The sequence below is a fragment of the Scaptodrosophila lebanonensis genome, unplaced genomic scaffold (genome assembly GCF_003285725.1).
Source record: "Scaptodrosophila lebanonensis strain 11010-0011.00,11010-0021.00 unplaced genomic scaffold, SlebRS2 tig00000053-arrow-pilon, whole genome shotgun sequence".
Taxonomy (NCBI): domain Eukaryota; kingdom Metazoa; phylum Arthropoda; class Insecta; order Diptera; family Drosophilidae; genus Scaptodrosophila; species Scaptodrosophila lebanonensis.
The window spans coordinates 7597388-7669476 of NW_022060548.1; the positions used below are offsets into that span (position 1 = coordinate 7597388).

Below are 72089 nucleotides of genomic sequence, written 5' to 3' on the forward strand. Positions count from 1 at the left end.
TTCCTGCATGCGAGGTTCAAGAGCATGTCACTCACACGGATGGTGACAGAAGCATCGACGACGATGACAGTGAGCACAGTTCTGACGACAGCAGCTCCAACGCATATGAGAGTGCAGTCGAAAAAGAAGACTCTGACGAGGATACTGTGAAGATTGGGCCAGGCCGGCCTAAAATTGTTCGAAATGGTAAACCTGGTCGTCCAAGAAAGCAATACAATGTGCTTGGAGCATTGGTTGCTAGTGACGTAATGGTTCCGACATCCTATGATCAGGCCGTTGGTAGCACACATGCAGTATTCTGGCAAGAGGCGATGCAAAAGGAATATCAGGCACTACAATCAAACGAAACCTGGCAGATGGCTGATTTACCAAAAGATCAGCGAGCAGTTGGTTGCAAGTGGGTATACAGCCTGAAACGTGACTCTGATGGAAAAGTCGAACGTTTCAAGGCACGACTCGTTGCTAAAGGGTGCTCCCAGAAGTATGGCGTGAACTATGTAGAGACGTTCTCACCCGTTTGCAGATTGGAAACCGTGCGGTTTATTTTGGCGTTAGCAGCGGAATTGAAGCTGTACCTTCACCAGATAGATGTGTGTACCGCCTATTTGAATAGCGACCTGCATGAAACTGTTTATATGAAGCAGCCACAGGGATACACAGATCCCAATAATCCAAGTAAGGCTTTATTGCTTAAAAAGGCAATATATGGATTGAAGCAGTCGGGGCGCGAGTGGAACTCCAAGCTCGATTGTGTACTACAAGGCATAGATTTTGTAGCATGTGAAAATGAACCGTGTCTTTACAAAAGGAACGGAAGAGGTGACTTATCATTAATCCTTGTTTATGTTGATGATATAATTATAGCATGCCGATCAAAAGAGGACTTGGCCAACATCAAGTCAGCCATTACAACATCGTTTGAATGTGTTGACAAGGGAGAGCTGCATTTGTTCCTTGGCATGGAAGTGCAGCGCGACGGTGAGCTTGGCGAAATTTCGCTAAGCAATTCGCAATACATCAAAGACATATTGCGTGAACATGGATGCGAGACCTGTAGACCTACAGCGACCCCACTGGATGCTGGTTTCCAAGTGATATGTACCAGCGAGCATTGTCAAAAGGTTGACATTGCATCCTACCAGTCTTCAATTGGCGAGTTAATGTGGCTGGCGCTTACAACAAGGCCAGACATATTGCATTCCGTTGCCAAGTTAGCTCAACGGAATCAAGATCCGCATGCAGAGCACCTAGTGGGTGTAAAACATGTGCTTCGATACCTGGCGTCAACTGTGGACCTGAAGTTGCACTACAAAGAGTGTGGACAACCCCTTACCGGCTATGTGGATGCAGACTGGGGTGGCGACCGCATCGATCGCAAGTCGTATACTGGCTATGTATACTACTTGGCTGGAGGACCCATATCCTGGCGATCTGAAAAGCAACGCAGCGTGGCACTTAGCAGCACGGAGGCGGAGTATATGGCTCTTTCAACTGCGTGTAAGGAGGCCATATACCTACGGCGTCTTATAGTGGAGATTGGCTGCGGTGACTCGAGTACTCCAACTATTCTTCATGGCGATAATTTAAGTGCTCAACAATTAGCTAAGAATCCTGTACACCATGAAAGAACAAAGCATATTGATATTAGATATCATTTTGCAAGACAGGTTGTAAACGAAGAACAAATTGTTTTACAGTATACATCAACCAATGAAATGATAGCTGATATTTTAACGAAAAATCTCCCTAAAGCGAAGCATGTTCATTTTACAAAGCTGTTAAATTTGATTTGAAAATTTTTGTAAAACATGTTTGCATTGAGGAAGGGTGTTGAAAATCAATACAAACATAAGTACCAATGCACGCATGTTAATATAAGCAGATAATAATCTTATGTTATCTACAAGTTATCTGTCACTGTTGCATACGAATGTAAGCATAAAGAATATGTATAGCAAAAGTGTCAGTCTCCAATAAAACTCTAAAGCGAACAGACGCACGGCGGTCCGCGACTATTGTCTTTTACTTTACTCCTACTGAGCCCTTCCCTTTTCAGCGAATATATAATCTATTCAATACTAATTCAAGTGAAAAATTTGAATAAACGTTGGTTAAAAAGACTCCAGTTTGAAGGAAATAATAAATATTTCTATAAATACTCGTAAAAAAGCTACCAGTCTAGATCATCTACGCCAAAGAGTATAGATAAGAAGAAATATGCCAATTTGAAAAATATCTAAATAATAACCTTTTTCAAATCCAATGCCAATAGCAAGTGAAAGATTATATAATTTAGCAATATATAATGGCTAAACCGATCTGATGTCAGTAACATCAAGTTGTTATAGAAGCTTCATTTCTCTAGAAGGAGTATTTCCGTAAATATTGAAGTCTACATTTTAAATCGAAGCAATTCCGTCTTCCGGTTACATTTCAAAGAAAAACTCAACCTATCCTTTTTGCTCCTTTTTCTCCAATATTTCAGAGCACACACACACACACAGCCAGGGACATCAAATCTATGAAAATGCAAAACTGCGCGTAAGAAAAGCGTCGTCTGGATTTTGTAGCGGAAAGTGCGCGTTGAATGCAAGAAAATAAATTACCGAAATGCGACAGAGCCACAAAAAGGCAGCAGACCGCAAAGCGATGCGCTTCATTAAAATCGGATTAAATCGGATGTCGGATGTCGTCCAGCCTCGGAGTGGACAATGACCAGCCAGGCTGTTTCTCACGCTGACCCAAAGGACAACACTCTGCGAGGATATGCAAAAACGCAGATAAAGCTGAGATGAAATGCGTATAAAATCGACCCAAAAGCAACCCCAAAAACGCATTTATTTTCAGGTAAGACGCAGCGGAACCCCTTTCGGGCGCACAGTCTAAAATGTGTAAAATTTCAAGAAAATCATGCAGAAAATTTACGCAAAAGGAAATTAATTTCGGAGGGTAGGCGCCGGACAATGTCCAAGCCATTGGGGTGGTCGCTGCAACATATCCTTCGTCCTCGCTGCAGCCGAGAGGTTAATTTTCTTGTAGCGCTCGAGGTCAGTCGGACACTCGAAGTCGAGCGGCTAACTGGCTAGCTGGCTACCTGGCTGCCGCGCTGGCAGCATCTGTGCTGATCTCTCATTGTCCAGCCCGTGACCTTTGCCTCAACTGCCGCATCACGCAATTAGGCAAAAGTTTGCGAGGTCAAGAATGCGTACATTTGAATATTTTTGCATCCATTTCTGCATTTACCGCTGTCGCTCGAAAACAATCATTTTTGACGGGAATGCGAATATCTTGCCACCCAATTTGTGGACGACCTTTTTGAATATGTGCTAATGATTTGTGATTTGTGACATCCTGCTGAGTGTCTACTCTTAGCTCGACACTTTAATAAGTCCAACGACTGGGACTTAAATTGCTCGGACACTTGCCATGCAAATGTTTAATTCATGTTCGCCATATTGGAGCTGTCTTCTGTCGCGCCACTGACACTGACAGCCCTTCGGACGACGAGGGCCAGCCAGCAGACACATAAATAAAATTGGGCGTTTTAGTTACTCATACTAAGGGGAGGACTGGCATGTAATTACCACCACACACTAACACACACACACACACCAGCACACATACGAGTAAGCGAACAGACTGGCGACCTTTTGACATGCGCGCTTGAAATACATTTCGAGTGGAGGAGAAGCACAAACACATGTGCAGAGAAGTGCCCATAAAACCACACACACACCCACACACACACACACACCCACATTCTCATATACAGGTAGCATATAGAAACCAATATTGTGTATCATTTAAACACCCTAAAGAATTTTGTTAGCCAATAAAAGCCTAACCACTGATTTGATACGCTTTGCGAAACGAATATCGATTTTTTTCACATATTATTTAATATTAATTTTATTTCCTTTTATTATTCATTTATTTTCATTCATTTCGGTATTATTTACTATTATTATTTTGAAAATATCATTAAAAATGTTTGAAAATTTTATGAAACAAAAAATTATGTAATCAATTGAAAATAATATAACACTTTCTTTGCTCGCTTTAGTTACACAAATAAAATATTACAAACTTGTAAAATATATTTTCAAAATCTCATATCTTTAAACTATTTACTATATAATGGTGGGTCGATTCTAGAATATTATTAAACAATTTTAATAAAAATTAATGTAAGCATGAAATAATAGTAAAACTTCATAACACAATTATTCCCCTGTGCTCGACTTGAAACTAAGCTTAAAAAATGTAAGACATAAAAAATAAAAAAAAAACCAAAAAAAATTTAGCTGAATAAAAAACAATGTTTATATTAAACATTTAAAAAAATTTTAAAATTATATATCATCTTATATTTCTATACAATCTTTAAACTATTTACTATATAATAGTGCGTCGGTTCTAGAATAAAATTAAACAATTTTAATAAATTAATTTTAAAATTAATGTAAGCATTAAATAATTGAAATTGAAACTAAACTTAAAAATGTAAAACATAAAAAATAGTAAAAAAAAATAAATAAAAATTAGTTGAATAAAAAAGATTTTTTTGTTTAAACTTTAGATTCAGCATGATGTCCTTTAAAAGCAACCTTTAACAGCCAGTAAAGAGGCCGATTTAGCTTCGAATAGGCTATTGAGTGGTTTTAAATATAGTAGACATATGAAGATACACAATAAATAAAATATCTGGCAGGAACATCTAATAATTAAAAAATAAGCAATAAAAAAGCTGTAGATACTTCAAAAATTCTTTCCCAATACGTAAACCAACAATTCTTACTTGTCGAATTCAAACAATCAACTTATTTGACAATTTTCAGGGACAGCTGAATTATTACCTAAGAAAAGAAGTTCCAAAGCTATACTTTATTATGGCGCCTTTATATAGTTTAATCAAAGTAATGAACTTTTTGCCGATTGCAAAAATAAATAAATAAAATATATTATCGTTTAATTCATCAAATTTTTTAAATCTTACCCTATTTGCTTCACAAAAAAAATAAATAAAAAAAACAAGAATTTTTAACAATAAACACCTTGCCATCACACATATAATAATGTTTAATTCTCTTTATATATAGCTACCATTAGGAAGAAGCAACACAAAATCAAGTTAAAAACGTCTGTATGTCTCTGGTCGATTTATATTCTTTTTTTTTTTTTCTTCTCTTTCTCTAGTCGATTTATTAATTTAATTTTCTTTAGCGCCAATATAAGCTCAAAATTTGAGCTCTAATCCAATTTCTTAAAGTGCTTGCTGAGAAAATGTGTTGAAATTTGTTGGAAAATCGCACCCATGTTGCCTTTAAAACAAATCCATCATCGGAACGGAAGCCGCATCAAGCATATTGGGTTGACAAAGTTGTAAACTTCGCCAAACGTTTTTGGTTTTGTCTGCGAAATGTGACTGCTTCTGGGCTGGGTTGGGGGTGGGTGCGGGGGCAGGGGTTGGGTTGGGAATGGCAGCTCCATTTGCACAATGAATCATCAAGCTGGTAACAACAACAAACAAAGCGAACTTTTTTTCAAAAACTAAAAAAAAAAACACACTCAAAACAAAAGTAAAAAAGCGAGGGGGAGGCAGAGAAAGAGGAAAAGAGAGACAGGGAGACAGAGAGAAAGGAGGCCGACATGGGCGAGTGGCGCGTGCTCGTCAGTTTAACCAGCATGACATGGCCCGGTCCATTGCGGTCCTGGACTCTGGCATTTTAGCACTTATTCATAAAGTCCTTGCAGCAACAACAGCAACAAAGTGAGCAAAAGTTGGTCCAGAATGAGAAACAAGCAACAACAATGGCAATAATAACAACAACAGCAGCAGCAGCCCAGCACCAGCCAAGAAGAATTACTAAAAATTTATCAATGTAAAAAGTTTACGGAATGAGCTTCCAAATGGGCGCAACGGATACAGCAATGGTGGAGCAGAAGGGTGGAGGAGGGGAGGAGGGGAGGTGGCAGGAAACAAGCAACAATGTAAATTATATGCGCTGGAACAGCAGTCGGAACTATGAATATATGTACGTATATGTACAATACATATATACATACATACATACATATGTATCTCAGCATTATGTGCTAGCATGTGTGTGGTTCGAGTCCTTGGCGCAACCTATATATCTACATATCTGCGTATGTGTGTGCTTTAAAGTGCATAATGCATGCAATTGTGTTATATACATACTAATATATACATATATGTACTATACATAGTTATATATATGTGATGTGCATGTGTATATAGCGCACTAAATCATTGTGTATTCAACAGCATTTGTGGCACAGTGGCACAATTTCCACTATCGCCAGTGAGAAATCCCTAAACTATTGAATACTCTTCACACAAACGATTATCTTAAGCTTATTCAATATTCAGCAAGAGTTAAATCCAAAGAATTTACTGTTTAACCAGAAACTAAAGCTTAAATTTAAAAACAATTTCTAAAACTCAAGTTTAATATTTGATTTCAATATTTAATAATTTATTTTAATTTTAAATAATTAGCTCCGTTTAGTATTTAATATTTAACCTTGTAAAAGACAGCATTCTAAAAAATGAATTTTCTTAGGTAATTTTTAGCAATAATTATATAAGTAATTATTATTATATAAGTAGCTTAGCTTAAGGCCACGGAGCTTATAGCTTGTTTTTACTGTTCATATCGCATAGGAACATTTAAAAAATAAATAATTTTGTTACCAGCAACTTATTGTTAGCTCTAATATTTAAATGCATTTTTTAACAGTTGAGTTCAATATAAAATATTTAAAATAATCTTGAATATATCAATTAAGAATTGAAGTTTACTTTTAAAGTGCCAAAGAAGTTTAAAATTTCATATTTAATATTTCCTCTAATATTTAACTTTTTAATTTGATATTTACCATTTATATGTAACTCAATATTTTGTATACCCTATTTTAAGCTAAAGAAATTAACTGGTTACTTATATTTTAGAGTAGAAAAATGCATACTTTCAATATCTAACTTTTTAATTTGATATTTAACATTTAAGTCTAATATGTTAACACAATATTTTGTAAGCCCCATTTTAAGCTTAAGAAATTAAATGGTTACTTACATTTCAGAGTAGAATAATGCAAGCGCTATCTTTTTTATTCCAAGTATTAATATAGTAAGCTAATTATTTGTAAAATTTACTAAAATGTTTAGCATTCTATAACAGCAATAATAAAAAATATTATTATATTATTATCCAAGAAATATTATTGTTTCTCATAAATTAAAAACAAACTGTTTTACGTTCATTATCAAATGTATTTAGTTTCATTATAGATTTTTACCCCTTTAAGATATTTTCTAAATACTCTTCACAAACTTAATATAAATCGAGACATTTTTATAAGAAATTCTATCGGGAAGAGCCATATAGTACGAAATACAATTTCATCTTTTTTTAAAATTTGTTCATCGACTTCTAACAAATTTATTTTGTAGTTGTCATTAAATAACAAATTTTTTTATAGAATTTAAATGAAATACGCACTAAATGGAACACAGTGTAACAAGAGGCGCTTTAAATATATTTATTTTATTTATTTATTATAACAAGCAAGAAGAAATAAACATCAAATGATAAGAATTTTTAAAATATTCATATAAAATACGTAAAAAAAGAATACAATTTAACAAGTCAATCAAAATAAAAGTGCAGTCTAAGCAATTGATTTGTGTAAAACGTAGAAGACATCTTAAACCAATTAATAAGTAGTAAGAGATAAATAACAAGTAAGCTGGTGACGATATTTTTGAGGCGCCCACTGTCCACTGAAAACAGATATGGAGAGACTTTTAAAGGACGACGGGGCCGGTGGCCTGCAGCCACCTACTTTCAATGAACTGTCCAAAGCAGCAGCCCCCATTGAATGGCCATGCGGACCAGCAACAACAACAGGCACATAGAAGGCATAGCAGGCAAGGAACAAGGAAAAAGGAAAACGAACAACAACAGCAAAAAATGGCCAACAGCCAACACGATGCCAAAGTTGTGGGTTAGGAGCCAAAGCAGAAAGTCAGCCACTGCCGGAGAAGTGGCAGAGAGTGCAAAGAGGCGCTCAAATGGGGTTGTCACTATTTAACCCAAAAAGGTGGAGGTGCTGGCTCGATGTTAAGGCGTAGGGGAAGGGGGAGGGGAACGCGAACACACGAGTAACATACGACGCACTAACAAGAGGTGCCGAGAACCACGAGATTAGGTTCAAAGGCAGTGCTGGAGAGGCAGCAACTAAAAGGAAAAAAAAAGGCAGGATGTGGCGTTCATAACTCTTCTAATGGAAGGGTGGCCAACATTGTTGTTGTTGGAGCAGATGTGTCCGAGCATCCAATTGAATTACACTTTAATGGGTGCAAGAGAGACATCTAGCGGTGTTAATAAAAAACAAACAGCGCTTTTTTTTGGCCGCTGCGTGAGTTCTTTTTTCACATTTATGTTGCGCAAAAAAAAAAACGCAAAAGAAAACAACAAATTCCGATACAGTTAATGATAAGCATTGAAACTTGAGCGCCAGGTGCGAGTGCAATGGGGCTAGTGTGTGAGCGAGCACGCGTCTGTAGTAGGCGTTGCCCAAAGCAGATTTTGAGTGAGCGCATACTGAGCTGAGAGCAATGAGAGTGAGGCGCAATGAGTTGAGAGCGTACTGAAACTGAACGAAACATTTGAGTGCTTCACATTCTGTGTGTGTGTGTGTGGGTCTTATTGGAAACTGTTGCTCGATGCGAATTGGCAATCGTTATACAGATTTACCGTTAGCACGCGCTTGCTCACTCAATGGGCCCCCGCGTCCCCCCACTCCACAGTAGACCAACACACCACGCACCATAGACTTCACACTCCAACAACAAGAACAACAACATCAACTGCTCTCTGCACTCTCGTTCATCATCCAATTGTACGTTTGCACTGCATGCCCTCTCGGTCGCAGCTCGTTACGCCCCCCGCCGCCCACGTGATGGTCGACCAGTTACAGTTACAGTGCAAAGTGCTTTGCCACTATTTGGCCCTAGACTTGCAGCAACAACAACAACAACAGCAATCCAAGTCGACTCGGCTGGGACACTTTTCCAACTCTCTCTCTCTCTCTCTCTGTCTCACTATCTGCCTGTCTCACTGTCTCTCCCACTCTGTAGGTGTCTTTGCATTTTGCAAACTTTAATGAAAAATGAAGTGCAACAGAGTTTCTATGCTTTTTCCCTATTTTCTCTTCTTTATTTCTTTCTTGCGTGGCTGTAAATTGTTTGGGGATTTCAACGCTTCTCGCGTGTAAATCGCCGTAAAATGCTAATTTCCTAATGTATGTAAGCGAGTTACAAACAAACTGAAAAAAAAACATACACACTTATACGTATACGAATTACGCTGGCGTTTCTAATAGAAAGCTGTTAGCACCGCGAATGCAGCGAACAGTTCCTGCCCCTTTCCCTTTCCCTTCCACCTCATTATGGGATTTCTTATTGCCTGAAATTATGATTTCATGTTTTGGCACTTTTGAAGTGCAGCTCAGACATGTTCGTGCGTGTGTGTGCCTGCGTTATCCAATTAGCATGAAATATGACTTTAATTTTATTATGGCAGTCAATAGGCTTCAGAGCCAGCTGAATCCCCCATGCATGGCAGGGAGGGCACACATTACAAGGCCAGTTGTTGTAGACTTGTTACAGAATTGGTGAAAAAATGCAATTTTAGCTTTTAATTGGCAGCCAGGAATCAGCGTCCATTTAAAGTAATATTTATCCAATTGGATTTATAGCATATTTTTAGCTCATTAGTTTTTAAAGGTGTTTATAAGAAATATCATCAACTATAAACTTTTTAATACAGCAACACACTTATTTGTATTCGATGGACTCAGGCGGGAAATGCTTTTATTTGGTGCAAAAAGACAGTGTGTTTTCTCAACATTGTAGAAGGTTTTTTGTACAGTCCAATTTAACTTTTGTATGTATGAAAACCTAACATATTTTCTTTTTTAATGGACTGTAAAAAACTTTCTACGATTTGGAGAAAACACACTGTCTTTTTGCACCAAATAAAATAACCCCCCCTCTAGGTCTCCATTTAAAATATTTACTAAGCAAAATTGATTATACACAAATTTAGTGATTTTTCCTTTTTATCTTTTTGTTTTTAATTTGGAATAAATTATGCTTTTTATTAAATAAAGTATATCAGATTTAAAAGAAAAATTGGTAGAATTTTAAAACGTTTAGATTTTTTTTGAAAATCTCGTTATGATAAAAAATTCAAAGATTCAAAAGAAAGAATTGACAGAAAAAATGTTGGAAATTTATCCAATCCTGCATTTTCGAAAGATTTTATTATTATTTTTAGCGAAACATTTATCCATCTTTTAATATTGGTGATAAATGGTGAGTTATCTTCTTTAAATTGATTTTCATGTATTTATTTATTTATTATTATTTCCTAGTGCGACAAGAAGAATTTTATAAATTAATGCACTAGCTAAAAAAATAACAATTTTCTCCAGTATAATTGAATATATACAAGTAGAAAGCTGTTGTTCTACCTGTTCCAATCGTACAGACACAAAAAGAGAGATATGTTTATCTAATTATTTAGATATATTATTTGAAAATTAAATGAAAAAAAAAATGTATCACATTTTCTTGGGAATTGTACAATTTATTCTATATATTCTTGACTAGAATTTAAGATAAGGAAGTTGTGATCTGAGTTGGCTGGAAAGAAATAATATGGAGGACGTGAGAATGGGCTGTATACGAGTATAGGATTAGTTTTTTTTTTATTTTTATAAATTTTTCCATAATTTCATTTGCACTATCAACATATATTATTTATAAGAACTCGATTTACTTTGTTGCACTTAATGGCTCTGATTTCACTTTCTCCATACACGTTTATTATCTGCTGCTCAATCAAGTTTGTCATCGACTATTATATAGTGTCTATATAAATATTAAATCTATCGAAAATCCAAGCCCAATTCTCATGCACTTTGTTTTATTTATTAATGAACTAGAAAGACTAAACAAACTGCACAACTTTGTGGCAAATTCCATATAATTGGCAAAATTTAGAAACACAAACTGTTGTTGCCAACCGAAAATTGTTGCTTTTCGAGGCGGGGGCCAATGAAGTGCGTCAGAGATATGCGAATAGATAGCTCTGGGGTCCAATCTAAGTTCTTTCAGGGCCAGAGCTGCTTATGAAGCACAAAGCAGCCAATGGAATGCTGTTCCAACTACGATCAGCCATTACTGCTTAAAGATAAAGCATCACTTTAAGATTCTGTTGAAAGTCTAGACTTTCACAACCAACCAGAAAACTTTACGAAGCAGCGCCAAAAGCAAATAAAGGTGGAAAAGATCGAACAAATGAATTCGGGGTGGAGACTAAAGTTGGTGGCTCTTTTAAAGTCGTCGCACAAATTAAGTCTGAAGCGAATGGGCGGCGCGGGAGGCGCGGAGGCGCCGGCAAGCGGTAAAGTATCTAACAGATACGCCAGCAAACTAATAAGCACAGAGAAAAGCCAAACAGCAACGAGAGTTCATTTCTCGTTGGCCCAACTGGTGTGTATGAGTGTGTGTGAGTCGCACTCTGGCTGAGTAACTGAGCGCATTTCGCTCAACGGCGCCAAGAGAGCAGTAGCAGTAGCGGCAGAGATAGTGGTGGTGGTGGTGGTGCTTGTGTTAGTGGTGGTGGTGGTGGTGCCTGCTGCTACTGCCTTGCACTAATACCAGTGCCCGTAGAGCAAATCAGCCAAACACGTTGAAGGTCTTGCCCCGCCACATGTGTGTGAGGGTGCGAGCGAGCGCAACGACTTCCACTCAAAGCGCACTGCCATTGTGCCGCTGCGAGTGAGAGCGGTGCGGCAAGAGGGCGTCCGGAGCAGCCCGAGTGGTGGAATGAGAGAGATTTGTGTGATGTGTCGTTAGGTCGAAACGGTCGAGTCGGGTCGGGTCGTGTACCTTTTGCCACGAATGTTTTGCCAGTCAGGCTCTAAAAGGCCTTACGAGAACAGCTGAGATTTTGCTGCTCGCATGACGCGCATTTTTACAACTCGTGCTAGAGATATAAAAAAAATTTCAAAAATATTTTTCAAAGTGCGGCAAACGCGAGCGAAAATTTCTTTAAGTCGTTGACCAATACCAAAATTTAATATCACAATTTTATGCAGTTTCTCCGAAAGATTTTTAAAGATCACAAATAAAATAATTCTTAAACGGCAGAGCGCGCGAAAAAACCACAAAGTGTTTTTCGAAAAGAAAATTTAAGAAAATATACAACAAGCTGTGTAAAATGTGCAGAGCAAAAATAAAGAAATAATTTTGCCAACAAATACTGCACAATTGCAATAATTCCCAAACAGAGAATATTGTAACAAATAAAAATTCAAATCATTTTTATAAAGAGAGAGGAAATCAATTGTAATTAGTTTTGTGCGCTGCTGGCCCGCAAAGTGCGAACCGTTTGCGTAGACGGGCAACAATCAAAGTGTATTCCAGCAGTTATCCCACGTGTTCCGATCCAGCCGCCAAAATTATTACGCACAATTCGCTGAGCATGTACGGCGGCGGCGTCATGTGCGCCTCCCCGTCCACGGCTCCCGGCTTCTTCAATCCGCGGCCGCAGTCCGGCGCCGAGCTGTCGGCGTTCGATCTGGGGCTGCCGCGCTCCATGACGCTGGGCGTGCCGCCGCACAGTGCCTGGCACGATCCGAATCTCGGCGGCCATCTGCATGCGTCCGCGGGTCCGGGCTCGTTGGCGGGCACCACTGGCACCAGCAGCTTGGGGGCGAGCAGTGCCGGCGGCGGCGGCACCACACCCTCCAGCGTCGCCAGCCAACAGTCGGCGGGCATCAAACAGGATCTGTCCGGCCTCTCAGCGTCCACAGCGAATCTCAACCAAAGTGCTCATCACACCATCAAGGAGGATCTCTCTAGCCTGTCCAGTGCGAATGGCGGCACAGCCAGCAGCCATCATACGAGCGCCGGCCAGTCCGCTCACGGCCAGGATCTAGGGCCCATGATCAAGGGTTCGCAGTCCGCCAGCTGTTTGGGCAGCAGCGCAAACGCGGGCGGCGGCGGTGGTGGCAGCACCACCCCCAGCTCTCAGGCCAACAGCTCCCATTCGCAGAGCAGCAACAGCGGCTCCCAAATCGACTCCAAACAGAACATCGAGTGCGTCGTCTGTGGCGACAAAAGCTCCGGCAAGCATTACGGACAGTTCACATGCGAAGGTAAGTCTGCGATCAAGCCCTCCAACTATCCACCCATCAAGCCATCAAACCAGCCACCCATCAACCTATCGATATGTAATCTCACAATTGCCAGCTCTTGCCGGCGAAAAAATCATTTCAATTGGAGTTTTATTTCTTTCTTTCATCCTATGATGACCAAACAGAAATTGTTTTGTGGTGCCTTCCCTCCTCCTCTTCCTCCCTCTCCTCCTCCTCCTCCTCCTACTCTTCCACCAATTCTGTTCAAATAGCGGCAAATAGTTGGCGCAGTCCATGAAAAATAGTTGGCAAACATAAAAGCGTGCCTGCCAGCCGCTGATTTCTGACAGTTACTGTGAATTATGGCAGTTTGATGAGTTGGCAATATCCAGGCACCTACCAGCTACACAAGATACCAACATATAGTATCCATGTATACTCTTATTTATATTGGTATACTTGTATGCAAATTTTTGCAAAGGAAGAGTTCAAGTCAATGGTCAATTTCTATTTTGGCAAGCGAAGTCAGGCAGTGGCAGAGAAAACATTAAACAGGTCAAGCGTTGACCTAAAAGTTACATTTTTATTAAAATTATGACAACGAATTCAATATTACTATATATTCATCAGATAGTTGGGATTTAATAATGATTTTTATAATTTTTATGAGCTAATGATTTGAAACGGAAATGTTCTTATTTGAAAAATTCCAAATTTCTAAGGTTTCCCGGTCGAATTAAAAAAATAATTCTATAATTTCATTAATTAAATTACATTAAACGGGCTAAGAATGAGGTAAAAAAAATATTTCTCCAATAGCTTATACTCAATAAAAGCAAAAATAAAAAAATAATATAAAAATAAAAGCAAATGTATAAAATTCCAATAAATATGCCTCCAAATAACAATTATTTCTCATTTGAAAAAAATTCAGCACTCAAAAGCTAAAATAATAAATTATTGGGAATTTAGATTTTTTAAAATTCTTTTAACATTTTGAAACTAATTTTCGTATTTGAAAAATTCAGCCCCTATCTACGATTTTCCAATGGGGTTGCATTCAATTTTCAAACACATCCAGAGTTAGTTAGAAATTATATCTCTGATAGATAGTTACATTGAGAACATAGATAACATCCAGAGTTAGTTAGAAAAAATTTATTTCTGAAAGATAGTTGCATAGAGAATTCAAATTTATAATATTTCACTAAAATTTAAATACAAAATAGAAATAAGTCAAGTACTCGGAATACAAATTCTTTGGTTTCAGTTATTATTTTCTTGACTTTTTGAAAACTATTTTCTTATTCAACCACTAAGTCGATATTCAATCAGCCAAAAAAAAAAAAAAAATCAAAACAAAGAGCAACTCTAGAGATTATTTGATAATGTTAAAAAATTGAACTTTTGTATATCCATACAAATAATTCAACCATACTGAATGAACTGGAAAATATATAAAAACATAAATCTAAAAAAAAATCTAAAAAAAATATTCAAACAGCGAGCTAACTTGTTTCATGAAAGTTATTAGACAGTAACTTTATATAGCCTTAAAATAATTATAATGCTCGCTTTTATGGTTCTCGTTATTTTATTCCGTCTAAAACTAAGATATCACAAATCAATATCATAAATTCAAAACAATATTATTTAGAAAAGCGTTCTCAGCTTCTTCAATCCATCTTCAAGCAATTGTTCAACTCATTCAATTGGAATGTCCACCTCACTATGTATGTACTTATGTATGTAGCCCGATTCCGTCATCTCTGTCTAGAATTCTTTGCTAAAAATAGCAGTCTTCTCAGATACCTTAATCTGCTTACGCCGTTAGATCAAATAGTGTTCCGTTGGCTCTCCGACCACACTTGAACCCAACACTGATGCTACAACGGGTGCCAGACAAAGCCACCGGACCTACACAAGCACCAAGTTGCTCATTACGCTTCCCTTATCGCCAGATAAAAACCTATTATCTCCCGGCCCGGCAATTGTTGTGCAAACATGCAAATTGTGGGGCCGCTAAATGAAGTGCAGCCACAGCTTATTGTCTTTGTGGCGTTCACCAGACGGAGTCAGAGCTACAGCTAGAGCTGTCAGCTGGAGTGGAACTGTCATATACAGCGCTCTTGAAAAGTTCTAAATAGTAGCTAGAGCGGGGGAACTTGTTCTTGCGGAGTTTAAAAAAAAAAAAAAACTGGGTTAGTGGTTAAAAAAGGGGAAATTGGAGTAATTGAGAAACTCTGAGCTCTTCAAACTCTCATTGCAAGTGCTAGACTTTAGTTTGTGAGTACTGGTTTTTATCGAAAAGCAACGCTACAAGCATAATATCGATCTGCATTTGCACTTATCGATCAATTTGAGCAGGCGCCAAAAAAATCATTTTCTAGATATTTTTAATAAATTCCGATAGCACATTAACCGATAATAACAAGTGGTAGCTTATTTTTAGTAATGACTGAAAGAAAATACTGCAGGAAACACGCACACACATGTCTCAGAGCTTGTCTTATGTCACAAATGCGTTATTTTCTGCTGCCCCGCAATTTATTTTAAATACAGATATCGAACGATATTGAAACAATTTTTTTGTATAGAAAAAATTCTAAGTCAACTAGCTGTTGGCAATATTTATTGTTCAATTATATTTTGGTGTTCAAATATGAAAGAAGTTTTCGAAATTCAATTTCTCAAAGCAAATTATTTTGGTTTAGACTTTCAATTCGCTAAACGATTACTTAATAATTATGATCGATAATTTTCGACATGCAATAGGTTAAAAGCAAATTTATACTTATTCAAGCTATCGAGCAGTTGATCGATATAAATTTATAAGATGTTTAGGATGTATTTATATCTCCTCCAATTCTATCTAGCAACTGATTTATGAATTGCTAATTAAGTTCGATAAATTATCGATTTACATAATGTAATAAGCAATTAGCGTATACTTTTTGAAATGTTTAGGATGTGTTTTTTCCAAACATACATATGTATATCCCTTTCCAATTCTATCTAGTAACTGATTGATGAATTGCTAATTAAGTTCGATAAATTATCGATTTACATAATGTAATAGCCAATTAGCGCATACTTTTTGATATAAATGTATAAGATGTTTAGGATGAGTTTTTTCCAAACATATACATATCTCTTTCCAATTCCATCTAGTAACTGATTGATGAAATAAGTTCGATAAATTATCGATTTACATAATGTAATAAGCAATTAGCGCATACTTTTTGAAGGTAAGAAAATTCTTGAATAATTCTAAACTCAGATTTGTGTTAGCTCTGAAAAGTGTTTGTTGTGGCGTTCTGGGCTGCATTGTAGGCGCTGGCTATTATTATTAATCACCGAGCATTTTGTACGCATGCGCAACAATAACAACAACAATCCAAATAGTTCTGTGACCGCCTCGTTGCATTCTGAAGGTGTTTCCCCCTTTAAAGAGCGCACACATAAGAAATGTGGCGCACAAACAGACTCACACGCACACACACACACACACACACCCTCGTAGTATCTGTATCTGTGCGCTGATGATGTTGCCACGATAGCAATCTATTTTGTTCTATGCAATGCCAGTCAGGCAGTTAGACAGTCGGACGGCCACTCAGTGAGGCAGCCAGTCAGTCAGTCAGTCAGTCAGCTGAAGTAAATGCAGGCGGGCAGGCATAAAAAGTAATAATGAAAAGCATATGGAAAGAGCAGCGAACACTCTACTTCCACATATCATTGTGGGGCGCAAGAGCGGGCGATCTTTGTTTTATTTTTTTGCATTTTTCTAAGCATGAAACTATTTTTTGGACTGAAATCCATAATGTGCGCCGCATAGTCCTGCCGGGCAGAGCTTTGCCCGAGACTCTCCGACAGAACTCGTTTCGCTAGCTGTCTGTCTGTCTGCCTGTCTGTCCATTCGCTCACTTGTCCGCCTCTCCCCTCTCTGATCGCAAACTGTTCGCCAGCGAGCTGCGATCGTTCAGGGCGTCTTGTATGTGAAATTTATGCCAAGGCACCCCACTCGTAGGTCGTCGTCTCTTAGCTGCAAGATTAATTGTAGCTTATGCGTGTTGCCTGCCAGTCTCCCTGTCTGGCAGTCCATTGTTGTCCATTGCTGCGCCTCCTCGGCTTGTAGTAGCAACTTGTTTGATTCTGCACAGCTGTTCAGCGTTTTTTTTTCCTGCCGTTTGCTGTTTCTTCTCCTTCATTTTTTGGCCACTTGTAGGCGATAATGCGACTCGGAAGGCTTTCCCTGGCGAAATTAAGCGAAACAAAAAAAATATATATATATAGAAAATGGAATAATGGAAAAACCATGGCCAGGCAGCATCAACAACATCAGCATCTCACTCGGAGTCAGTCGAGTGTGTTGCATGCAGCTCCGACACTATGTAGGTACAAGCATTTCCACATCACTGCCACTTAACCTACCCAAATAGACTCAAAAGCGCCGTATAACCTTTTATAAAAGTCACGGTTCGGCCAGAAAAATGCGCGCTGATAAAAACAGCGTGATAATATCAATGATGAGTGCATGCCTCTAACGTGCAAGTCCTGCCCTCCCAGCTCTGTTCAAGAAGTCGACAAACGACAACAACAATAACAGCACACAAAATACAACAACATCATCAATAATAACAACACACCACTTCGCGCTTATTAATTTAGCTATTTGTCACGGCTATTAGCAGTCGAAAACTTCGGTTTCATATCTCTCTCTCGAATTGCAGCGCATCATTAATTAGAAAATTGCCAGACTCTGCGCCATTACAAAGGCTAGACAGCGTTAAACTATGGTCAGACAGGCAAATCGTTTGCACACAAATACAAATGTATTTCGAAACAAAAGCTGCCTTCTTTAAACGTCAAATAATTATGCGTCAGAAAAGCATAAAAATCATACAATCTGACAAATGAAAGCCTGTCTTAATTATTGCCATAAAACAGAGGTTCTTAGAGCACAACATCCACCTAGAAACATCAGATATTTATGCGTCAGAAAAAAATTGTAACCAAAAAAGCAACTTTTTAGTTGTTATTGAAAAATCATACGAACTGACAAATGAAAGCCTGTCTTAATTATTGCCATAAAGCAGACTCATAGCATAGAGGTTCTTAGAGCACAACTTCCACCTAGAAACATCAGATATTTATGCGTCAGAAAAAAATATTAACCACAAAAGGAACATTTTAGTTGTTATAGAAAATTTAATTCAAATGTTTATAGCTGTCTAAAATTATTCACAAAATATGCAAATGCCTATGAATTAAGTTTTTATTTGAAACTAATATATTAAAATATTTAAAATTATTTGAAAATACAAGTATAACAAAGTGAATTATTTAAAAAATATAAAATATATAGAAAATCTTTAGCAATAACTGAGCTAAACATTCAATATCGAACTTAAGCAAACAAATAACAAATTAAATTTTAATTTAGCAGCGAAATAAAGTGGAATTCAATTGAAAAAGTTAATAGATCGCCACTTATGTGGACTTCCTGACTGTTCTAGTACTTGAATTTAAAATATTTATATTCTAAAAATTACCGTATTAGGTTTATTTTTTTTTTATTTCTGCTAAGAGAAAATCTCAACAGCCATGTCAAGAGCTAATTAACATGATTTATCTGCACTCCACATGACAATGACAAATAAATTTTATGAAAAATTATTGCCCGGCTACTAAGTAAGAGGCAAGTAATTAATTAACTGACACATAAACATAAACTAAGGCAAACAACAACAAAATTGCAGGCGAGCGGCCCAAGTTGCATTAAAAATGCACCTCGTTTGATAAAAACATAAAAAATTATAAAAACTGCCAGCATGTCTAATTGTTAAGCGCGAGCGGAGCGCATTAACCGTCACAACTAATGCTCGGTGCGAGTGCATGTTTAAGCTCGTAAGTTGGTGTATCTGGAAGATACCAGATACATATTGTCAACTGGAGATTTGCAATTGTCTGTGGCACATACATACGTGGTACGTGGCATAAATAACATAAGCATTTTTGTTGCACGAGCCGGATAAGAAGCCATTCATTAACATTTCGCGAATGCATTTTATGGCAGCCCATTAAAAAGGAAGTTTGATGTAAACTCATTTAAATGGGTTCCCACGTTCGACAATTAAACACGGCCAAGCACAGGCTTTCAATTCATAATCCAAATGCTAAAGACACACACACACACACACACACACACACACTGAGTTTTCCATTCGAGTTCTCCATGTCGAAGATCCCCAAACCACCGAAAATGTTGTATGTCGATGCTTGCTGGTCATTCCCTTTCATTCGCATTTCGAGAAACTCTTTCTTGTTGAATTAAGAAATTTGCCCAACAACATGTGTGGCATTTTAATTAACTTCAATGAGATATAGGAGCAGAAATTAACTTTCAAGTTGACAATAAAGCAGGGGAAGCAAAAAAAAAGAGCACACTGAATAAAAATATATATTTACTTTGGCTTATTTAAGTCTGTAAGCTACGCTCAGATTGGCAAATTATTCGCACATAAGAATTCGCTACAAAAAACTTAACTCCCTGCTGCAACAAACTTATTTGCAATAATGTTTTTAAAGCCCATTTCTAAAATAATACAAATCTGTAAACAAATTACTTGTATGTGTCAGCAATAAGTCCATTTCTATTTACCAAAAAGTCAACTAAAGCTAAAGCTGTCCTTTTAAAAATTACTTGTATTTTATTCAGTATTAAATGTTTTCTTCATTTAGCGAAAAAATGCATTTGAATCAATTAGAAAGAAGACTTTATAACTTTATTAAAAGCTATTATATCCCGTGCTAACTATTTTCTTCTTTTACCTCAAAAATGCATACCCTTTTAAACATTTTCGTTTGCCCATTTGAACTAATGGCATTTAATTAATTATGCATTTTTAAAACTTAGTACGTCCAGTAATATTTTTTTTCCCTATTTTCTTTTACTCAAACAATTCATACCTTTGTACAACATTTTATTTTCTGTTGTTAAAAAATTACGCATTGCCATTTAAAAAATTCAATTTAAAATCCCAATTTATTTTCCATCTGCTTAAATCATTTGAATCATTTAGAAATGAAGACTTACAATTTTTGCTAACTATTTTCTTCTTTTACCTCAAAAATGCATACCCTTTTAAACATTTTCGTTTGCCCATTTTAACTAATAGCATTTAATTAATTAAAGATGCATTTTTTTAGAACTTAGCACGTCCAGTAATATTTTCATTTTTTATCAAACAATTCCTACCTTTGTATAACATTTTATTCTCTTTTATTAAAAAATTACGCATCGCCATTTAAAAAATGCCTACAAATGCTCATTACAAAGTTCATAAAACAATTTAATTTTGTTAAACTTGTTTTGTTTTTTGTTTTTTTTTTACCAAAAAGCTGTCCAAATTTGATTTAATACGCCAACTGGACTTTGGCATTCATATAATATTTTTGTAGCATTTCATTTTTTTATGACCAGAGGGGCAAGCTGCCATTTTTGAACTGGCGCCTGCTCGCAATTTTTTTGACAATAAATTGTTTCCAAAATTCCACTCTTTACACACATTTCTCGAGCTTTAAGCCAAGCGCACATAAATCAGTTAGCTGTCGCTTCGATTCAGCAACAAATTAAAAACAACTGCAAAAATTAACAACGCCCACTACAGATTTCCACTCGCATTTATTTCCTCTCTTGTGTTTTCTTTTTTTTTTGCCAAAATTTATGACGTTGCCGAGTTTGTTGCATGAAAGGGCGTGGCAACACGCCTGCCACTGCAACAGGCAAATGTTTATTTACTTATTAATTAGTGGCGAAATGAATTTGGTATTCGTATTAAATTTGCATTTGCGAGTAACGTTTTGCGCTCATTTATCATTAAGTATAAATCGCATTTGGATAAACATTTATAACTTCCGTGCGATTTACAAATGTGTGGCAGCCACTGCCTTGATTTACTGCCCGAGCCCCACACATGCCCCCACACCCCCCCAGACAGCAGATGCGTAAACGCGGACCGGCAATTCAAATTCAACGGTTAACTTATAGCCGCAATTTCTGTTTCTGACAAATTATTATGGCAAGTAGTTTGCCTGTGAAATGGAAGGGAAATCAAAATATATGTGTGTGGCAATAAAAATAAATAAAAATTGTGGCGAATTCGCTTGTAAGGTAGACTGAAAGGGGTGGCAGAAACAAATAAAAAGAAATACTCTAAATCTAACGATGAGAAGAAGCATTTCACTTTTTTTACATTTTATAACTTTATATAATACCTGCTAGAAATTAGACTTACAATTTTGAAACTTTGTTTATGCTTTCTAAGTTATTCAGAACAAATTTCCATGATCTACAGCAACATCTTAACTCAAAGCTATTGCTAGATTTTGAAGAACCTTCTTCAAAACAACATATAGTATTCATCAAACTGTATTGGTAGTATGTGGCAACCTGTTTGGTTTGGGAACTGCATTTATTTTGCCATCAATGAACCTCGTGGCTTATGTCGAGCTCAACGTTGCTCAACGTTTGTCAACATTAATGAGCTGGAAATGAACTTAGGGCCTGAAAATAAACTTCTATCTAAGTGGGTACAAGCGCCAGCCTAAGCACAAGCCCTTCATTAAAACTAAAGGAAAATCACCAAAACACGAAGCACAAGTAGAAAAAATCGAAAGAAAAACAAAACTTAATTGTACAGATTTTGTAAAAACAAACAACAGCGGCAGCAATGCGGCGAGACATTGTAATCATTAAGCGCTGCCTTGTAGTACAAATCGTCGTACTTAGAAGAAATGTTAAAGCCAATAAAGCTGGAAAAGCCGACGACGACGACGACAACAACAACAAATAACAACAACAACAACAATAACAGTTGAGCTTGAGCTGGCAAGTCAAATGAGGCGAAAAAAATGCATCCTGACACGATGCGATTTCGATTGCCAAAGCAGAGCGAAAAGCGCCAAAAAGTTTCAGACGACGATGACGAGGAGAAGCGAAAATCGTGAACTACCGACTAGGCAGTTTGATCCGCTTTATAATGTAACGGTTTAATTAATTATGTTAACTGCGCGCGCGAGAAACTGCAGAGCTGCCGAGACTCTGCGATGCGGCGATGCAAGAAAATTTTCCAAAGTACTAGTTGGGCCGAACAAATGCTTTTGTTGTTGTTGTTGTTGTTGTTGCCACTTCATGCGCAATTTTCATTTTCAGTTAACTTGGCTAATCGATCAGCGTGTGGAAATGGTTTTTTCCCTTTTTGCCGGGCACGTTTTTTTCTCTCTGCCCCATGCACTTGCAACATGCGGCTGCAACTTTTGACCGCCCTCTGGGCAAGGCAGCTAGAACTGCAACAACAAGAACAACAACAACAACCACTAGAAGTTGAAAAACTCATGCCCCGCAGAGTGTTGGCCGTCCCACATTTTTTTTTTTTTGAAATATTTTTTTTTCTTGCCATTTTATAAGGCAAGCAACGAAGGTACCGCCACCAACAACATAACCTTTCTTATCGCGCAGTCTGTGTGTCTCTTTGGCGTTCCACAGCCAGACATGCATAGGACCGGCAAGCCTGGCAGACCACAGAATAGAGACCAGAGACCAGAAACCATAGACCATAGTCCATGGAGTGGGCTCAGATGTGCGCATAACTTCACATAACATCAGTTAAATCAAAGCTATATCGCTTATCTTTTTTTTTATTTGTGTCGAGCTGAGTCGGCGTTTTGTGTTGTGTTATTGTTGTTGTTGTTGCTGCCGTTTTCATGACATGCAGACTTGGCCAACGTGTGCATTACAAGCCTTAACAACAAGTCCGAGAACTCAAGCAGATTCGCAAGATTGCGCAAATTTTACTCAACTAAAAAAATGACTCAAAATTTCTCTAAATATAATAAAGATAATGCCAAGCAAGCTTAATAGATATATATATAAAGAGCTGCTATCAAAAATCCTACCAATAAACGGCTTTATTTTATCTCAACTTGATAAGCTGGACAAGTTATGAAAAGCGTGCAATTTTTACTTAAACGACGAACGAACGTGGCCTCGAGGGGTCATAATTACTTAAGTAACTTAAGCCATGGTCAGACAGGCAGATAATTTGCCCATAAACTTATCAAATGTTTAAGTATATCTTAAAACAAAAATTCTAATTAGAAAGTTAACTTTTGCAATATTAAGAAGGTGGTTTTAAAAAATGTTTGGAGGAGCTAAATATTAAGTAAAAATAAGTTGATATTCATGCCACAGATAGACAAATAATTTTCCCATAAACTTATCAAATGTTTAAGTATATCTTAAATCAACAATTTCAATTAGAAAGTTAACTTTTGCAATATTAAGAACGTTTTACAAATTGATTAGAGGAGCTAAATATTAAGTAAAAATTAGTTGAAATTCATGCCATGGATCCAAAAAAATAGCATAAGTAAAAATCTGTGCAAATTTATCTGAAACTGAGCCAGTTCTTTTTTTCCACAAAAATACAAACATTTGGGAAACTCATTGAAGAAGCAGAGACAGCCTATAAGTAGTTCCTGCTAAAGATAATCTTAGAGGTAAGCGAGTTGTATGAGGAGGATTCAATGAGTATGAGGAGGATTCGCGGTAGATAACGCAACTTTAACACGATTTTTTACATTTCATATTATTCTCCCATTTATTGTATTAGCAATAACAATAATTCATTTATTATTTTTACATCAAATTTTTAAATTCAAATATTGATAAAATTCCATTTCACCCATATTTTTCATTCAAAGATATCGTAGGATTTATTATTATATTATTTTTTTTAATCTGTTTAGTTTGAATTAACCCAAATTTACTAGGAGACCCAGATAATTTTATCCCAGCTAACCCCTTAGTAACCCCTGCCCATGTTCCAAAAATCTGTGCAAATTTATCTGAATCTGTCACAGTTTTTTTCACAAAAATTTCCCAAACATTAAAAAAAGAAACAGAGACAGTCTATAAGTAGTTCCAGCTGAAGATAATCTTAGAGTTAAGCGAATCTTTGACAGTTTTGAAAAACTCCTAAAAGCAGTGTTAACGAAGCCCTCTCCCTATTGTGATGGGTTGTCTTAATCGGTAGATGGTTTTGATTTATAGCGCGAATTGTACAGCACACATGCTCCACCCATTATCAGATCAATCTTGCTTTTCACTTAACTATTAGTAATTGCGCTTTACTTTACACTAAACGTTCCATCTGCATTCCGGGCCGAACCCCCAAAGCTACACCCACCAGATATACACTGATAGATACGGATGCATGGTCGCGTACTTATGTTTAGTTGTTTTTGTTTTTTTTTTTTTTCCTCTGTTTTTTAGAGTCGGTGCACAACTGGCGCAGATAAGTGCGCCTGAGCCTGACTTGTCGGTCAATGCACGTTGCATGAACCGTTTGCCAGAAGTGTAACAGCAAGTTAGAGCCAAAGCCAAAGTCAATAGCACTAGACGGCACTTTCGCGCCACTGTTGCAGCTCATTTTCTAATTATAAATACACACACATTTACACCCACCCATACACACACACACACACACACACACACACACACACAGATACAGAGAGCTATCATTAAAGTGCAATAATTAAAAGTTAAGCTTACATGTGCAGGCAGCTAGTCAAAGTAATTAGCACAGCAACAAAAGCTAGACAAAGTAGGCGGCGAGTATCTGGAGTATAGACAACAACAACAACAACAGTAACAACAAAGCATAATTGCACTATTCGGCCGACACGAACTAAGAGTTTAACTCGCATGCCGTACAAAATGTTGCCGGGCTGATTATGAACGCGCTTGAACTTGGCCAAAGATATGAAGATGACGCTGACGATGATGGCTTAGAGTTGGGCGAGGCGGAAGCAACTGCTCGCACAGTTGGAGTGTGTCTGTGTGTGTTTGTGTGTGTGACAATGGTGGCATTAAACAGCAGGGCTTATAAAACATCGATATAGGTCAACTGTAAATCAAATGCCAGAGCCACAATTGCTGTGGGAAGTCATCGGCGAGTATGCAAGTTCCTAGATTCGACTATAAATTTGCGCAACTGTGGCGAATTTAAGAACTTTCCACTTCCACTTAAACAAAATGCAGCTTCTAACTACTTGTTGTTGCTATTATTATTGTTATTGTTGTTTTTGTTGCTGCCATGGCCAGTTGATTGGCCGCATGAGGCGCAGCGCCGATTAAAGACTGCAACCGATAGTTGAGGCAAAAAAAAAAAAATAAAACTCGTTTATGCCAGCAAATGCACAGAGTTTTTGCGCTTAAATAGAACTTAAAAAAATAAATATTCTTCAAGTTTCAAGCTTCAATATCATGGGCTCTGAACTTTCTAAACGAATATGAATATTTTTCAAAATAATTCAGCTTAAATACCGTTTTTTAAGCTTCTTATTATGGAGAAAACTATTTTTTTTTATTAAAAATTAAATATTTCAATTGTTTTTTATAGTTCATTGAAAAAATAATTTAAAAGCTAAAGCTAACCACTTTATTATAACCTTTATTATATTACAAATATTGTCTAAATACATTCTTGTTATCAAATATATATTTCTCGATATAACAAACGATGCTCTGCGATAATTCAAATTCCACGTTGTTTCAAGAAATTTAACTCACAAAGACAAACTATTAAAAAAAGATTTTAATTTTCTAAGCATTAAACTATAAAATTTCTTCTCTTAAAAGCAGAAACTATAATCAAGAAACAATTCCCTTTTCTAGTTCAAATATGAATGTTGTTTCAAATATGTATTCAAAATTGTCTTTTCTAATAGAAAACTTCCTTTCAAATAAAACCATATCTTTTGTTGTCAGTTAAAACTTTCAAAAAATATGTCAAAAATTGCTATTAAAAAGAAAAACTATTCGCGTTTGAAATAGATAAAGTTTTGAAGCCGATTTCTTAAATAAATCAAAATTATTTTAACCCACTGCCTTCGTTTCTTCAAATTGCAACCAGTTTTACGAAAAAACGATTCTTGAATATTCTTTCTTCGTTAATAAGCATTTATCTGAAATGCAATAACATCTTAGTTTTAAACACAATTGAATTACTTTTTATGATATTTGCGGATATTTCAAATAAATACATGCAATAGTTCATCGAGTTCTAATCTCTTTTTCTAATCAAGATACTTTTGAAGATCTAGTTTTACAATTGTATAACCCAAGAGGTTTCTTAAATACCATTTTCATGACTTTTCCCCAAATTATTGTTCATGCATTCGACACTCGCATAAACACAGTTCTGACGTTGTTGCTTAACCCTAGAAATGCCAGCATCTGCATCTGCAGTCTCAGCTACATCTTCAATTGCAGGAAAAAAAAGAGAGGAAAACATTTAATTGTCTGTTTGTTGCTGTGAGCTTTTGCTGTTGATAGCCAATTTCTGGCACTCGCTGCGTTTAGACATAAATAAATATTGCACACACATACACACGCTCACAAATTCCCACTGAGTTTTAGCAAAAGCTATATGGCTATACATAGCTATAGTTACAGCTATAGCCGATGCTGCAGCTTCATGTATATAGCAACTCCATAGGCCAACTAATTTCACGCTTTAAATTGTGCGGCGAAGCGGCAAAAGTTTTGCTGCACTTTCAATTGTGGCCCGCAAGCCCAACAGCGGCCGCAGTTTCCTTGGTTTTCCCCCTCCTCGTGGAGATCGAGCTCCAAACATCAAACATGTGAGTGCGCGTTATAATTATGCGGCGTGTGGAGCTGCACAGTCGCTCGTGCCGCAGATTCACACACACACACACACACACACACACACACACATGCACATTTCAGGAAGTTCAATTAATACAATGTTGAGCTGTTCTTGGAAAGTAATTGCAGCCGCTTCAGGTTAACTGTATTGAACGCTTTGTGGCGCATATCGCACACGCGAGCATTCCACTGCAGATCTATTTGATTTTTATTTATTTAGTAAATCAACAAATATACCAAAACTATGAGATATATTATAATATAATATTATAAAATATAGATATTTAAAAATACAACGTTGTAATTTCAACTTAAAAGATAAGAAAGCCTAAGAAAAAACTATATATCTGTCTATCTATCTATCTATCTATCTATCTATCTATCTATCTATCTATCTATCTATCTATCTATCTATCTATCTATCTATCTATCTATCTATCTATCTATCTATCTATCTATCTATCTATCTATCTATCTATCTATCTATCTATCTATCTATCTATCTATCTATCTATCTATCTATCTATCTATCTATCTATCTATCTATCTATTTATATATTTATCTATCTATCTATCTATCTATCTATCTATCTATCTATCTATCTATCTATCTATCTATCTATCTATCTATCTATCTATCTATCTATCTATCTATCTATCTATCTATCTATCTATCTATCTATCTATCCATCTATCTATCCATCTATCTATCCATCTATTTATCCATCTATCTATCCATCTATTTATTCATCTATCAATCTATTTATGCAGCTATCTATCTATCTATCTATCTATCTATCTATCTATCTATCTATCTATCTATCTATCTATCTATCTATACATCTATCTATCCATCTATCTATCCATCTATCTATCCATCTATCTATCCATCTACCTATCTACAACCTACCAGCAGCTGTATCTACAAGTCTGTGTAAGAGCGCAAACAAGCCTTTTAAGTAACTCTATTTTGAAATAGAATCATATCAACAAAGCAAAATCTATTGATTTTCAAATGAAGTCGCCACAAGTGGTGTTTAGGCTTAGACTAAACAGGCCTGGTCAGCGCTTATGGGGCTTATGTATGAAGCCATAGCAATTAAAGGGTTCTAGGGTTTCTTCTTCCTCGCTCAACTTCAAACTTCATTCGCACTAACCGCCCCCCTGGGGTTCCCCCCGCCAGGCAAGAGACGAACATCTAGCACTAAGCCAGCTGTATCTATGCATCTGGCTCTGGCTCTGCCTCTGACTGACGGACTGACTGTCTTACTGTCCGACTATCAACTCTATCTACTACGCCATGCACGTACGTATTCATAAACTGGCCAGACCGAGGCGCACCGTTCGCTGGCGATCCACCCTTTTTCGGTTATTGATATAACACGATATCCCGCCGATGCCGCCGTTGCGCGCCCCTTAAAGCTTCGACCGAGGCGCAGATTTTGTTTACGGTATCGTCGTCGTCAACAGCGTCCAGGCACGAGAGCATCGCATCTCTACAACTGCGAGTACCACTACCAGTACGAGTACCAGTACCAGTACCAGTACGAGTACGACTACGAGTATCTTCATCAATAACAACGACAGCGACGCGCTCGTCGCGACGTTGAGCTTTATGTGTAGCTCCAGATAAAGCCGAGATATGCCCATATGGGCAGCCTTGCATTGCAGTTCGTTTTTTGTTTTTTGTTTTTTTTTTGGTTTAAGGTACGTTGCGGTCTCTCTGTCTGCCTGTCTGGCTGTCCATCCGTCCGTCCGTCCGTCCGTCTGTCCCTCTATCGTTGTGCAGAAACAACAACAACAAAAGCAGCAGCAGCAGCAGCAGCGAAAAAGCGCAGCGCTGTTAAGGTTTTGGTGGAAAAGAGAAAAACGATGGTGGTGCTGGCGTATAAAAAGGCAACGGTACGTTTTGGCAGAAATCGTGACTTGGTACAATATCGTTATTCGTAGATCATATGGTGTAAAGGCTTAAGTGTGTGCTAGCTGTTGTTGTTGTTGTTTTTGCTGTTGTGTGTGTGTGTGTGTGTGTGCATATTTCCTAGATGTTTGTTGTTTAGTTTTGGACTGAGGTTTGTCTAGTACGCTGGGAAAGCAGAATTTTGTCGATAGGTCTCTTCAATTATTGCATACTCTTCCGAATACAAATCATGCTAAGGTGGAGCTTTGTATAATTTACATGGATTCTATATTATTTGAGGACTTTATTTGAGCAAACAATTCTTGCCTAATTTATTGTTTTTTTGTTTCATTTCGGTGTCCCAAACTTGTGTTTAATAGTGGTTTTGAATGAATTTTCTTCTAGATTTTTTTGTTTTGGTTAATAGTGGGTTTTTAATGAATTTTCTTCTACATTGCTTTATTTTCCTTTTTTATTTAATTTGCTTTAAATTTCTCTAAGAAAATTAAATATTTCCCATACAAGTTTCTTGCTATTTTGCACATTTATTTCAATTTATAAACCTCATCATTTGATTTAATGATTTGTCCTCGACCAGATTCGAGAATTATTTGTTGTTTTTCTCATTTAATATACAAGATTAAATATTTAATATTTTTTCATAAAAATTTCTCACTTTTTTCCCCCCATTTCATGCAGTTCCTGTGCCTCAGACTATTGACAAAATATTTTTCCTTGGCTGAATCAAAGACTCTTTGCTATTATTTCTCTGATTTCATATCCAAGATTAAATATTAAATCATTTTTTTATCTTTGCTAATTTCGATATAAAAACTTGTAATCCTCAGACTTATTTAATTTCTTGCGTGGATGAAAAAAGCTTTTTCATTTGTGCAATAATTTGTATTTATTTGTAATTCTGTAATGAAAGATAATAATCTGACATTTTCTGCTTTCTTCAATGCTGGAAATGTTATAATATTTATTTTTTCCACTTTTCTCATTTATTTTTCAATGGCTCTGTTGCTACATCATTTAGTTTAAAGTTCAGAATTGTTGACTTTTATTTTTATTTAAAATTTTTTTTTTTATTTATAACTTTATTTTATTTCTAAAATACACATTCCCCCGTAAGCATTTATGAAAGTTTGCTTAAATGTTTTAGTATCCTTTCTTGACTGATAGAAATGAATTAAAAAAATAAAAAATAAACCTCAAGCTCGTCAGTAGAGCATCGCTGTTCCGACGACGCACTCCCCCACAATGAGTTTCAATTTGCTGGCCACGTTCTTTGCCTTTTTGTTGTTGTTGTTTTTGTTGTTTCTGTTGCCGTTTGGGCACACGACCGCAACGTACTGAAAGATACTCGTACTGAGCGACGACTGGCCCATGGGATAGACGAAGAGGCGCATTGGAAAAGTTGTGTGTTTGTTGGCAAAAATCGGTATGGGTCCCGGTCCCAGCCATGATCTGGCTTGGCATAAAAACGTTCAGCGTACTTACATATTTTGTTTGATGATGATTTTACAGCTTAAAACGAATTTTATGAGCATATGCCATTGTTTTTGAGTTATTGTGAGAAATTTGTGTGGCGCGCATGCGTTGAACGTTCGAGGTTGGAGATTGAAGACTCAAGCCCAGTCAACTAGAAATTGATTCGAAATAACACAGCCAGAGAAGCAGAAAGTCGAATCTAAGCCGCAGGCCTCTTTGGCACAAATTTCTGGCCGAGTGATACACATGTTTAGATATGTTGGCGACATAAAACTGTGTGTGCATGGGTGGGTGTGTTTGTGTTTAAACGACTGCTCGCTAAGTATATCAGAGTGCCTAAGTACCCACGACTGACGCTGACGTGGACAGTCGATACTCTGCCACTGTCACTGCCTCTGCCCCTGTTGTGTGTGACTCCTTAACAGTAAATTCGTCGTGAAGCGCCCCAAAGCGCCTCACCAGTCAGCTTCCTCTGCCGCACAATATGAAACTTTGTTTTCGTGTACCTTGAACTTGGCGCTGCTCTGCTGGTTTGCTGGTTTGCTGCTGATTTGGCGCAGTTGGGCTAAAGTTTTAGCTTTTCAGTCAGGCAGCCAGCGAGTATCTTTCGTGCTCAAGATACACTTTGTTAATTGAAAGCCATTAAAGGTAATTTTATGGGAGGCGTTAAGCCATGAAACGTGTAACATGACCATTGACATAAGCTCAGCTGCGCGGACTGGGACTACGACAATAACGACAGCAGTGGCAGTAACAGCTACAGCAACAACAACAACAACATCAGCCGTAACAACAACAACAACAGCAGCAGCAGCAGCATCACAACAAGCCACCATAAGAGACGACAGTGTCTTGAAGTGAAGCGCAACTTGGCGCATTTGCTAGCTTGTTTCGTACTTCCCTATTTTTTTTGTTTTTTTTTTTTTTTGGTACTTTGGTACTTTGCTTTACAAGTGGTAACAATTTTTTGTAGCACTGGGTGCCATGGAATTTGTTGTGCTTGTCGTACAGCGTTTGAGGTGAAAATTCACGAGAGCTTGTTTTTGTTTTTTCTAAGTAGTTGCATTGAAACTTGTTCGAGTTTCAGCGAAATAGTATTGTATTCAAAAGTGAAGATGCTAAGTTTATTGAGAGAAGATGATGCATGCTGAATGAGTGTTCATTTGCCTTTTCTGACTGCTTTCAAGCAATTGAATATTCATCTCAAATAGTAATCGATATAGTTTATAACGAAAAATGGTTTCACAACTGAACAAATGAGTGATGATTTGCCTTTTCTGACTCCCTTCAAGCAATTGAATATTCATATTCATATCAAAAAGTACTTTTACACAAATGAGTGTTGATTTGCCTTTTCTTTAAATGCTTTAAGTGAATAGTATTTTTATTCGTAATTAAACATTAATAAGTTTTTCCTTAAATGTGAATGTCATTCATGTATTGAGGTGTTGATTTCCTCTATGCTTTTGCTTTTCATTTAATATTGCATTAAGATTTAGAAACTACTATAAAGAATTATTAGAAGACTTCTTACAACCATGAATTATTTATTTTATGAACAGATGTATGCATTTTATGAGCAAATGTAAATGTTGAATACCATTCGTGGCTCTACTGTTAACAAAATGAGTGTTGTTTTTTTTAAATGCTTTCAAACAATTGAGTCATTATTTTATTATTATCTTTTTCCCTACCCCAATATAAATGCTTTTCATATATACCCTATTCAAGGCTTTAGTGTTGATGTATCTCTTTGGTTATGAACAAAATTAGCAAGCACAAGGCAAATAAAAATGAATATAATTCACATTTCAATCATATTCAAATAAATTTGTATGTTAGTAATTATTTTTTTTTGTTTTTTTTTTAGCAGAGTGTTTTTATTTAAAACAGTCCATCGTGGACAATCATTAAATTGGTTAAATAAACTTGCAACTTTATTTGTTTCATTTATGATAAATAAAATAAATGCTTAAATACATACTTGGCTTCAAATGTACACTGTCTGTAGTAAATGTCGTGCATTAAAAGTATCTAAAAATATATATCTATATACTCTCAGCATTTAATGAAACCACCTTAGCTTTAAGCCACAAACTGTGGAGCTTTCATTTGCTTATTTGGTAACAGTTTTGTAAAGTCTTTTGTCCACACCATGTTTCAAGAGTGATGCAAAAATGTTCGCCACAAGCTCCGACCACTGGGCTGCTGTTCATGTTGTTCCTTTCGATATCTCTCCACTTATATGGCATTTCTCTTTGCACGCCGTGATAAGCGATTCGCAGTAAAGGCACGAGACATGCCAATTTCTTCGTTTTGTGCAGAAAACTCATAAAACTGTCAGAAATGCCGAAAACAAATGAAATTATTTGCATAACCAACAACGCTTTGTACAAACGTATAAAGTATGCAAAAACATGAAAGCACACGAAACCAAACAGCAACAACAATAATACCAACAACAACAACAACAACAAGTTTACGCGCCGACACTTTTCTCTGGCGATTCGAAATGCGCGATAAAAATGCATTTTGTTCGGATTGTTTTCGGTTTCTTTTTTTTTTTTTTAGTATCGAGTTTTAAGTGCGCTTTGCATTCAATTCTTAAGCTTATTTGATTTCTAATTGAAGAACAACACCTTTACTTTTTGCTTGCAGGCTGCAAATCATTCTTCAAACGCTCGGTGCGACGCAATCTCACATACTCCTGTCGGGGCAGCAGAAACTGTCCGATCGATCAGCACCATCGCAACCAGTGTCAATATTGCCGTTTGAAAAAGTGCCTCAAAATGGGGATGCGACGCGAAGGTAAGTCCACAAAAATATTTCACACTACACACTACGCGTACTACTTGCTCGTAATAAACAACAATTGTACTACAATACTTGTATGTTCGCTTACAAGGGGCCTGTTGATGGCTCTGGGCTTTGGGTCAATTAAAAGTCAAACGCTGAGGCAGCACGAATGCACAAATAAATAAATTAGACCCTCAAAGACACAATAGCAGAAACGGAAGTAGCACACGACTACAAATTTATTTGCCACCGAATTGGCATTCGTTACTTAGTCGCAGTGGACAGTGGGAGACGGCTAAATGCCACATGCTAGGCATTCGCACAAAATACAATTGAGTTCAGACGGAGAGGCAACGGCCAACGGCCAATGGCCAACTAGCAAAGTGACTTTGGGGTGACAAGTGTGGGTTGGTTGGGTTATTTTGGTGATGGTTCAGTTATTTCGATCGCCATGCCCAGTGCAAGTGCCAAAAAAAGCTAGAAGAAGAATTTGCAAGCATTTTATAAAAACTAAATTTAGGCACAAGTATTAACAAAACCAGCTTTCAAGCATTCAAAAACAGAAGGTGTTGAAAAGCTGCATGCAGTTAAAAAAATTTCAAAACAGAGCTACACACTGTTATTAATCGATCCGAGCATAACTTTTTAACGCTTATTTTGTAAAAATTTTGCTCTGATTTCTTAAGAGTAATAGAAAGCACATGCCTGAAGATTTCAATCATTTATACATTTTATTGCAAAATAAAGGCTTAATTGAAAACTGAAATAACATTGAAAATAATATTTAAAAAAAAAAGATTAATTTTTAATCAATACTTATTGTCAACTAAAACAATTCTTTAAGCCTACACGTATGTCTCGAGGAAAATAATACTAAAATCCCTGCACGACCGAAGAGACTTGATTCATTTTTAGACAATATTGACGAGGAAAACTTCATACTTCTAACCCAATCTAGCAGCTGTGTCTTCTGAGCTAGACATGTATAAAACGATTAATAGGATCCTTGAACTAGGGACGAACAAATTCCATTCGAACTACAACACTGCGTATTTGTCAGTTTTTTAACATATAGTATATGGAGTTTCCCAAATTTTTGAATCGCATTTGTAAATTTTTATCTAATAGTCAGGTCTCTATTTTCAAACACTGCTCCTCTATCGCTTAAGACTTCTCTTTTTTTTATGCCCAATTTATATCTTCTTTTAAGAGATTTGAAGCTTCAGGAATTTACGCAAAAGTTCTTGTCTTAAATCAAATATTTGCAGTCTTATTTAATTTATATAACTTATTCCCCCTTCACATTTTGGCATTCAGAGAAAGCTCTGCTCCCATTTTAAACCAGATATCAGCTTAAAGCTGCAATTCAAATCACTTTGTGATATTGCGCAATATCTCTTGCAAATAACTCAATAAGCGGCGGCGCACACGCATTCAGTCAACCACCAAACATTGACCCACTGCCGTCTTTATTCCACTTTGTTTTTTTTTTTTTGTTGCTATTCTTTTTCGTATTGTTCAGTCATCTGACTAACAAGCCAAACAAAATAAATAAGAGGCAACAATCCAGCTCAGTCTCAGGCTCGTGGCAATTCACGCATGGCATTTAGTCGCAGTCTCAGTCGCGTCGGGGCCGAAAGCAAAAACCTATAATAAAAAACAATTAAGCATTGAGTGCAACTTATTGACCTTAAAGATCAAATGCAAACTTGTTCGCTCGCTCGTTAATAATTAAAAAAGTGTACAACAGCAACACCAACACTAACAACAATACAGAAATATTTCCAGCAAAAGTCAAATTGCGGCTTATATTAGAATTGGCTCAGCACTGTAATTTATATGTCGACACTTTTTTCTGCCACATATGGAATATTTTTTCCTACATTTAATAGACACCGCCTTTTGATTGATTAAAGGTAATTAAATCGATATTAGCACTGAAAGAAAAACACAATAATTGGCATGATTATGCTAGAAAGATGTTACCAAACACAAAACAATTTGATTTATTGGGAGGTTTATTGAAAAATGTTATATTCTTATTTAAAACAATTTTTGCAAATGGTGCCAAATTTAATTTCTTTTTTTAAAGACAACGACTTTAATTTGCTGAAATGTGTTTTTGGGAAATTTTATAATATTTTTTACTGCTAAAACAAATTGAGAATAGGAGTACAAGAAACAATATTTAACTTCCCTAAAATGCTCGTTTATTTTTAAGAAACAATTTTTAACTTTCCTAAAATCTTAGATATTTTTAAAGCAAAATTAAAATACATTTTTCAATAACAAGAAACTTGAAGAAAATTTGTTTAATTTTATATGGTTTCGAGCAAATATTTTGCCATAAACTTTTTTCCAAATTATTATTTAGCTTTTGAATTTTCTGCCATACTTGAAATTAATTTGTTATTTCTGATAACAAAATGTTATTGCAGTGTATATTGTTTTATTCATTGACTTCTCAAGCTATTTGTCAGTTAATCAAACGCACCCAAAAGGCAATATGTAACTAATTTTTAAACCACCTTTTGAACAACAGCAAATATTTGGCATACTTGTAAAATATTTTTTGCGCAAATCGGCGACTGTAACCCGCGGCTTTGACAAGCTGACGAACGGACCGACGGACCGACGGACTGACTAACTGACTGACGGATTTGCTGAGTGAGTGACAGACTGACAATGTGTAGTCACTGACCAGCAAGTTACAGTTGTCGGCATTAACAATTAACGTTTGTTGTCGGTTCGGTGCGGATCGGATCGGATCGACGGACAGAGTATGCAGTTAGTGTGTTATTATTTGCACTAATATTGACAGGTTTTTCGCAAATGCTAATAGCAATCAACAGATGTATTAGCTGTGTGTATGTGTGTGTGTGTGTGTTTATGTCGATTTGGGTTAAGAACGAAAATAATTTGTACAACTACAGAGATATGTGCATACTTGCATGCGGCAATTAAGAATGCAGCGCAGACTGTTAGACAAGGGGAGGGACGGCGCATGCGCCAATGCATTGGTAATTAAATGCATATAAACATTTATTTAGTCGAGCCAATGATTGCGTAAAATATGAAATTTGCTTAACTGGGCACACAGTCTTAGCCAATGTTTGACTACAAATTATACACCACCGCCACCGCATGCGGTAATCACACAGTCTGGCCAGCAACTATATAGTATACTTGTATATATATATATATATATATATATATATATATATATATATATATATATATATATATATATATATATATATATATATATATATACTTGTATATATATATTTCTACCTGTTGCTTGTTCCTCGACTTGTTTCACCATTAAAAGTTATTATTTCTACACAATTTTATGCTGCATAGTACACCCAGCTACCTGTGCATTGTCTCCGACAACTTGTCAGCTAAATAAAACGCAAAAAAGTTCAACACCTTTGCTCGAATGCCCAAAAAATTATGAGTAACATTTGTTAATGACCAGCCGGACGACTTCAACTTCCAACTTCCACTTCCATGGAAAACTAGTTCAAACAATCTGCGTTGAAAAATCGTGAGAAATTATTTTTTTCTGCATAGAAACTACACCCTTTTTTGTTGCCCAAAAATGTGTACGCATAACGGCAGTACTTAGGACAAACACCAACAACACCAACAACAACAACAACAACAAAAACAGCCACGAAAGGCCCAAAGGCCGTGCCTTTCCGACCCAATGTGAACGGTCAAGAAATTGAGGCACGAAAAACCTGAAAAATAGCATAAAATCAACATCGGGTCGCTCTAATTAAACTCCAGTGTCAATTGAATGGACAATGGCCATTGGGATTGGGGTGGTGATGGTGATGGATGGAGGGAATGTAGCTCAAAGAAATGCTCGATATTGAAATACCGGCAAATTAGTTGAAAAACTTGTTCTTTGCGACCAAACTAGGCAAGCGGATGGCATTGAAATTGTTGAAATTATTATAAGGAAGTCGCTTTGAGAGCAAGGGTAGTGCTGAGTAGACAAATTGAAAAAGTTTTGTTTCAAATAGTAGTAGAATTTCAAAAACCTCTACTGAAAACCAACTGCCAAATTGTAGGAAAATTTTATTTTAAATCGCAGAAGTACTTTAAAAATGTTAAATGGGAGAAAAGGGGGATTTTATACAATTCTAAGATAATGTTTAAAAAAAAGCCAGGTGATGGCAGCATTTGAAAACGTTACTGTGATTCAGTTGCTACGATTATGGTTTATTCTTAGAGTTAAAATAGCTTAGAAAACATTGCCCATTGATGTTCAATTTTAAAATGTCACTTATTTTTATTTAAAATTAAACATATTTTATTATAATTTTATCAAAAGAGAATACTAATTTGAAGCTTTAAAGAAAAATAATCCAACAATGTATGAAACTTAAATGATATAAAGAAATCCAAACTCCTCTAACACTTACATTATTCCTTTATATATAAATGATATGAAGAATTTGAGTATCCTCTAACACTTACATTATTTTGAATTTTAAAAGAATGTGGGAAATTGCATTCAAAATTTAAGGAAACATAATTTTTCACTTTGAAAATTGCGCAGAAATATTGTATTTAAAATTTGCTTATTCAAATTTGAAATAGTTAGATTTAAATAAAAGCAATTAGTTATAGTTTCCACTATTAATATTCCTCTGAATTATAGTGTGGAAAAAAATGCACTTAATTGACTTTTTCCAATTGGCCAACAAATAGTCAACAGTTGAAGAGTTGAGATTCCTTGAATATTCTCACATGTCCTGTAACTTTCTCTTAAGGCTTTAACCCAGCTAGAGAAACGTGTTAATAACATGTTATAAATTTCCTCATCCACTAATTCGAAGTACATCGCAAAATAGTCTGTGCACATTAATTAGATTTGCGAGATGAAGAACTGGTTATAAACTAATTAAAAAACGTAACTTTTGTTGATAATTGAAATGTTAAACTGTATGTGTTTGTTACACATATACTATATGGTTGATATACATATTTTTGTGTGTGTGTCTGGCTGAATTAATGAAAAATGCAAGTGGCTATATAGCCGTAAATCTGTACATGTCGCTGTTTGTCTTTTTACTGTCGACGCGTTGACAGCTTAGGCAGAAGAAGAAGCACCTCTCGCACGAGTATCTATGAAATGTTGAACTTTTGCGAATAACAACAAAGAGTCAAGAAATGAACAAAGAAAATATAAAGTGAAAGGCATTGGACTGGAGAGGCCGGAAATAGGACTTATGGCAAATGCTCGTTTTAATAATATTTATGCCTGCCAGCCGCAGCCGCAGCAGCAGCAGCAGCTGACTGCGATTAATTGATTAATCCATTGAGCTTAACAATTAAGTTGGCCACTTTAGCACGCTTTCGAGAGCAGCAAGCCAGATTGAATTACATAATATGTAGGTGTGTGTGTATGCTAAGACTTGAGCACGTGCTTCCAAAGATTCATTCATTAAGTAATCAGGAAGAGCAGCAATCCGAAGGGTTAAACTTACAAGGCTGCTGCTGCGCTTTTGTGGTGGCTATGGCTTTGGATTTGGCTTTTGCTGCCCTGTAATCTTACAAGTCGATCTGACCGATCACTAAAATACATCCACAGACAGACAAACGAAGAGAAAGAAAACAAAGAAAAAAAAAGGGCGGCAAAAGCCAATCGGACTTGCCGTTCGTTTGTTTTGTGTGCAGCCTCCTTGGATTAGCTTGTGGTCAGTTGGATGGGCCAGGGCCTGGCCTGTCTTGTGGTCAAGCCATGGAAATCGGACAGACAATTTTTTTCCCAGGCGCATAAATAAGCTAATGTCCGGCGTTCAGTCAGAGAGTCGGTCAAAAACTGGACACAGCCACCAGGCAACCAGTTTTCCAGTTTCTTGCCGTCTTACGTCTTCCAGTTGAGCCGCCTACCTGCGCACTTGGCATAGATCACCCCATCGATGTAGATATGTACTGGCATGTGTGTGTATCTGTGTGTGTGTGTGTATCTGTACAATTACGCAAATGTATTGTGTAAATAATTGTGTCGCTGGACTTTGGTCAGTCGGTGGGCAGCGGGAACTGGTTCCGATGCTTCTTCAACCCCTAACTTTGATGACCAGCAGCTTAATTGCTACGGTAAAGCAATAAACAAACACGGCTCGTTGTATATACTTGTACATACATATATGTATATGTATCTATGTATGTTTGTATGTGTATAGTTGCCTATCTATGCAAAACTGCATAAGAATTTGTGCCTTTGTGCGCTTGACCAGAAATGCTTTCGATTTCCTTCTGACAAAAGACGTTACTTTTTTTTGAGAGACAGAGAGAACCTGGAATCTCAACCAGGTGGTGTGTATTCGTACGAGTATTTGCCTGCCAGCCGCAAACAATGGTCCCAACCCCTCGACACTTGGCATGATCAATAATAATAATAATAATAGTAATGGTAATGCTCGATCTAGCTCTGTGGCACTGGCCCCACTAACAATATAAATGCATTTGCTTTTGTTATTTATTTTTTGTCTTTCCTCCTCGAATATAGTATTTGTGCTCATACGTACAAACAGACATGCATACAAATTTAATATGACCCCCGGCACTGGCAGATTTCGGCCCCAGATTATGTCCATGCTTAGTTGGGCGCTTTGAAATCCACCAGCACCAGCACTGGCACCAGCACCAGCTCTTGGGGCCAGCTCTCCTATTCCAATTGGGTGTGCGAACGTGTGTTACTTGAGCTTAGGTGTGGAATTCTTTGTTGATTTTTTTTTTTTTTTTTTTTCATTAAGCTGGGTGTTCAGATTTTTCCAATACAAAGCTGTTGATGACCCAGTTTGGTGTGAAAGAAATAAACCCAATAGCATGATGTACTGAAGGTTGAGAAAAAGTCAAATGAAGGGTAGGGTATCAGAGAATTAGCCACGCCTAAAAATTTAAAATGTGATTGGAAAATCTAATGAAGCAAAAATAGAGCAAGTGTCTTAAAAAGTAGAATCTAAAATCAATCTAAGCTATTAAGTGCAATTTATGAAAGCTTACTAGAACTCAGAAAATGCTCAAACTGATGATTAAATAAATGGTTACATATTCTGAAAACTTTCTGTGAACATAAATGTAAAAAGAATATTTAATTTCGATTTATAAAGGCTGACTAGTTTTGAAGAATGTTTAATTCTTTGAATAAATAATTGTAGAAAAGTCAACAAATTTAAAACTCCCTTGCTTTGGGTTTGAGTTTCCCCATAAATTATTTTTAATTTCGAAAAATTTATTTCAAAAAATGAAAATCAATGATAAAATGACTTTTTATAAATATTAAAAACTGTTATACAGAAAGTTCAGCGCAAAACTATGAACAACAACTTTATTTTAAAATTCTTCAATTAAGAAACTTTCAAATCAACAACAAACAATTCTCAAGACAGAAAACAAAAACATGCTCCAAACAATAGTTTTAAATAATAGTTTATAATTCTTTAACATTCAAAAATTATAAACAAATGGGGAAGCTATTTTCGAAGTCCTTTTATTTCGACTAACTAAAATGTTGAAATCAATACGTTATTAAAAAATGGTTTTAAATTTAAAAATAACTATTTTTCGACCTCTTTGCTTTTTTTAAACGTTTAATGATATTAAGGGGGAAATAGAAAATTCAGCCAATAACTGTACTTTCTTAAAGTATAGTTTTTCGGGCTGAGTTAGGAAATCGGATGCGCGCAAATACTATTAAATTTCTGCTCAAAATATTCAACCACAGATGAGCATTGAATTCGCAACTAATCTAAGTACCTACTAAGTATATAAATTTGAAACTAAACTGGATATCAAGGGGCAGCACAACTACACACGCATATATGTACATATGTGTGTAAAATCGCACACACGTGTATCTTAAAGATGCGTTGAAACTATTTAAGGAAATTTGCATAACTAAGCAGTTGTGGCAACAACGCAAAAGGGTTGGAAATGCGTCCGAGTCGGGCCTGGGATGGGATGGGACGGGGTGTTGGGCGACGACGACTGTTAGGGACGAAGTGCTAGTATAAAAGTATCTTATGACGTTGTCGTCTCGTCTAGGCAACAAAAGCCAGATTTGCACACAGACACACTCACACACAGAGACGCGTATAGATAAAGATACACAATGAGTGCGTCAAGATTGAGGTTGCCTGATAGGCATTGTGCGTCGTGGCAGCGTTTAGACGCAGCTTTGCAAACAGCGCGCGCTTCATCTGAATGCAGGACATTGTGTGGCGTGTGATGTCGCGGTCAAAATAGCCGGCTTTGTTGGGTTAGATCGCAGGATATTAGGTTACGGTGCTACGACTCCATTTCTCACTGATTCACTAACATATCTCCATCTCTTTCTCTGTCTCTTTTTAGCTGTTCAACGGGGCCGCGTACCGCCCACGCAGCCCGGCTTGGCGGGCATGCACGGCCAATATCAGCTGGGAAACGGTGATCCCATGGGCGTGGCCGGCTTTAATGGTCACTCGTACCTCAGTTCCTACATTTCGTTGCTGCTACGCGCCGAACCCTATCCGACCTCACGCTACGGCCAATGCATGCAGCCCAACAATATAATGGGCATCGATAACATTTGCGAGCTGGCCGCCCGTCTCCTCTTCTCTGCCGTCGAATGGGCCAAGAATATACCGTTCTTTCCCGAACTGCAAGTTACCGATCAGGTGGCGCTGTTACGTCTCGTGTGGTCGGAACTGTTTGTGCTGAATGCCAGTCAGTGCTCGATGCCGCTGCATGTGGCGCCATTGTTGGCTGCCGCCGGTCTGCATGCCTCCCCAATGGCCGCCGATCGTGTGGTTGCCTTCATGGATCACATACGCATCTTCCAGGAGCAGGTGGAGAAGCTGAAGGCGCTGCATGTCGACTCGGCGGAATATTCCTGCCTCAAGGCGATCGTGCTCTTCACCACCGGTAAGTTGCTGGACATTCTGTACAAGGATGTGCCAGCACTGCTAACCAAAGTTTCAGGGTTGCTCGTTAAGCTAAGTGCGTCGGATACCGCCGGCACAGGTGCTGGTTCATCGCCGGAGTCGCTCAACGAGGATGTATTATCCCTGGTGCGTGATCATCTGGATGAACTGAATCGTCTGAAATACGACACACAGTCCCAAGCCCAAGAGCCGCAAACGTCCGCCGCCACGCTGCATTTGGCCGCCTTCATGAAGAGCGTGGCCGGCGTGGAGGCGGCAGTGCAGCAGGCCGAGCAGCAATTGGGCAGCGAGGCACCGGCCAGAGTTTCGGGCACTGGCCAGAGCATTGTGCCCTCGGCCACCTCGGCCTTTAGCAGTTGTGCGCCATCCAGCGCCAAATCCAATGCCTCAGATGTCGATCTGCTGGCCAGCCTCTATGCGGGCTATCGTTCGCCTGGCGTAGTCGCTCCCACCTCCACCACCACCACCGCCTCGACTTCCGGCGGCGAATCCAGCACCACCAATAGCCACAACAATAGCAGCGGCCTGGGCGCCTCGTTGCCTACTCAATCGCAAAGCGGTTCGTCCTCCCTCAATCTAACCGCCTCGCCGCTGAGTAATGCAGCAACCACCGCTATTGCAACCACAACTGCCAGCGTGGCTAGCACGATGAGCAGCAGCTTTCCAACATATCAAACGTCGAGCCAACAGCAGCAGCAACAACAACAACAGCAAGCGCAGCAGCAGCAGCAACAGCAGCAACAACAACACCAACAACAGGCTGCTGCCGCTGCTGCTGCCACAGCGGCGATGTTTTATCAAACACCACCGCGTTCTGCCTTTGGCTCGGCCTTCGATATGTTCCATCATAGCACACCCTTTGGCGTGAGTCACGCGGCAGCAGCGGCTGCCGCCAATAGCGCCTCCTTCGGTAGTCCGAGTTATAGATACTCGCCATATAGCCTCGGCAGTAGGTGGCAGTTGTAGTTCTCGACCCAACTCGACTCTAATCTGTCTTTAGGATCTCAGAACGAGGCACAGACTCCCCCTGCCCAGTCCTGGTAGTTTATAGCAATAGGCTAGTCCTTTGTATTAGTAACTGTAAATTCGTGTGAACTTAATTATGTAATTAATAGTTTATAGTTTAGTGCCTATTGCCTATTTATAGTATGTACGAGTATGTATTTATTGCCTTATGCTAAGCCTACATTTAGTTTAGTTTAGTTTAGTTTAGAATAGTCGTAAACTTTACCAAAAAATTCAAACAAAGAATCGGATGAAAGGAAGAAAAAGTGTTCAGAATATATGCTGCTGTTGCTGTTTTTAAAAAGAAAAATAATCTTGGCTTGTGTTTTTACTTCTCATTTGTTACTAATTCTTTACGCTTGTTGACTAGTTTTAAGTGCATTATTTAACATAGTTTATGTTTTTCGATTTGCCTAACAAACCATTAATTAACGTGACTAATCCCGATACTAATTTCGAAACTGAGAAACAGACTATTCGAGCTGCTTCTTAGAGGTGCGACTGAACGTTCATATTCTTTATGCATATTCAGTATTTTTATTTAATAATTGTTGCTTCTTCTTACACATATATCGTTACTAACATTTTAAAGTCCTCTTCACACTTCCCATTCCTTACCATTGGGAAGTGTTTACAGCACTTTGCCACAGAAAACTAAAACCCAACTAATTAATTAAAACAACTAATTTACTTTTGAGCTACAACCTTATAGCGTGTATCTTGTTTATATACATAGGTTTCAAGTACTTGAAATGGGATTTATGAAACATTAACATTTTCATACTCTCTATACCTCTATTGATGGTATCTTGATTAACAATGAAGAGTTTTTCGCACGCTATGTGTCACTCTTTTGTATATCAATTGAAATATAGGTATCATTGATAAATAACAGAAAAATTGCTGTTGTAAAAACTGATTAAAAGAACTGAGTCGTCTTTGAAAAACATTCACACATGATACCATCACTGAGAAGTTTTCCGCGTTCAACCATTTCAAACAAAGTCTCGTGACAAATGCGGTCGTGTAAACGGTTCCAAAAAATACTTCCCAAATCACTCATCAAAATTACTGGTGAATGGGTCCATTGACCAATCATGTGATTTACTTATAGGCATAAGGCAATAAAATTTTCGAATAGCTTGCTCTCAAACTTAAGCAAAAACATATGGTGAAAGAATTGGTCGTGTAAACAGTTCCTAAACAATTCTTCGTGCTTAAACGGTAGAAAACAGGCCTTGATAAAATACAAAGGCTGAAAAGCGATTGCGCAATTAGGAAATAATTTTAAGCAAAAAGATTGCTGCCTCGTAAAACATCTCTGAAAATACTCACAATATTTAACAGTTTCAAGTTGTTCGATTGCTCATTTTTCTGATAACATATATATAATATAGGATCGCTTATTTCTCTTTGTAATCTGCAAATAATATTATTAACTATTAACAATAGTCTGCAGAGTTTTTCAAATAATTACTTAACAAATTATTTCACTCTGTATTGGATCTGAAATTAAACTGATACGATCGTTTATTTCATTTTGTAATTCCCAAAAATAATACTAAACCATTAAAAAAAACCTTACAGAACTAATAAAAAATTTGTTGAACAAATATTTTCTTAGTTCTGTTTGGGATTAAAAAAAAAGTCCTTTTGGGATCTTAAAATGATGAACACAGTTTGATGAAACAAATCAAATTGTGCTGATTAAGGTCTCAAGCAATAAAATGAATATTTTGGGCCACTGATTGAATGAAGTGATTTTGAAAAGTATTGAATATTATCACATTTTCACAATCACTGGCCCCGAATAAGACATAAATCCACTTAAAAACTGTCTGTTCAGCTGATTGTCTTTAAAAAAGAGCAGCTCCACCTCACAGTTTTTAATTCGCATTATATTTTCTTTGATTTTCATTACTAATTTGCATTTTTTGTTTATTTTTAAATAAAAGAGCACCGAAAGAAAAACAACTATCGCCAGTATGTTAAATCGCTTGACATCAACTCTGGACTTTGGGATCAACTTGCACGCTGCACACACACACACACACAAACCCACTTATGTATATATATACTCACACATACACTCAAACACACACAACACATGACATCTGCACCTGTCAATTTTTAACACACATGCAAATATTACTTAAATATATACGAACTAATATGGCAAATGGGTCTTTTATATAAATATGCATTTGAATTTAGTTTTATTCGTTATTTTTACAATCCTACAAAAAATTGACTGGAATAAATAATGTGTATGCAAATATGATTTTAAAACACACAAAATTCTGTATTTATTTTTATAATGGCTAAGTTAATTTTAAGTTTAATAAGTCGTCTAGTGTTTACATAAGTTTGTCATAGAAAATGAGTAAAACGTTAAACATACGCGAGCCCGACTTTCCAATACCCTGATCTTGCCCCACATATTGAATAATAATTGCTTTGACAGCTATAAGTTCTGGAGTACTGACTTTCCAATTTGGATTTAATATTTAGGAGTTCCTATGGCAGCTTTAAGATCTGTTCTCAATTCAGCTACAGATGGATAATTTTAGAAACTCAACTCAAAACTAAGAATTTTCGCACCGATCATTCCTATGGCAGTTGCATAAATAATGAGGCTATATAGGGTTTGTGATAAACTTGGTCTGCATATGGTTTGGACAAGTCTACACGCCAAGTTTTGTAATCCTAGCTGTTAGGTTTCAAATGTTGTCGAGGTTCATACATACAGACGCTCGAACAGATGAACGCACAGACAGATAAGCATGTTTGTTTTAATTTCTTTAATAATGCTGATTATATATATCCATTCAGAGTGTTTTTAGCTACAATTTTAACTTTAGCTATAGTATACCCTATGGTAAATGAAAACTGCGCTGAAATATGCAAATGTGTCACAGCTGGCAGCTTTGGGAGCAGCTTGAAGCCAACTCTCTACATCTGTGCTTAACAGTTGCGGTTGCAACAAGTCCACATCGTTGACAAGTCGTGTGTCGCCGTCGCCTTCGCCTTCACCTCAAACTCTTCCGCTGCCCCAGCCATTCCATGTGTGTCGTTCGTTTGTCAAACCGATCGCTGCTCATGTCAAGCAGCTGTCCAAGCGCACGTCTATCTGTTCGTCTGTCGTCCGTACGATTGTCCATCTGTCCGTCTGTCTAAGCACAAAACACAGCGACGTTTATTGACGTCGAGATACCACATTATGAACATTAATACAACACTCGTTTATGTCGCTTACTTACAAGCCACAGCGACTGCTCAGGCATGGGCCATGGTCGATCGGTCGACCAGTCGGCTGGTTGGTTGGTTGGTTGGTTGGTCGGTCGATCGGTCGGTCGGTCGTTCGGTCAGTGTGTCCCAAAAGCCAAGCGACGACAAGCAGCTAGCTGGCTAGCTGGCTAGCACTGCAAAATAATTTTCCAATTTCCAAACGTTGTGTGTGTCGCGCCAACGTCCCCACCATGCCGGCCCTCTTCGTTGAGGGGGCGTGTGGTCCCCCACCGCCCCTTCGCTCCCCCAAATGCTAGTTCGTGGTGTATCTTGTCCCAGACTTGCCCACAATTGCATTTGAATTGGCTGCATGAGTCCATAAACTGCAGCCGATCAATCGCTGCCTCCCCACACCCATAACCAGCCGCATCCCCATTCTCGCCTCGAATCGCAGCCGCAGCCGCAGCCGCGCCCCACTCCACGGTCTAGTCGCAATGTTTGCTCGCCTCTCTTGATTGTGGGAGACACGACGATCGCGGTAGTAAAATACCGGGTATAGTCTTACTAGATCTTCTGCTTTTGGCCTCCTTCAGCACGTTGACGACATGTAGCGGAGCTGGCGCATCTTCGATGCTTGCAACTGCAACTCCGACTGCCACTCCGACTGCGAATGCGCAATCGCTGTGCCTCGTCGGACGCCTGATTGCTGTCGTTTGCTGCAGTTGTTAAAAGTTGTAGCTTTCATGTCTTGGCCACACTTTTTTGACCAACATTTTTTGGTCCGCTTGCGCTTGTGCTTGTGTTGGTTTTTCGATTTTGGTTTTAGTTTCGGGTTTTTAGCCTTTTGTGCCGCAACTGGCATTGGATGCGCAAATCGTTCGTTGCGCTACTTTTGGAAATTGCCACGGACGTGCCTTCGCTGCCTTGTAATTAACAGTTTCGAGCAGACGTCGTTGATTAGAATCATTAGGGCGCGTTTCGTTTTTGAGATACGATATGATGTTCGCTTTGGCGCAGCAGCGTTTCTTTTTGATTTTTCTTTTTCTTGAACTGTCTGGCTGCCCGACTGCCAGTCTACTTATGAGGTAGCGTTTACTTAAGATGCCTTTCGATAGCACACCAAAATGGAAAGGCTAGCAGGAAAGCTACGTTTTGTAACCTGCACGAGGCGTTGACAAGATCTATGGACTTGCAGAAATCATAAGTCTTTAAAAAGATAACAAATAAAACAGTTTAATTGCAATGGAAGTCAACGTTAAACCATTTTTCTATTAAATAATGGACAGTCTGACTAAAAATGTGCAGCGAAATTCATTGAATTTCTTAAGTTTATTATTTCCATCATCAAAAATAATAACAACTCTGAGCTTTTCTGAAGAACTAACTTGGAATATTAATTTCAAAGTTAGCTTAACAGTCTTTTAATAATAATTGCCTTGAAACAATTAATTAAATCTCCAACAACATCAATTGAGCGTGTTCTGGATATAGAAGCCAAGCAAATTCGAATCGAACTTCTATTGAAATTTCCTTCACATAACAATACAAAATGATGGAAAATATTAGAAATTTTCCAAAAATTGAAACTATTTTCAAATTATTCATTTAATTTAAATTGAAGTTTAAAATGTTTCAAACATATTCCTACAAATTTTTTAATTTTCTGAATTAGTTTTCAATAATATTTTGCTTTTAATGGCGCTGCAAATACTTTAATTTTCTTACTGAAGCCTCACATTTAGTTGTTTTTAGTTTTATAAATAAAGAATTGTCTCCCAATCAATTATATTCTAAATTTTATTGCAATATTTTAAATTTAGTATATTTTGTAAAACTAAATATACTCTTTGACTGTATAATCGATTGTAGCTATCAGTTTGAAGCTTGGAAAAATTTAACTAATTTCAAATAAGAAGAATTTATAATTTCTATTCAAATTTTCTAATTGATGCAAAGTCTTTTTTTAAAACTTTTGATACAAAGAATATATTAATATTTCTTGCACTCAAATTCTAAATACAGTTCTTATTCTAATCTTTAAATCGATTATAGGCGTAGTAACCATATCGAATGAATGCAAAAGAATTAATTATTTGTATTCTAGAATCTGCAGCTGACCCTCTTTCTTTCCCTAGGTTAACAAAAATCAACTTGCTTTCCGATTTAACAAATTAAACTTGTGCTGCTTTTTATGCCTTCACTCTGCCAATTGGCTTGACTTGTCACCGAAAATTCTTGTCATTTATTTACTGGCTTTCATGCAACTCATAAAAATGCGACCCGCAAATAAATTCACAGTTGACCTCACATAACCCACGCGATCCAAAGCCAAAGAATTTGCCTATTAAAACTAAATAAAGTTATAACTTTAGGTAACAGGCACACGAAGGCAGCAGTTCAAAATGGGCAGCAAGTCGTCGCCAGCGTCGTCGATGTCCATAAAAATAAAAACTACAACAACAACAACAACAACAATATATACTAAATAATAAAATGTAATGCAGCAATTCATAATTTCGTTAAACAGCTTAACCTTTTTCTACAGGCGGCCTGTGCCTCAGACATAGAGCCACGTTCTTCTGTGTGAGCCCAAAATTGACTCCTTTAGCCACCCCCCTCCCACCCGATAAATATGTAGCTGCGTGTTTTTGTTGTTGTTGTTGTTGTTGGTGGTGGTGGTGGTGGTGGAACTACAATTCGGTTACGTAGTTGCAACAACTACTTTACGGTCATTATGCATTTAAAACATGCGGTCACGATCTCTGCGCTGAGTTAGTAACTGCCGTCGCGAAGAAAGACGGCAAAACAACCCAAAATCGAATCTATAGGTACAAGCCGAAACAGTTAAAGCCAAGCCAAAAAAGCAGAAGAAGAAGACGAAACCAAAAACGAACAAAAAATCAAGTATGGCCAAGTTAAGCACCTCGGCTACGTACTCGACTCGTACGTTACCAATACGTGCGATGCGACCGTCCAATGCCGCCCGTCCGCCTTCCTCCGAGAAAGCCGAATCGCTTTTCTTTCTTGCCAACCTCCTGCCAGCCTCTGCCTGGAATGTCTTTCACTTTGTTTATGCACCGTCCACGTCCACGTCGTCCAAGTCGCCATCCAAGACGTCGTCGTCGTCGTCGTCGTTGGCATCCTCGCCCGCCTCTCTGCATTTCAATGAAAATAAAATTTTGTTTGGCATATTGATTCGAATTGTGGCACAATTTTTGTGGCAAGCAGCTTCGTGTCCTGCCTTTGTTATTGTTGTTGTTGTTGTTGGAGTTGTTGTTGCATAGCATTCATTTCTTTTATGGTTTTCTATTTAACTCTTTGGTCACCAAAAGCATTTGGCCATGTCGACGACGATCGTCAAAACCCCAAGCCGCAATGGAAAGTCAATTGACAATTATGGCCAATGAAGTGATTCGCTTACCAACTTCTACCAACTGGCCATATCCAATCTGTATCTGTATCTGCATGGTTCACGATTATGCTGCGATTGTTATTGTTGTTAGTTGTGGCTTGTTTATGAAATGAAATGGTTAATAATTGCTAATTGAATTTCTGTTGCCTTTGGCGACAAATCGTTTATCTTGATTTACGCGCTGCCTCGCTGCCGCTTTGTGTGGCTTTCGTCTTTAAAGCTGAGCTTTTCCTCTTGCGGATTTTTGATTCATTGAAATACACTTTTAAGGTTGAAAGCAGTATTTGCATTGAACCGACTGGAGAATTGGATATCTTCAGCCATCACAATTGGGGCTTAAATGTACAATTTTCGAATCTTAGTAGCATTTTTTTTTGTTAAATGTTGTTTTAATTTATTATTTATAAAAAATAATTCATTGTTTGTGCAAATATTCATTTATGCAATAACAACTTTCTAAGAATCCAATACGTTCAATTAAAATAGTTTAGGTAAAGTCGAGTGGCATCAGAGTTTCGAAAAAAAACGTCAGGTGTTAAAAATTAGACACTCTCCATATTGAAATATGTCTAAGGTTAAATCTTTATTTCTATGTGGTTTCTCAAAACACATAAAAATAATTACTAAAGTAGTCTGTTATTAGAAGGTATTTCTCAAATAAAAAGAAACCAAAATTGTTTAAAAAAGTTTAATAGTCATAGGTAATTTTAAGATATTACGTCGTATACACGTTCTTTGAAGCAAATATTAATCGTAATAATATCTTAGAACATTTTATTGTTGGTCTATCTCCAACTGATATTAAATGCTGCTTTAAAAAAGCATTCAAAACATGTGTTATCAATAGTGATGCTTTATTGACTTCAAAGTTTATATATTTGCGTCAATGTTTATGATTATTATTGGTGAATTGTTAGTTGCAATGAAAATAATTGAGAAACTAAAAATTGATGAATCAAATATAGAAAAATTAATATTCATATATACGTACTTAGTATATTAAAATATATAGAGAACGAGCAAGAATTTGATGATAATAATTGATAAATATTAATGTTTGAGGAACATATATAACATATATAAGCCATTGAACACTCCAAGTACTTCAATCATAATACTTCGAATGCAATATTATTAAATTTATGAGAAACTTTATTTTAAATTTAATTTAAAAAAATTTAAATTTTAAAAGATTTTTTCTAGAAGCCTACGCATTGAATCGAACTAAATAGTATCAAGAAAAAATTTAATAAATATACAAATAAATCATGAAAATGTTTGCTTCAAAGATGAGACAAATAATAGTATTAAGTATTAAATGGAATACCTTTCTAGTATAATTTTAAACAATTAGATAAGTAAGACAAACCTATGAAGTACATATGTACATTTAAGTCTAGCTATATTAAATGCCTCTTCCCGTTTCCTTTCGACAAGTCACACATTATGCCAAAACCCCACCACTGCCAAGCAATTTGAAATCTACGGCTAGTCGATCAGTTGGGGGCAAGTTGAAGTGCGTTGCCAACCAAAACAAACCATTACGCACAGCCATTAGCAGTTAGCAAGCAAATCTCATAATGAAATCCAAACGAGCTCATTGGCAATCAAGCAGATGTGAAATACGAAACATAAAAACGACACATTACGTCGAGCTCGATGGCATTTTGCAATGCAATCAAATTTAAATTCTCACTGCAACTGGATATGCCACGACAGGCGATGGCCATAGCGATGGCAGTGGCGACGTTATCGCCACCATCGCCTCTAAAGATTGGCGACTAAGCCAACAATATGGCCAATTCATTAGCAGGCGCGTTTGAAAATAAAACCGCCATTTGGACACTCGACATGGCCAATGCTGGCTGGCTGGCTGCCTTCGCCTGTTCGGTCATTTAACTTGCGGCTTGTGGCTTGTGGCATATAAACAAGCGACGCGATATTAAATGGCTTGTATAAATTTTGCGTAATGTGCCTTGCGAACTGCCGTGTAATTGGGGGGCGCACTTTTACACCAGTCGAGTGTTAAATATTTCGATTTGCACACTTAATGCAGGAACTGCGCACAACAATGCAAAATACGAGTGCTCGTAATGCGATGCGGCGTCGAAATTATTTCGCCACGAGTCAGGCATCTGATGACTGATTAAGTAAGCAAAACAAAAACTCCAACATTTCGCATTCCTGGCAATTACGTGCATTTCAGAATGCCTTAAGCTATGCAAATTTGCATGTGCAAATGTCTAATTTGAATTTCAAATACGAGTACTCGTACACACACTAAATGCTGTCACTACTTACAGCCTGCTGGCTTTTTGCAATAATAGACTGCCTTGTGCGTATATTTTGTTTTTACATTACCAAATAAAACTTAAGAAAAAAAAACAACAACAGAAATGCGCACCGAAATTGATAAGCAAACTTTGTGCTAGACAGACAATTAGCACTTGACGAGCGGCACATGCGGCGTATGCGCAATATTTTCAAACACGTTGCGTCTTCATAGTAATTAAAAGCTAGCTGGCCAAGGCATCGACAAATTTATGGCTTACTTTATTATTTTCAATGCTCAAACACTAAATAAGAGTGTGTGTGTTATACACTGAAAAGAAATATATAAAAAATTTACATTAAAAATAGCTCGCCTTTACATAAAGAACTTCATATTTTCAGAAATGTAGGGAAACATAAATGTTCATTTCGCTTAAGAACTACATTCAAGAATAGAGTAAACAGGTTTTACTTAGCTACAAATATGATTTCTTATTTAATTACAATGTTTGAAAATACTTCTTGAGAAATAAATTTCAAACCTTTATTTAATTTTTTAATTTTCTCTTAAAACATTTAAAGAACATTTTAAAACTTCATTTTTGAAAATATTTTAAGCCAAATAATTTCAAATTTCAATTAAAGTAGAACAAATGGTTTGAATACATTTTTTGGGAATAAAATCGAAAAAAAAATTGTATATCTTTAAAATGTTCATCTTGAACTAAAGTTTTACTTTTGAATGAGTTTCATAAATAATTAAACATGAAATTATATTTAAATTTTTATGTTTAAAGAATAAATTAAATGTTCATTTGTTGTCACCATTTCTTAACGCTTAAAGAACTCTAATTGCTTTTATAAATAAATGAAATTTTAAAAATAAAACTTCCTATTTTTAGAAAGTAATAAACTAATGCATGATTTGCCCATTTTCTATGACATAATTGACGTTATTTATTTGTAACTAAATAATAATTGTTTTAAGAAATATAATTTCTTTTCTTAGAGAAAAGGGCAGCATAATTTCTTTTATTAAGAAGCTTTTTTTATTGACAAAATATAAGTTAATTATAGAATTGAAAAGCATTTATATGAAAGTGTCTTTTTTTTAAAGGTTCGCTACATTTGTTAATAAGAAGTTCATTTGTAATGGCAATGCCTTTAAACCAGTTCGAGTTTTTTTTGTTTTTTTTTCTTTTGCTTGAGTGTAGGCGCCATAGCCATCGCACAGTTTAATTTTTCTGAAATTTAATTAACTGGGGGTGTTGTTTGCTTGCTAACTTCTGTCCCCTCCCCCCAACTACAATTGTTACAAGCCGCTTAGCATGCGCATTCTTGCTTCAATTGAACATAAATCATGCGCGGCGATGGTGACGTAATGTGTGACGCGTCTCTTACATCATGTTGCATGGGCGTGCCTGCCAATCGATGTTAAGTTACATTTTATGACGTGCCAACAACAAAATTAAACAGGCATTGGTCGGATACTCCATTAAAAATGTATGTCAGCGCCAGGTGAACAGCATCATAGCTGAAGTTGAAATAATGCTCTATTCATATAGATACATCTATATGCATGTACAAGTATAGATATATTATGCTAAACTCTGGTATTACTTTCTTTTAATACTTGCAGATGCCTGTGGCCTATCTGATGTGACACACATTGAATCCCTGCAAGAGAAATCACAGTGCGCTTTGGAGGAATATTGTCGAACGCAGTATCCCAATCAGCCCACGAGATTCGGGAAACTGTTGCTCAGATTGCCATCGTTGCGTACTGTTTCCTCACAAGTGAGTTGCTAAATACGTAATACTAGTATTAAGCTATTTAAGTCGCCTATTCAGAGTTGTTTGTATGAACATGTTTACAAAATACAAATAATGTATAAGTAATAGCCATCAAGGGAACTACTTATGAAGCTTCCATTAAGACGATATTTGAGCATTTTAAGGGATTTTTCTTTTTCATATTTTTTGATAATAATCTAGAAATTATTACTGATCTGCTGACGATATGTAGAGAACCATCTCTGAACTACTTTAAAGCCATTTTAATATAATTTATTGTGCCCATATAGAGCAGAACTAGTTAACTTGTTTCTAAGGAAGTCTAATCAAACCAAAAATCAATCGTCACAGGCCAATTGTGTTTATAGATATGGCCCTGATTTTTTTCAAAACAAGTTCCAAATGTGCTCAAAACCACCTCTTTAGCCACGTTAGCCTTATTTTACAAACCCTTTGGGGGAAATAAAGGTTTGAACTGGTTCTTAGCATGTACTATCAGATCTTCAATTTGTTTTTCAATTCATTTTTGAACCGGCTTAAAATTATGATAATTATCTAATAATTCTATGATTCATATTAAAAATAAAACTCAACTCAGTTTAGAAAGCAATAATAATGACGATTTCAAAAGATAATGCAAGTCCTTTCAATATGTACATGTTTTCGTGGAACCCAAACAACACTTAAACCAGTTTGTGAGCAATACTTAAATGCTCTTTTCATTTAATTATCTGTTCTTAATCCCAAACTAGTCTTATGAATCGTATTAAAAATGCAATGGATCTTTTTACTATAGATAGCTTTACTATTTCGTTACAAAGGTACTAACAACCAACTCTTTTTCTCCTTGTTTCTTTTCAAATTTTGTGGCTAGGTCATTGAACAATTGTTTTTTGTGCGTCTAGTCGGTAAAACGCCAATTGAAACGCTTATACGCGACATGCTGCTGAGCGGCAACAGTTTCTCTTGGCCCTACCTGCCCTCGATGTGACACACGATGTGGCGCCAATTGACAACAACTTGATCATCCGCCGCAGCTGTGGCGGCCGCAGTGGGAGTCAATCATAGCATCAATCCCAGCATTGCCAGCAGCAATATCAGCCATATCAGCAATGGCAATGCCTTTGCTAGCAACCATGAGCAGCACAGCAGTGTTGCTGTCATGCATGCGGCATACGGCAATACCAACAGCAACAACAACAGCAACAGCAACAACAACAGCAGTAGCAGTGTCAGCAGCAGCAACAACAATATTTGCAATCAACAAATCAACTATAGTAACAACAATATCAACAATATGAGCGCGAGCGGCTTCTTCGGCAGCGGCGTTGCCAGCAACAACAATGGCGATTATATGGCCGATGCCGCAACCATGATGATGGCCGCGGCTGCTGTCAATGCAAATCATCAGCGCATGTTGCTGGCCAGCAGTGGCGGTGGCGGTGGCGGAGGTGGTGCTGATGCTGACAGCGATGAGCAACTAACTGTTAATGCCACCGAATCAGCTGCGGTCACGGTCAGCACAGCCTCCTCAGCGGGCTCATTGTCATCGGCCTCATCGACACACTCCCAGCAATCGACGACACCGACTACAGCAGCGGCCAGCAGCATAGCCCAGCCGCCAAATTTAATCGATATCAGCGAAGTTCCTCTCATTGTGGATGTCAAGTAGTGTAATTATTTATGCATATTCAAAAAATATGTTCAAAGAAAAATGTAAAAAAAAAAAGAATATTGAAAGTTGAGGAAATCAAGAAGTAGAGTTAGATGTACACGCTTAGTCTAATTGTTTAAACTTCCTTTAGTTGTTGTATTTTGTACATAAATCAAATTTCCTTTCTATAGGTCGCAAACGCTGTCTGCAGTTTAAAGACAGACCGACAGACAGACAGATCCTTCTGGCCAAGTATTTCACGTAAGACGTGAAATGTTTGGCTCGCTATTGGGGTGGCCATTTATTCAATATGTGTATGTATAATATTTAAAAGGCACTGAGTTCTACTTAATTTTTAACGGCAACGTAAAACAATAAACATTGATGAATATCTCGAGCCCCATGTTTTCAATAAACTAAAAAAAAAAGTAAAAGTAAAACCAATAAAAAGACAATGTACATGTATGTTAGACGAAATACTATTTATGTATGTTTTGTAGCATATCTAAACCTATATATATATACTATATATACATTTAATAATACAAATAAGACGTACTCTACTCCCAGTGGTTTGCAGAATTATACCAAAAATATATTTTACTTTATGTTTCTCACTACTTACAACATTTTCGTGTGGCAATTATTTGTGTGCTTTAGCAATTTTATTTTACTTTAAGTAAAATGTGAAATCAAATTTTCAAACATATTCGTAACCATATCTCAAAGATATGCCAAATTCTTCAATTAATTTTATGCAAAATTTAGCAAATTCTTTTATTTTGTAATCCAAAAGCGGCAATACAACTAAAAATTTAAGTGCAAGTTTCAGTTTTTGAACAATTTCTAAGCATAAGCATTATTTTAATTTATATCACAAAGAACAATTTTAGCTACTATACTATATAATTTTTTGTAATAAAAATTGTGTTTTTATCAAGAAACTCCCTTTTCGTTTAATTACTTGTTTTGGTTCAGAGGGGTAAGCAATACTTTTAGTTTTTTTGATTATTATTTTCAACCACAATTTCAGCCAAAGTCTGTAAATAAACAATTTTAAGCCAACAAAACAGTTTTTAAATAAAACAAAAATCACAACAAAAAAAGGCGGAAAACAAACAGAAGAATATACAAATAAATGTGTAAATACGAAATGTAGCATATAAAAAATATTTAAGCATATATTAACAAATTGAAAACCTCCTCTTAATGAACGCATCACGTAAGCGCGTGTAAATAAATGTTTCGAGCACATTTGTAAATTAATTGATAATAACTGCAAATAAAAAGGTAAACAAATTACGAGTATAACAAATGCAATTGCACGCATATTAATCAATCGCATCTGTATGTATATATATACAACTATATAGCATATATATAAATACTTTAGTTTGTGTGCACCCACTTGCATATAAGTATATAGTATATATATACACATATAAAAATCAGTCCCTTATCACACAGTTTGTAGTCTCAATACCCGTAAGTGTAAGCGATTAAATGTTCATTGCGTTAATCAAATACATTTAAGTATTAATTAGTATAAAGCTGTTTGTTTTTGATAATTTCAATATTGGAATGATGTGTCGGTTAAATAAATTTTATTTAATAAAATCGAGAATATTACAATTTTGCTAATTTACTTTAAACGCTCGTTTGAGAGCCAACTTGAACTTGCTAGAATTCTGATCTTTTGGAGCGCTATGGTTGTGGAATTAAAAAGAGAGTTCAAAAATTGTCTCTCTGAGTGGTCTAAGGAAATGGATAACATACTGGTACTCGAAAGGTAAAAGGGTGTAAATCATAATTTCTTAGCCTTCTTATTGATTTCGTAATTGGTGAAGTTTGACTTTAAAATTATGGAATGACTATATTTTCTTGGCTATTTATTCTTCCATCGGATTACTTTTAAGGCACTTAAAAGGTCATAGTCCACGGAAAAGTGTATCTATGGCTTTTAAAACTATTAATATTCGAACAAAGAAAATAAAATGTATATGAATGTGCTATTTTTCAAGGCTATATACATAATTGTACATTCAAAAAGTAAAAGGGTATTTATTCTTCCTCTTCATTTAGGTTTATTTAAGGACACTTAAAGCATTGTTAAGCAGTGCCTGATATTGATAGATCAACTATGTATAATATCAATATCATCTCAAAAATTCGTCTTCAGGCATTACCTTCGAAAGAAATTAGGAAAAAATATCTTTTAGAACAAATGGGTCTTATTTTCATGGATTTCATAATTATATTCTTTAAATAAAAATAGGGTATATGGCTATAAAAGAAAATATCCATTCTTATTTGTCGAATATTCGTTTTGTTTTTTGTGCCATATGCATTTAAAGACTATTCGATCCGATGACTAAAGTACATCCGGGAATATTTTGGCATCTATGTCCACAACCGACAGATCATCACCTGAATCCTATTCTATTTCTTAAATGTTAAATGTTCTTTAACCATCTTTGAAGCCCTTTTCCAAGCATATAAATATATACATGTGTTCGGTTTTTCAAGATTTTAATCTTAGATCGAATCTTAAATACCTTTTACCTAGAATTTCTGTGGCAGTTGTATGAAGGAGTGAATTAATTTTGATGAAACTTCAGGCACTCTACAAAACTCATAAAACTCATAAAACTTATTGTCCTGATAGGAGAGATTTGTGGACTGATCGCTCCCATGGTAGTTATATATAGCAATAAAGATATATAAAGTTTGTAATAAACTTGCTCTGAGTACGAATAGGACAACTCGACATATTCAGTTTGGTATCTCTAGCTGCAATTGGTGTTTTTTACAAGGGACAGGCGGACATATAGACAAACGGACGTGTTCATACAGACGAACAAATTCAATTCACTTCGATGGGTCCACCAAGTCTCCTTCTACCTGTTACATGCATGTGGCATTTAGGCTTCCTAGCATACTATAGTTTGAACAAATTATTGGCATGTGTGACCACAAGTTGATTCTGTAAAATGTGTCTACCCAAGTCTTAGCTACGTCACATTTTTCACGAGCATTGCAACAGACACAAGTTATTTCTGCAATTCCCAAATCAGCGCAATAAAAGACATAACTCTTGGCATACTTACATCTGCAATCAGCAATCGAATGTGAAGCTCTCTATGCAAAGCTTCAAAAAAAATCCCGCCATGATGAAATAGTAGGTGTTGAAAAATAAATGAGCAAGTCATGCAGCAGCATTCGCCCACCAAGAGCCAAAAACAAAACTCGAGAGCCGACTCTACTACATGAATATCGATGGCAATTACGCGAACTGCTCCGAAATTGCCAATAATGAGACATGCAACTCGCGCGCTTAGCCCCTGTAATGGATTGCCGTGGATTGGTATCAATTGCAGGTCAATTCCCCAACGCCACGACGATGACGATGACGACGACGACGACGACTCCTACTCTGACTATGACTCTGACTCTGACTTGGCGTGGCAATGCAATTTGGAAGCGGGCATCGGAAGAGCGAAATTTCACGCGCCGACAAGATAATCGGCTCGTCGCACATAATGCCGGGATTCCCTAGTTTGCTGAGGGGCTCAAAAAAATAAAAACAAAAAAAAAAAATACGAAACAAGCCCAAGGATCGTGCGCCAGACAGCGTGTAGCCAGCAAGCGAACGAATCAACCGACAAATTGCGCCTGTCTTGTTGGGGGACGTTTGCTGGGGCCCGAATGACAAATTAGATATCGAAAATAACAATTTGATCGACAACCGATCGCCACCGCTCACCGGTCAGCCAGCCAGCCAGCCGGTCAGCCGGCCAGTGCGGAATTGAAAAACCAAGCCAAAAACTACGACAATAAAATTGCCGTCTTCGACATCGCTCCCTTGGCTAAATTGCCTCGAAATAAGGAAGGCATTTTGTGGTTTTGGCGAGCGTATCCAAAGGAGTTGATGAAGGTGTTGATTTGATTACTTTTATGTAAGCGACCAGCTAGCCAGTTAGTCAGTCAGTCAGTCAGTCATTCAGCCAACCGATCTGCCGTGGAGGCTCAACATATTTCTCAAATCGTGATCGGGGCAATTTTAGACTCGGACTCTGACTCGGACTCGGACTGGAACTGCAACTCCAGCTCCAACTCGGGCATCAATTGTGCCGACAATGCAACCGCCAACTGGCCGGCATTGGATCTGGCAATGGCCAGCGGCCAATATCTAAATGTGAAAAATGATTTGACTTTAATGGTCGCCACTGACTGATCATCTGATCAGCATCATTCGCGTCATCGTCATCCATCGTCCATCGTCCGTCTGCCGTCAGCCGTCCCTTCCCTGTTTCGAGTTGCGCTGCAATGTTCGGTGAAGGTGTTAAGATTTTGTGACCAATTGCCATTTGTTGTAGTTGCGACGTGGATGCTAACGGTTGCTATTGAGTAACTGCAACTATTTTGCATGCCTCGCGCTCGGCGATTGGCGATGCAATAATTTATCTTTCTACTTGTATATGTATATATTTTTTTCTGTTCACACTTATTGGCGTTGCCTCGCATCTAGCCAAATGATTGATTCGTTCACCCGCTTCTCGGTTTTGTGGCTGAGAACGTGGGAATATGGCTTGAAGAATTGGAGGAGTGGCAGTGAACCATTTTCCATGCAAAATTATAATTATTTTTATAACCTGTGAACAGGGTGTGATAAATGTATTCGATATGCAACTATTTTATAAAGATATGAATTAATGCACGCTCAGAACGTGTAAAAAGAATATTCTCAGACTAACAGAAAAACTTGCAATGGAATGCAATCGAATTATTAGACTTCAAAGTTTTATGATAAAGTCGGGCATTAACTTATTTTTAAAAGACAAGTTCTTTGCTTTTGATTACAAAAATGGACTGGTTATTAACAAGTTGTCGCTGACGTTCCGTTTCCATGTGTTTCTTCTATTATTTTACCTATTCAAATGGTTTCATTTGAAGTACTTTCCCTAAGAAAATTGTCTTATATTTGGGATATTGTTTATCATATCTAGAGATGTATTCGAAATTGTACAAATTTCATTTTCATTCCTTTTATTAAGAAGTATTCGAAAAAGATTTATTAACAATTTGTTGCAGCAAAACATCCAATAACAAACATTGATTTAGTGTACCATTTCAATGTGTTCCAATGAATGCAGTCCATATGAAAATAGAGTTTGTATTTAATTGAATTGATTGTACTGTTTCATTGTTGCGTCGAAAAAATTTGAAAAACGTTCACCTGTTTGATTGTTCTATTTTTAATATTTCCCAAATAAAAATAACTTGTGACAGACTTCCAAAAACGACGTGGCTTTAAATATAGTTTCCACTTTAGTGTTTCATTTCTATGTGTAATTAATTTAGCATGCAAAGCCACTTAATATTTAATATTAATTAAATTAATTATTAATATTTTCAATGGGAATTGGTTCATTTTATAAGGCATTTATATTAATGATCAATATGGTAAGACGAGTCGATAAATATCAATAGAACACACGCACATATGAACGCATTAAGAACCTCATATATTTATATTTGTCATGTTTTTACTTTTAATTTTTAAGAGTTTGGCACGCACCAAAAGATTTCCGTTTTTCTTATGAATTTCACAGCAATTTGTGCGTCTGGCCACATCGCTTGAGAGCTTCTTCGGAATAGAGCGAATATGATAAATACTAGTATGTGCAAACTGCCTTTCGCAAGAATACTATTACAGTTTCTGTTTTATTTCTTTGCCAACTGCCAGCAATGAGCTTACGAGCCCATGGCCTCTAATCTGGCCACAACAATGAAGAGAAAAATTGCATGCGCCCGGTACATGCAGATTGCTTGTCCGAAACACTGGACCATGGCTTTCCTTTCGGGGCTCGGCACACACGCACAAAGCCGCCACAAAGACCTTAAAGTATTAGTGGACATTTTTCAAGCCTTTGACGATGGTCAAAATAATATATTATTTTGCGCGCTAATACGCAAAAATAAGCGGCCGGTTGGGTGGCAAGTCGCGATCGCTGCCCAGGCGGGTGGGCCTGCCCCACCAGAACGCCACAGAAGGAGAGGTGTTGTTGGCTGAGAAATGGCGATGCAAGGCTGCGATGAAGCGCGTGGCAACTGAGGCTCTATGAGGACTGTGACTGCGACTGGGACTGGAACTGAGCTGCAAAGGTGCCATACACCATGGGTGGCCCGCTGTTACCCAACAACAACAGCAACAACAACAACACAGCCTCGTCTGTACGAATAGTTCCCCAGATGCAAACCGCTTTTGACAATTTGTAGTTGTACGGCAATACTCCGTCCGAATGATTGTCCGGCTGCCGTGCGTTATAAATTATTAATAGAAATAGTATTCAATTTTCTCGCAATTTTTTATGCAGCTCCAACGTCCTGTCCCCCTGTCCCCCTTCCCACCTATTTTCCCGTCTTCCTGCCACAGAGCAGCCAAACTTATTTGGCATGCGGTGTGAAATATGTGTAATTGAAAAACAAATTCCTATTGCTTAATTTATGACTTATGAAATTGAAAGAAATTTATTATGCGAATATATATGTGTGCGTGTGTGTGTGCTGCGGATCCTGCCTCTCAAGGGTTACAACATGCTGGGGTCAGAGGGCGCAGTGCGGGGCAAATCATGTGCCATTTGTTAACTTTGCTAATTAAATTATGAAATGCGCATAGAACCCCAAAAAGGTACAGACATCAGACAACAGAACACAACAACAGGGGCATGGGCACGATGTTGATGATCATAAGGACACATGTCCTTGTGTCCGAACGTACATATTCAATTTCATGCGCTTACAATACGCTTTATGTAAATTCACGTAATGTGACAAAAAGGGAAACACATTTAAATGACAGATATGCTGAAGTTTCGTTTCAAAACATGCCCAAACCTTTTTCTTTCTTTCTGATAGCTCCATGGACTTCGGAATGGGAACAAAAGGCAACGGAGGTTGCTAATGAAATTGGACACCAGCGTCGCCAAACACTCAGAGAAATGCATTTAAATAGCTCGTTCTAAAATTAAGTAGGATAATTATACAACTTAACTAATTGCATTACAAATAAATATTCTGCAGGTCAATCGTCGGAACTAACATTTTTACAATTTTTAAGTTAGGTAAGGTTAGGTAAATATTTACAATACACGTATTTTTTTGTATACTCCTTACCCGAAGAGTAGAAAAGTACATTAAGTTGGTGCAAAGCATGTAAAAGCCGGCAAAAGGTAGCATCTCCGACGGAAGAAATCGATCTATACATGCAAACGACGCCAAAGTTTGAGGCTGCGGCGCATACCGTCTGTCTGGATGAACGTCTAGTGTTCGAAAACGGTTGAGCCCATCTGGGCCAAACTTGGTATGTAGAGTCTTCTAATATGCAGACATTACGAGTTTATTTTATTCTTTTGATTTCTCAATGAATGTTTATTTTTATTAAGTATTTTATTTAAGTTTGTGTTTCAATTCGGTGCCACACCACTACTCACCAGCTCTGATTTAATGTAAGATATTACGAAAAATTAGTACATAGTACACTCTCAAATGATTATTACTGAATAATACCAAATACTTAATATACTGATTTAATACTGCAACATTTGGCAATATTTAATGCTGCATATGAGAAATGTTTCTCCTTTAAAAAAATTTATTAATTCCGAGTTATTGTCGGCAGAAAACTTAACCTTACTATCCAGCTATCCAGCGATCATTCATTTCATTTTTAATCAAATCCGTGCAGAATCTTTGCATACTAATTTTCTCTGAGTGTTGTCGTCGGTGACGAGCCAAATAATTGAATGTATGCGTCTCTTACTCGTACGAGTCTCGTGCGCATGTCGCAGATACCAACGAACGAACCAACCCGAAATTCGAAATTATGCAAATCGCAATCGCCGTCACTGGTCGCATATACAAGAGTACACCCATACATACATAAATATGCAAAAACAAAAAGTTTAACCCTTAATTGGCGCATGTGGCGGCGACATTTTGTGGCCGCTGTTGCTCACCTATCGCTAACTGACATTGATAGCCATCGCGCCAGATTTGAGATACTCATGCTACGTACACACGTCCGCCCCTCTGTCCACTGGCAACGCCAACGTTTTCAATTACCAAACAACTGCCAAGCCTACTGCCCCCTGTCCCCAGTCCCCTGTCCCCAGCCCACTCCCCTCCAGTCCAGCATTGGCGTTGGCGTGAATTGTCTGCGCAAACAGCCAGTGACAGGCGTTGAATCGGCACAGTTCTCCTTTGAGTTCGGTATGTGTGTGTGTTGTGTGTGTGTGTGTGTGCTTGCCATGTGTGTGTCCAGTGGCACTTTGTCGCATAATATGTTAATCAGCGACCACATGTCGGGCCACCATTTGCAGCAACCGCTCGGAGCGCAAATAAGTAATTTGTGGGCGAGTTGGTATTTGAGTAACAAAAATCCGCTTTGGGTGGCATTTGTGATTTCATTTTGGATAGAAGGTGTGCGATTTCGCTTTTCATAGTAGATAAGCCCGTATTTGTTGACGAACTTTATATAACGGCAACTAAACAATGAAGTACTTCTCTAATTATGGCACTATCTTTTGAAATAAAACAAGAAAGAAATGCTAAAGTCGAGCGAGCTCAACTCTTAAATACCCTGTAGATACCTCCCACCAAAAATGAAGAAACACAACAAAAAAAATTAATTTTTAATTTATATTAATTAAATACAAATTATTCAATACTTATATACAAAAGGGAACCTGGATACCAAGTTTGGTCATTCTAGCTCTTGGTCCTTCTGAGTACCCTGCGCTCATACAGACGGACAGATGGACGGACAGACGGACATGGCTATATCGACCCGGCTTGTCACCCTGATGAAGAATATATATACTTTGTGGAGTCTGCCACGCATCCTTCTCCCTGTTACATAAATTCGCACAAAACTAGTATACCCTTTCACCCTTTGGGTACAGGGTATAAAAACATTACCCTAACCAGGGATATAGTATGAAAGCAAAAGCTGCTGCATTCAAGCATCCTATCCTGCTTTGAGGGAGCCAATATATTATTAGATTTATTATTTTTATATTATTATAATATTATATTATATTATTTGTTATTTCTTCTTTCCGCCCACGCTTTTTCTGGAATTTTTACAACTTTTGCAACTAAATTAAATAAAAATTCAGTTTAAAAGAAAAACCAAGTGCAAACACAGTTTTTGACAAGCGAAAATAATATTATTTTATAATTAAATAGTATGTTTATATATTTATGTACACATATGTTCACAACTATTTAATTTATTGCCAACATACAATTTAATTATTTCCTAAATAAATTATAGATTAAATATTAGATATTTTTGTCATTTTTATAGGTTTTTTATTTCTTTAGTTTTATTTAGTTAAAGTTCTGTATTGTATTGATTTTTTTATGTATATCGACTGCACTGTTTGTCGATGGTAAATAAAACAAATAAAAAAATAAATTAATCGATTTAATATTCTATTTAATTCCCCATACATTTTAATATAAATTTGTAGTTTTTATATTAAAATTAAAAATCCAACTTCTAACTTACAATTAATTCTGATAAACTTGTTACGTGGCAAAAAGTTAAATTGTTAACAAACATTTTGCCAGTTTAAAGTGCAAATTTTTATTGCCTAATATTTATGCCGGAATTTGATTCTTCTAATCAATCCTTAATATATGTTTCAATATTTGTTAACACTTATCAAACCAACAACTCAAGGAAAAGCCTTGAAAAATGATTAATGGCAGAAAGAATTGGCACTACTATTGTATCTTAAATTCGGAATTCGGCTTGTACTTGCATAACCAGGTATATACTAGTATTACGAAAGTTGGGCTTTCACCATTAAATATATATACAGAATATAGAAATGAAATGAAGTGGATATCTGAATAAATGCGTTCACTATTTGAATACGCAATCAATTATATGTTAGTAGGACCGTAAGAAATAGCAATAGAACCCCCTCCAAGCTTCTCCTATAAACAACTTAATTATAGCCCTTTTAGTAATAAAAGAAATTCAATTATCGAAGCACTCCTCCACATTTCTCATACGACTAGCTGATTAAGTTATAATAATGAGATCATTTTTTTTCCAAACAAATCTCTCTTACCCGATACACAATCAATTCCATTTTCTCATCAATTGTGCATTCCTCTCACATCAACTATGTACTAAACATTGGTCAAGACAAACCAGAACATTTATTCCCTAGCTTCAAAAAACGTAAATTTTAGTTACATTTTATATCGAAGGATATCTGAACTTTCTTTAATTGAATTTATTCAATTTATTCTTTTAATTATGCAACTACTATTTAGTACTTTGTTAACTTTAGCCTGTAAATTCATTTCATTAGTCATATTAACTGTTGCCAGTTTATAGCTTGGAATATAAGTGGTATTTAAAATCAGTAATTCCAGATATGTATATCTTATTCTGAGATATGTATATCATCTTGTATTTGTATAAACTAAAGCCCTTTTCTCGCTCTCAGTTCGATATATTTCGTTACACATTTTGCTGCACTTAATAATTCGCTGGAAAGTACGAACTTAGCGGCTTGTTTTGGGCAATAAATTGGCATTTAAATTAATTCATTTTGAATTATGTGTTGACCAAGGCGACGCACAAAGCGGAACCCCCCACAGCGTAATTTTCAATCAAAATCGCACATCCGCGAAATTATCATGAACTCAGCACAACAAACGGATCGAATCGGAACGGGACGGTGTGCAGCGAAGCAGTTGTTAAGGAACATCAGGGAGCAGGAGGCAGACCCTGGCGAAGCCCTTTCTGGCTCTGGCTCTGTGTTGCAGGGATATGTCGCCATCGGGTTGTGTGTGCACAGCAGATTATCAAATTGATTCCAATTAACACTTGCCACCGCAGAAGAGTTGTGTCGGCGCATTCCACTCCTTGCGTATGCAAACCTTATAAATATTTCACTTTTTACGGTTAACAGCCACAACAACGAGCAGTGCCGCAAAATCCGCACAAACCAAAGGGAAATACAGTTTATTGCGCGACCCTATTTTTTCCAACTCTTTTTTTCTTTTTTTTTTCCTTTCCTACCACGTTCAACAGTCAGAGGCACAGTCACATATATAAGTTAAGCGCACTTTGTCGTAATTCGTAATTCAAATTGACAAACGTTCCTTCGGCTGGCAGACTCTGTCTTTTGTATGCGCCTTTCACGGTGGCAGCCAAGCAGGCGAACTCTGGCTGGCTGCGCATGCGCAATGGACCAACTCGGTGTTGGTAAGAATGTGGCCTGGTTCGGTGCAGCCTCGTGTGAAATGATAAATATTCCATAATTTCGTTTGGCATTCAATTTCGATTTGTGTGACACATAAATTACGAATTAACGCTTTAAGCTCAACGCCAGCCAACGACATAAGCCTGCTGCTGCAGAGGGAAGAGTGTGCGCCGTTTCGATCAATTTTGAAAGTTGCGCATGCGTCGTGCTTATAAATCAGCTCTGAACAATTGCATATTTCCCTTCTTTCTCTTGCAAACGGAACGATTCTTAGTAACTAATTTCAACAACAAAAGAGGCACTAAAGCGAAAGCATTAACGAATTATTTTATTATTATATTATTTTGGCATTCTTCCATTAATCACAGCAACAATATCTTATATAATGTACATATTGAAATTCTTCAAATATATATGCGTTTATATAGAACTGAATGATGTATTTAAGACGGCGTTTATTTGAATGGAAAGTGCAATGAAAATTTCTCACACAAAAACGTCAACTAAGAACCTACGCGTCAGATCTTAAGATCTTCATCTAGTTTGCTTTTTATTATTTTTGATTTTTATTTTATTATACAAATTGTTTTAACTTAGTTCGCCTGTGCTTCTTAAAGTTTTAAGGAAGTGCACTGAAAAATACTCTTATAAAAATGCCAGATATTTAAGCATCAGAATGTTCGCTGTACTTAACTTTTTCGTAAACTTTCTGTTATTGGCAACTGAGCTACACTTGTTATAGTTTAACAGCCTTTGAGCAATTATTGAGAGGGATAAGCAGCTTGAATACAAATTGAGAAATTGAAATTGAAAATTGAGAAAAGAAATGATAAACTATAAATACTTTTGTTAAAAACAGATATCAGATCATTCAACGTACTAAACGCCTAGGATATCATATTATGTTATTCATTATATAGCTTATATAGCGCACATACATACATATGTATATAGAGGATATCAGAGGAACTAGTGTGGAGATCGCGGCAAGGGCGTAGGCAGCGTTTACCAAAGGGGAAACCAAAAAAGTACACTTTTAAACTCAATTCCATTCTAAGGCGAAATAGTGCTTTATAATAATGAACGTGTGGTCGACTTTGCTCTCCCCCCCCCTGCCAACGCCCTTAGATCGAGGCATTCAGATGGGAATGGATCGATTGCAATAAAGATAAATGTATGCCTATTTAGCTAATCGTATTATGATTATTATTATTCAGCCTTGAAATACTTTAAAACTTGTGGATTCTATAACGCCAAAAGCATTCCAACATATAGCTTCAGTTTTTTCATTAAATGTACAATCTGGATTTGTGCCAAAAAATTGAAAGAACGATTACTTTATAAAATAAGATTATATACTTTATAATATATTAGGTAGACTGCATGTTTAGGCTCATGACAGCATTTTAATCGCACAGCGAAATCAAACTAAGTTAATTAGCTTAAAAATTGAGCCAAATATTAAAATCTGCAGCCATCGCCCACAGATTAAAATAAAATGACTTTCTCCAAAAAAGGATTTCCTGTCGCCAAAGACACGAAGCTTCCCCAACAAGGACTGCAAGTGAGACAAAGAGGGTCATTGGAGACGAAGTAAGTAGCTGAAAAGTTAAAAACTGTTCCCCGGGCAGAGAGCGAGAACTCGCCCGCAATGAGGCATACAAAAAATGATTAATAAGGATAATCATCTCAGGGACACATGAAAGGAACATGCGGAAAATCTCCGGTTTCCTTGCAGGCGAACGAAGCGAACGAAGACAAATGCCGACGTGGCGTCGCCTGTTTTACAGTTAATTTAAGTCTTCAGCTTTAAACGGATGCAACTCCTGGCAGCCAGTCAAGCTCCCCAATGCCTCCCACCTGCGGAAAATGCTGATTTTGTCAACTGTTTGCCGTTGATAAAATTATTAGCCCTCCTTTGTCTTTCCGCCCGGCTCTGGCAACTTTTTGTCTTATATTTCTCGCATTTTTGTATTTAAATGCAAATTTTTTTAATTTTGTTGTTTTTGCTTTAATCAGCGCACGACCACGCAGCCTCCTCAGCTTTCTCCCTTTCCTCCCTTTCCACCAGCAAGGGCATATCCTGTCGGGCGGTTGCACTTCGCTGATGATAAATAACCTCTGCGTATGTTCTGCGCGTCCTTTGGCGGGTGTCACGTCCTCGCACAACACCACAACATTTTCCACCCTGCGGTCGAATTTTTTAATTTTCAGCTGGTAATTGGAGCGCTTGATTATTTTTAATTTGCCATATTAATGGACAGCTTCTGGAGCTGGCCTTTCGGGTGCTTCACAAGTTGAATTGCTGACAATTGTTATTATTTTTGTTTATAAGCTCGAAGTACTTGTATATAATCTTAAAAGAAAGCAGGTACATGCTGCTGGGAAAATTCACACAAAATTTAGGCGAGAGCATAGTTGTATTCAATGAGTAATAAGTCTTAGAAGAAGAACATCAAGAGTATCATCTGCATAGTAAGCCATGGTCAAACTGGCAAATAATTTGCACACAAAGTTGATGCAGTTGTCGTAAAGGATCGCACATTAAAACTCTCCCACAACACTGGGAACCACTGGACCAGAGTTCATGTTCTACACCAAACCTGGGAAGAGCGGGAGAAGAAGAAGAAGGATTTTCTAGCCACTTCGTGGAAGCCAAATTTTACTAAAGGACAACCAGCTAGAAGTCCTTCTGTTTGAGTCTTCTTTGGACTTCGAAAAATTGAAGAACAAGTAATGTGGAAGACTCCAACGTTTTGCATGTTCGACTCAAATGCTTTTCCATTTCTTAAATCTTAAATCCATGCTGCTTGCAATTTTTCATTCATGTGCTCCAATTTCGTGGATACATGTGTAAGAGTTGTTGGAGGCAGTCGCAATATCTGCCAACTATTCATCTACTTCAGAAAACGCGACATTCTATGTGCCTTCTCTCACATAAAAGACATAAACAATTAAACTCATTTGACGATTAATTACGCGCCGCTTTTAAATCGCGTGTCGTGCGCCAACGCCACTGGCGACGACGACTCTGCCGCTCAGCAACCACAACAACAACAACAACAATAAACTATCCGGTTGCTATCAAAACAACAGCAGCAAAAGCAACAGCAACTGGCAGCTATTGTACAAATTCATTTGCTGCTTAAGAAACAGCAAAGGCGATCGAAACTTGCATGTCGTGTCATAATCTTGATGAATGCATAATTGCAGTCCCGACATGCGGCGACTGGAGTCTCCCCCCCACCCACATACCTCGATGCCACAATGCCTCGATCCCACCCAGAACAGCACCCGCACCAATGTCTGCAATTTGTGGCTTTTGCTACCAACCAGAAGGTTGTTGCCACTCAACTAATGGGCCTAAATGTCAACCAGCATACTCGATCCGTCTGCTTGTGGTCGCGTGGCGTGGCGTGGCTTGGCGTGGCAAAAATTTCACTTTACCATTTCTAGTTTCAAAATATTTTCATATTTTTCAATAGAAAATTCTTTCAAATATTTGATGCAACTTTTTCTTTTCTTCAAATAAGTGCCACGCACGCAATCTATGAATTATGTGGCAATTAATTAAAAGGGTGCAACCACCGAACCACCACCACCACCACCATCATCTTTGTCATCATCACCATCATCATATACGAGTAGATCTTGCCTTTATTATTCATTGGGTTGTTGCATTGTCTGTGGAAAGAAGGGAGAGGGTGGGGCACCCAAATGTGACCTAAATTATTCAATTCATTTTTATTTATTTTTAATTTTTTGATTTGTTGCAATATTTGTTGTAGCATAGCTTCTCTTTCCAATTCTGTTCAAAGATCGAGCCAGACAAGCCAAAGGGGTCTCTGCTTGTTTGTGTAACTATTTATTCTAATTTGACCCGCTTATTGGCATCTCGATGCGACCAGTACCAGAAGCAGAACTCTGAACGTATTGGGGTCTGACTTTGTCGGTTATTATTGTTGTTGTTGTTCTTGTTGTTGTTGTTGCGACACATGATGGGAGAGGCGCCCGTTTACCCCGTTTTTAATTGTTGTTTCAACGATGTCGGCCGATGCTTAAATGATGAATCACTTTTTCATTAAAATATGACTTTCAATGTGACCCTCATGTAGCCGATGTTGACTTTTATGTGGTTAACAGTTAGCTTTTAGCTCTGATAGATGAGTAACGCATCATAGAATTGAATGAGAGAGGAAAACAAATGTATACTCGTATGTATAGTACTTTTAACAAACAAGTCTAATTCAAATAAATTATTCATTTTTAACTACATAGCATGCAGAATATTAGTAAATTATTCATCAAATATAAAGTTTCCAATTTAAAACACAAAACTTCAATACCAAGAATAAAATATGATTTTCAATATATGGCTGATTTTCTGATCGAACTGGCACAATTAAGTTCCACAAAAAAAAAGTGTTAATAAAGCATATATGTACGTGTATTTATGATCTTCAGATAATATATACTCGTTGAGCATCAAACGTAGTTTTAGTAGAATCCCATCAACACATCAGCTGATTATAACGATTTTTAACCTACTTGTTACTTAAGATATGCAACTTTGATATTAATTAATGGAATGGTATTTTTAAGACCAGTTCTATTTTTCAATACTCGTAATTCCACCCCTATTTTGATTAAAACTCATTTAATTACCACATCATACAATTATCAAAATATTACGCATCGGAGGAGTCTACAGCTTAGATTATTGTATTGATATATATTATTATTATATTGTATTGAGATTTATAAGTGACGTGTTTCGCTTTCGTAGTTTCGAAATTATAACAGATTTAAAAAATTCAATTGCTATTATCTAGGGATTACACATTCAGTTTGTTTAATGTGGGCCCAGCCGTCAAGGCATTCATACAGACATAACTTATTTTATAAATAAATTCAAAATTCAGTTTGTTCTTTAGAATTCAAAGTAATTTTCAATATTCCATATATTAAATAATATCCTACATATTCAGATAATGAAAACATATGTATCTAACATATTAAGATCTAAATTGACAGCAACAAAAATCTCATTTTCGACAACTAATGGTTATTGAAAAGTTCTATGTACTTATTTTATTGCATAATATTTCAAAAACCAATTCTATTAAATATGTTTAAAAGAGCTAAAGATAATCCCGTTTCGAAAATAGCATAATGTTGTAAGTGCGGTCCATTTATTATATTTTAAAGCTTATGATAGCTTTCCTTATTAAATTTAATATTGAAATGTCTCAAAGAAGAATGTAATTTCGATTGGTTTAATAATCTTAATATTTTCACTTTTCTGTGAAAGCAACTGAACTGCAGGCTTTC

The 72089-nt window shown here is 36.9% G+C and overlaps 2 protein-coding genes across 3 annotated transcripts; both read left to right on the plus strand.

Moving 5' to 3' along the window:
* Positions 1–12599: 12599 nt before the first annotated feature.
* LOC115623387 (steroid receptor seven-up, isoforms B/C) lies at positions 12600–54949 on the plus strand. Of its 2 annotated transcripts, XM_030517689.1 has the most exons (5): positions 12600–13257; positions 33021–33170; positions 41532–42083; positions 53659–53816; positions 54688–54949. In XM_030517689.1, exons 1-5 carry the CDS (start codon positions 12600–12602, stop codon positions 54802–54804), a joined length of 1635 nt encoding a protein of 544 aa, XP_030373549.1. In that variant the 3' UTR covers positions 54805–54949. The 2 variants fall into 2 exon arrangements, with proteins under 2 accessions (XP_030373549.1, XP_030373548.1); XM_030517688.1 differs by lacking the exons at positions 53659–53816; positions 54688–54949 and having other exon boundaries at positions 41532–43069.
* LOC115623388 (ETS-like protein pointed) lies at positions 54816–56285 on the plus strand. Its single transcript, XM_030517690.1, has one exon. It carries the CDS (start codon positions 54976–54978, stop codon positions 55483–55485), a length of 510 nt encoding a protein of 169 aa, XP_030373550.1. The 5' UTR covers positions 54816–54975; the 3' UTR covers positions 55486–56285.
* Positions 56286–72089: the final 15804 nt, after the last annotated feature.

Excerpts from the sequence above, each read along its gene's own strand:
- LOC115623388 (XM_030517690.1), top strand. The coding sequence starts at position 54,976 with ATGCATGCGGCATACGGCAATACCAACAGCAACAACAACAGCAACAGC.
- LOC115623387 (XM_030517688.1), top strand. The coding sequence starts at position 12,600 with ATGTGCGCCTCCCCGTCCACGGCTCCCGGCTTCTTCAATCCGCGGCCG. Across the intron at positions 13,258-33,020 it reads CGGACAGTTCACATGCGAAG|GCTGCAAATCATTCTTCAAA; the intron begins GTAAGTCTGCGA and ends TTTTGCTTGCAG. Across the intron at positions 33,171-41,531 it reads AATGGGGATGCGACGCGAAG|CTGTTCAACGGGGCCGCGTA; the intron begins GTAAGTCCACAA and ends GTCTCTTTTTAG.